The sequence below is a fragment of the Microplitis mediator genome, chromosome 5 (assembly GCF_029852145.1).
Source record: "Microplitis mediator isolate UGA2020A chromosome 5, iyMicMedi2.1, whole genome shotgun sequence".
NCBI lineage: Eukaryota > Metazoa > Arthropoda > Insecta > Hymenoptera > Braconidae > Microplitis > Microplitis mediator.
The window spans coordinates 11,673,561-11,745,649 of record NC_079973.1 but is presented as its reverse complement, the minus strand read 5'-3'; the positions used below and the strand labels follow the sequence as shown (position 1 = coordinate 11,745,649).

Sequence of the window (72,089 nt, the reverse complement as noted above, 5' to 3'; positions counted from 1 at the left end):
AGTTATAATTTCAGGTTATCATAAATAATTGGAAACTTTACCATACAGATGGTAGAAACTACCATTCAGATTGTTTATTTAATAATTTAAATGATATTATCAATCATATAATTCAGTTTAAAAATTGTACTATAACTTGATGGTAACTTTTACCATAAAATTTTCTCCGTGTATTCTTATAATTTATATCAAAAGTTGAAAATATGGATAGCTGTTTAATTGTGGGATAGAAATTATATATACCTTCATAACTTACATATTAAAATTTTTTATAACTGTCGCGGAAAAGTTATTCAGCTACAAGCTACGATTGTTACTGACAATATCGACAATAAGCGATTGATGTAATGATTCCTAATTAATTTTTTTTTTTACGGGCTAATTGTTTTTATCATTACAGTCATCATTGATAAAGGAGCTCTAATAGAGTTATTTTCCATATACTAATGTATAATACAAAAAAATATCTATGACCAATCGTTATATTCGAACATGGCTACATTACAAAATCAATGCGAAATTGCCTATAATTTTTTAATTTGAAAATTAGATAAATACTATTGACATTAACTCGTGACCACGATCACGTTATCACGTCTTAGCATGAAATTAACGATTCAAACAAAACTTAGTTTCTCTATTCTAAACTCGTAAGGAATATGTGGCATCAATTAATAAATTATAGCAAATGATATTTTTTGTCTTTCTAATTTCCTTTATTCATTTTTCGAAAGGCTAAATATTTTGCTTTTACATCTGTTGTATTATTTTTTCATTTTATAAAGAAATAGGAATGAATGATGTAGTAAATACTTCAATGATTCAATAATTTAATGAAATAGCTAAAAATTGCCTTCTAAGTTAAGAAATATTTTTGGTAACTTTCTCAAAACATATGATACATTTTTTAACAGATTTATATTAGACTATGGGACAATTCAAATCTCTCAAAAATTTTGGACTGTTTAAAAGTGCTCCAATAACATGTTTGTCAAATCATGCGCCCGGCTCGAAAAATTTGATCTGATTTTAGTCTAACTGGACTGCATTTGAACTAATTGGTCTGTATTTGAACTAATCGATCTGTTTTTGATCTTTTATAGAAATTTCAAGCTGTTTTTGATCTGCTGTTTTAAAAAATGATTGCGATACAGAAGGACAAAACTATATTATTTCTAGAACTTTAAAAAATTTTGATTCTGTTACTTTACAAAGACAAAACAAGATCAAATCGTGGACTTGTAATAGTTTTATTTACATATAACAAAATCTGGGCGTCGGTTGACTCTGCGGGCCAGCCCCAAAACTTCCCGCTGTTTTCGAGCTCTTTGAGCTCGAAAACATTGTTGTGAGTACATTTTCGAGCTCTTCGAGCTCGAAAATACTATTGTATCCCATTCTTTTCGAAAAAAACCGTTTTTAGCATTTTTTTCTCCCACGATATCTCACGAACGAATGAACCGATTTTGATGGTTGAGGCGGCAATCGACGCGTTTTATTGAGTTCTAGAGCTGATTAGATTTTGAAGTCGATCGTTCGAGTCGTTTCTGAGAAATCCATAAAAAACTAAAAAAAAAAAAAATTTTTTTTCCGTAATTCGCCAATATTTTCGAATCAACTTGATCAAATGATCTGAAATTTTCAGAAAAGTTGATGGCCAACAAGCTCTTTTGATTGCCGCCTTAACCATCCAAATCGGTTCATTAGTTAAAAAGTTATAAGCTGGTCACACACACACACACACACACACACACACACACACACACACACACACACACACACACACACACACACACACACACACACACACACACACACACACACACACACACACACACACACACACACACACACACACACACACACACACACACACACATACACACACACACATACACACACATACATACATACAGACACTCGGACATCATTCTAAAAATAGTCAGAATAGTTTCCTAGGACCTCAGAACGTCGACATCTGATAAAATTTCGATTTTCGCAAATCGGGGTGAAAACAATAACTTCCCAATTTTTCGAAAATCGTCGATTTTTTTAGCGGGAAGTTAAAAAACTTATAAAAAATATTTTAAGTTCCAAAATTGATTATGTTCTGTTTACTATTTAACCAGTGTCTTTTGTTTGAAAATGTCGGCAGTTAATAATAATTTGACAGTTGAATTTTTTAGTTGTCTTGATAGAATATTTAAAATATTTAATTGAAGTAATTAAATTGCTATTAAAATCTCAATGAATATTCCTTTGATTCACTGGACAGAGTCGAAAAATATTCTGGTGTTAAAAACCATCAACACATTCCTCTGTGACATCGCATTCCGAAATATCAACAGCACGTTGCATATATCAAGAAAATTTAAATAAACCTGTACATCTTAATTCCCCCGAATCACTGTCCATGAGCAGTAAGCTTTATTGAACTTTGTTCATTCTTATTATTGTTAGTATATTATGTAGCGATTAATAAATTAGTGATTAATTTCTCCATAAATGGAAGTATGAATTTTTTTTTTCTAATTATTTCGTGAATTCAAATTTATAGCTTACATATAACGCTTTCAATACAGCATATTACTCATTTTCGCAGAATCTTTGAGTGGCTTAGGATAACTTATTTTTTAGTGCCAAGTTTTTCACCAATTATTCTTTAAATTAAAATTTTCTTTCATACTGAATGTAAACTGATAATAGTAAATTTCTTTATTTATAAAAGTATTTAACAGATGATGATCAGGAACTGAATGAGTTGGAGGTAGAAGAATCAAGAGGGAAGATAGTTGATATTTCTCAAAATGCATGTTCGAAGAAAATCTCAGTTACGAGGACAGCATTATCAGAAGAAAAGGAAGAAGATGATGATAAACTCTTTTTAAATAATGTCTATATGTCTATTGAGCCAATTTATTTGATAACATATATATTAATTGAGGCGAATCTTAAAAAAACTATCATTATTGAATCTTTTTAATTTCTTGAATTTTCGCTAATATAAAATGTCACTGGTTTCGAACTGCTCGAGCTCAAAAACAGCGAGAAATATCAGGCCTGGCCCGCAGGTTCGACCGGTTTCGAAATTTTTTGATTTATGTTAACGGATATTGTTCTCTTTTTCTACAATATATAGCAAAAATGTCGATAGTAAAATTTAAAATATATATAAACATCTACATTTGGCACATAAGATGTTGCTATGGGGTATACTTTTTTAGGAACTGGAGCAAATTTTTAGATCAAAGTCAAAATCGAAAGCGAATCATTCATTTATAAGGCGTATCTAAGGCTATTTTAACTACAAGTTCGATAGATTAGTTATAATTTAACTAAAAATTGTCGATACCAACGAATCGATGGTTGGTTCGGGTATAGAAACACGAACGAAGTTCTCGCATTCAATCTGTTTGATGTATACTTGACTTGAGATACGACCGTGTCACTTGATGATTACATTTGATGAAATAGATTGGAAATTGCCTGCAAACCCAATAAAAGTTTTTAATAGTTATTATTAAAATACGCTACATTTTTTTACGGGATTCATGTTACGGCCCAAGGGACATTTGAAATCTCTTGAAAATTCTGGGGCGTTTGAAAGCGGCACATTAATGCGTTTATCGTAAGGAGCATGCTTATTGGCCGAATTCACTTTATCCAATGATGACTTTGATGTGCAATATGTATTTGCGTAGGATAGCCAAAACAATTGGTTCGAATTATAAGGCAAGCTCGAATAAGTTGGTTCAGGTCCATTTTTTTTTACCCAGTCTTGGTAGACTGAATACGCAACTTTTATACCAATATTGTCAGCAATATTTTCTTGCAAATACATTGAACCGTTTAGCTGCAAGTAAGAAAACGAGTATTTGAGAAATTTTATATTATATTATTTATTTCTTGAAACAATAGTTAATCATACTTTTACTCCAGTTACTCCATGAGAATAATTCGAGTATTGTTCAATAAAGCACTCTTCTGTTTCCTTAAATTTTTTATCTGCCAAAATACTCCATTCGTTGTCTTTTATTTCGAATTTATTAACAGCATTGTAAGAAACATAAATGCTGTGCCCTATTTCATGTCCAACAGTAGTTCCAAGCGTACCCAAGTTAATGTGATCTGGACGATTAATGCTTAAATCAAAATGTCTCAGTGATTCGGAACCTAGAACTTAAATTTTTCCACGATTAATTTAAATTGATTAACTCAGAAGAGCCTTAATAGTATATTACACATCAAGGAGGAAGAGTAGAACATTCCAGCCTGCGAGAGTGATTACCCACACAAACCATAGACCAGGGTAGCTCTATACATGGAAGTTTGAATTTTTGCCTCTATGAGAAAAATGGCTCATGCTCTTATTTTATGATTTATTTTTTCAGAAAGAAAAAAAAGATACTTTCTTCTCCTAAAACACGACAGAAATCTAAACTTCCAGTGCAGGTATGATGAAAAACACTTTAAGTTGTTAAATAATGTATACCAATAGTATTCATATGGTAATAGTTATAAGCCACGACTTTATTAGGATCTACTATTTTTAATAAATCTAACAGAATATACGGATGATTTGGATTTATTATCAGTTCCGCAAATTTTATATCATTGAACAAATTTAAGTTCAAATGATTCTTCAAGTAATTGTCATCAGTAATTTCTAGGCCTCGATAAAATTCATTCAGTTTTTTATCGTCAAAAACTTCGTCAGGATAACCAGCAATAAATTGTAAAGAACCAGCTTCTGTCGTTAGTTTTGATTTGGTCTTAACATCCAACCAATCAGTACTATTTAAAGTATCTAAGTATTTTTTTTTCAAATCTACAATTATCTGATTCGCATAACTTTTGACACGTTCGTCGATTGGGTGATGGCGTATATAGTAAAAGAGCAGAACATCTGGCAATAAATCTGCAAGTGATCTGGAACAACGAATATTACGAAAGGTAGTTGATGGCCTTCTAATAGTAGAGTAATCAAACCAAAGCTTATTTAGTGTTATAGACTCGACAAATCGAACCAAAGGTTGAATAGTCTTCCATACTGCATAATTGGCTTGCACTCTTTTAGGAGTTTTGTTCATTAATTTTTCCAATTCAGTTATATAATCATGATTTTCTATGAAAATGATCGATTCATTTGATAAATGAAACTTTTTCTGCGCATCCATTTCCAAAGTTAACAATTTCTCCCATTTTATACTTGGCCACTTTTCTTTTATTTCTTTTACCGACATTCCCTTAGTGTTATCTACATTATTTGACGATATATTCATAGTACTGCTGATGATTCTGAGTCTCAATTCAAGTGCTAATGATTCTATGAGCTCGTTTTTCGCTAGTGTTTCATTGGCTCCAAGAAATTTAGCAACATCAACCATATATTTATAGTAAACATTAATTATTGAATTATTCTGATAATTTTCTAGCTCTTTGTATGAAAATTCCACATTCGGCCCATACAGCTGTTTAGTAAAATGAACAAATTAAAAAAATAATAAGTATGTTTTCTTACAATTTATAAATTTTGTTAAAATACTTACAGAAATTTGCGTTCTTTTGTTTAGTGCGTGATATAATCTCATGAAATGATTTGAATCGGCACCAAGACTATTTGATTTGTATATTAAGTCAGCCCAATTAAAATTAGTGCTGTTCCATTCATGGCCATCGATAACAGGCCATCCGCCCAATTTGGATATTATTTCAAATAAATAATCTAATTTGTCTTTTTTGATCCCAGGATCTAAGTTATTCAATTATCATGAATGTTGAATGATATTAATAATTATAAATATTTATGTACTCTCTTAAATTGAATCAGTGAAAAGTACTCTATTAGTGACTATTCGCTGCGTGAATAGTCTCAAGCATCTTACTAATACAATCCGTGAGAGACTGGACTTATTCGCAGTGAATGTTTGCTAATTGGAATACGTCCCACTCATTCGTTCCAAAAAAGCATCAAGATACAAATCGAAAATCAATAATTACACTTATCATTGTTATTGTAGTTCAAATTTTCACAAGAGGTGACGAAATCTTTTACGAAATTCAATTGCTTGGGTGAGTCCACTCGATTTTGGCGCATCATCAATTTATAAGTTTCATAGTATGAACTAGGTTTCGACTTTAGAAAATCATGGCTTGCAGGCTGTAAATTATCAGCGGGGACGTTATCAAAATTACCACAAGCGAATTCATAAAAATTGTCACAGGGGTCGACGCTCACGTCCATATTATATAGCAAAGCCAGTTCTGAAATAATAATACGATAAATAATTTGAATTTCGTTGTAAAAAATTGTACAAAATAAAGTGTATATAAGTTTATACCGAATTCCAAATTATCCTTTGCACATTCTCGAGCCATACAGTTTAACTCATTTCCAGGTGACTGTTTTATTATGTCATTCAAATTTTCGGCAGTTATCATTGAAATACATATTGCAAGTGAGGCAATCCATAATTTTTTCCTGTAATTCAATTTGATGAGAACATGAATCGGACAATTCATTAATTTTAGTAATTTTTCTCAAAATATATACAGGGACAAATAATATCTCTTGCTACAACAGGACATGGCCCTGTTGCTGCGACAGAAAAGTCCTGTACACTGTAAAAAAAGATTCCTGACGTCAAACTAGATTCGTTTGGCTTAAGTACTCCGTGCGTTTGGATACAGCCAAGCGCGTCAAGCGATTGAGTCTACCGCCCTCTACGTTTGACAGTATATTTTGCTTCAACTGAGAGTTTCTTGAGGGATGGTACCAAGTCGTTTGAACTAACTCTATAGTATTTGATATAACTCAATAACTTTTTTCATTTAAAAACAAAATAGAAATTAGTTCGAGTCATTAGAACTGTTGATACAATAATGATTTTTGTTTTATATAAAATAATTAAAAATTTCACTCAAAGTAAATTGTAAGGTGATTGAAAGTATGAATTTTCAGTTCAAGTCAAAATTTTATTAAAGCAAATGAATTTTAGTGTTGAAAGTAATATTTTTATAGGTCCGTTGAAACTGTCCTTGCAATTGATTTAATAAAAAATCGAATTGTTGCAAGTTGCTGTATTACATTGATCCAAAAAAATAGTAATCTGCATCAAAAGAATATTGCCTTTAATTATTTCATCAATAATTAATTTTTAAAAAAATTTTTTTTCTTACGTATTTTTTTATTTTTGATTTTATTTTTATTATTATTATTATTACTATTAGTATTATTATTATTTTTTTTTATTAAGTATTGGGACAATTACATTATATTATTATCATTATTATATTATATACATTACACTCCCCGGGAAAAAATGTTTTTATAAAATTTTATAAAATTTTACAAAATTTTAGTACTAACATTTTATAAAATTTTATACTGAAAATGGCCTGGTAAAATTTTATCAAATTTTATAAAGTTTTATAAAATTTTATGAAGTTTTATAAGAATTTATAAAATTTTATGAAACTTTGTAAAATTTCATAAAATTTTACCAGGCCATTTTCAGTATAAAATTTTATAAAATTTTGTAAAATTTTATAAAATGATTTTTAACTTCCCGCTAAGAAAATTGTAAATTTTCAAAAATTCGGGAAGTTATTGGTTTCGGTCCGATTTACGAAAATCGAATTTCCATCAGATGTCGACGTTTCGAGGTCCTAGGAAGCTATCCTGACTAATTTCACGATGATGTCCGAGTGTATGTATGTGTGTACGTATGTACGTACGTACGTACGTACGTACGTACGTACGTACGTACGTATGTATGTATGTAAATATTCATAACTCTTGAACGGATGAACCGATTTTGATCGTTGAGGTGTCATTCGACGCGGCTTGTTAATGTCTTGAGGCCGTAGAAATTTGAACTTAATCGGTAGGGTGCGTTCAGAGATATTTCAAAAATAAAATTTTTTCAAAAATGTTTTATTTGGATAACTTCCAATTTGCTCGATGGATTGATTCCAAAATCTAATCAGCTCTAAAACTCTATAAGCCGCGTCGAATGCCACCTCAACCATCAAAATCGGTTCATTCGTTCAAGAGAAACCGTTGACGAAAGAATTCAAAAAAAATTTTTTCCTTGGTTTTTTTGAAATTTCTCAAAAACGGCTGAATAAATCAATTTCAAAATTCGACCAGCTTTAGAACTTGATAAAACGCGTCGATTGCCACCTCAACCATCAAAATCGGTTAATTCGTTTGCGAGATATCGTGGAAGAAAGAAATGCTAAAAAATGGTTTTTTACAAAACAATGGCATACAAAAGTATTTGCGAGCTCGAAGAGCTCGAAAATATATTCACAATAATGTTTTCGAGCTCAGCGAGCTCGAAAACAGCGGGAAGTTTTGGGGCTGGCCCGCAGGGTCAACTGACAGACCGATTTTTTTTTTCCGGGACGGGTCACCCATCCAATTTATGGCCACCCTCGATGCTGTTTAACTTTTGTTATTGAAGAATCGTTGTCTGCTACGCTCGTCTATTGGTCACTTGTAGCTTAGAAATATTCGTGGCTGTATTTATGATTACTCATGAATTCTTATCAGCCATATTTTATAGTATTAATTTATAATAATATATAAAAAAAAGATTTGAATAACTCAACTATCGATTGTTTAATGGACATAAAATTTTAAAATTAATTAAATTTATTGATTTTTAATGATTTATATTTTTGAATTAATGGCGAAACCTTTGAATTTTTCCTTGAGTAATGAAGAATTAATTTTAATTGATAGTTGACAAAATAAAAGTTTAAAAACATTAAATTCAAAATTATCACATTTTGTAATATATATATATATATATATATATATATATATATATATATATATATATATATATATATATATATATATATATATATATATATATATATATATAAATATGTAAGAGAAAGGGGCGGCGGGGGTAGGCAAAACGAGGTACTTCTAAAATTTTATGAAAAAAAAATTTTTTTTTTTAAATCTATTATAACCATCCCAAAATTACTTTTGTAGATATAATTGAGCATTATTTTGAATTTTTTTTCGTTAAACTTTTTCAAGAATCGAGTGCCGGTCGAAAAACGTTAAAGAATTTTGTATTATGATAAAAACTATTAAAAACTTTTTTATCTTCCTTTGCATCCAATAATTGTGTAAAATATATTTTTTTTTAATGTAAATAACTTACAAAAAATTTTAATAAAATCAAACTTATTCAATATTCAGAATTTGTTTTTTTCTACATTTTTCTGGGGGTACCCTGCATATATTTAGGTAATCAATTATATTTTTGATAATGTAATTTTCATATTTGTTTATCACCATATTTTGCCCGCAAAAATGAAATTTTTTTTTTATGGCCATTGAAAATTTTGTCTATTTACTTTGAATTTCTAACAATTTTTATAATCAATTGTAATAAACTTTATAAAATTGTGTGAAATTTTATCAAATTTTACAAAATGCTACCCCACACTAGATGCAATAGTGACATCAAATTCTCTAAAGTTTTATGAAATATTATAAAATTTTATATTATTTTATAAAATTTCATACAATTATATAAAATTTTATCTAATTATTACTCCCCTTTTGAGATCTTACTTTATAAAATTGTATAAATTTGTATAAGATTTTATAAGATTGCATATAATTTTATGAAATCGTCTATAACTTTATAAAATTTTATAAAATTTCATCTAAATATTACTTCTCTTCTAAGGACTTACTTCATGAAATTATATAAAATTGTATAAGATTGTATAAAATTTTATATAATTTTATGAAATTGTATAAAACATTATAAAATTTTATAAAATTTCATCTAAATATTACTTCCCTTCTAAGGAATTACTTTATAAAATTGTATAAAATTTTATATAATTTTATGAAATCGTATAAAACTTTATAAAATTTCATACAATTATATCAAATTTCATTTAATTATTACTTCCCTCACTAAGAAATTACTTTATAAAATTGTATAAGATTGTATAAAAATTTATATAATTTTATGAAATTATATAAAAGTTTATACAATTTTATAAAATCTTATAAAATTTCGTAAAATTATATAAAATTTCATCTAATTATTACTTCCTTTTTAAGATCTTGCCACATAAAATTTTATAAATATTTATAAAATTCTATGAAATTTGATAAAATTATATAAAATCATATGAAATTCTATAAAATTTTGCTGTACAGTCTTATAAAATTGTATAAAATTTGATATAATTTTATACAATTGTGTAAAACTTTATAAAATTTTATATAATTTTATACAATTTTATAAAATGTCATACAATTTTATAAAATTACATTCATCTATTACGTTCCTTACTCAGAGCTTACTTTATAAAATTTTATTGAATTTTATAAAATTTTATAAGATTTTATAAAATTGTATAAAATATTATAAAATTTTATAAAATTGTATGAATTTTTATAAAGTTTTGCTGTAAAATCTTATAAAATCTTACAAAATTTTATAAAATTTTACATTATTTTATAAAATTTTATAAAAACATTTTTTCCCGGGTCTACAAATAATTCTGACATTCTCAGTTTTTTGTGAAAAATTAAATAATCGTAGAATTGGTATCCGGAGGAATCGAACCCAACACCTTACGCGCGAGAGTCAGGCGCTTTACCACTACGCTACGGGACCAGTAGGAAAGTTTGAGTTTAGTTGTGCTTTTAGTACTTTGTTCTCATATTGAATGGATATATACAGTCAATTGCTTATACATTGATCTAAACGTGATAAATATGTGACTCTTTTTATAAATAAATTTTTTTATTTAACCGATAATATGAAGACTTTCATTCAAATATAGTCCGATATTTTGTAACGAATACATTTATATTCTTGTCGAATATTTTTCAGTTTTAATGTGAGTGCGTCAAATTATTCCTACAACCTCGTCGGATTCTCTCCCCAAGAAACTCGTCGGTTAACACGACACGTTCGGTATTATAGGAAACTACTTTTGTTTCATTGAAACATGTGAAGTTGTCCAACTAAATGTTTCAAGAGTTTCAGTTAAATTCCTTAAAATTGAAAAGTTTGCATCAACAAGTTTTTATTTTTAAATCAAGTACATCCAAACTTTAATTAAAATATATTTTTGTGACAGACACTTGAAATCTACGACATTTAGCGCCTTTAGCCGGCAGCTAAAAATATTAGATAAGATACAGCTGGTAAAAAAGATACCTAATCATTCTAATAGTGACGTCATCATCGGATCAAAAAATATTTTTTGGTTACATGTGCGATAGCAAACGACCAAAAAATATCGAAGTAACTTAACGAGCCATCTTGTGACAAAATTCATCATCATTTTAGTTTGTCCACTTACCTACTTCTCTCTAATTTTCAACACATATTCAAAACAATCTTACCAAATAAATAAACGCGGATTTATAGACACTAAATGTAGTAAATTTGAAATATCTGTCACAAAAACTAATGTATTTATCTAGTACAATCGAGTCTAAGACGCTCGTGTGTTGGTACCCTCGCTTTCGGCTCGGGCACCAATCTTCACATTCGCGTCTTAAACACGATCGCACTCGATAGATAAACTACTATTTACTATTCGTTCAAATGTTAATTTAATTACGGTCAAACTTCAAAACTTTAACAAAAACGCTTAATCAATTTCTCATAATCGAGTAGAGATTTTCATTCAATAAAAACGATTTTCTTGAGACAAACTAGTTTTCGTAGGTTCAAACGAATTTGGTTTCACTGAAGAGGAAATTTGTTAAACTCTTAGGGAGGTTGATTTCAGTACCTTATTTTTTACAGTGTATGGGAACTGTTTCCATAATGCATAGCAATAGTTCCCATAATATGCTTTCCGTGTGAAAAAGAAGAATTATAGTATGACGAATTCACACGATTTTATTTCAATGACTGTTTTTTGATTTTAATTACTATTCCCATAATTTATATTAAGAGTTAAAAATATAGATAGCTGTTCAATTGCAGTATAGAAATGATATATATCTTCATAACTTACATATTTAAATTCTTTAGAACTGTCAAGGAAAAGGCATTCAACTACAAGCCACGATTGTTACTGACAATATCAATAATAAGCGATCGATGCGATGATTCCTAATTTATTTTTTTTTGTTACGGGCTAATTGTTTTTGTCATTACAGTCATAACTGATAAAAGAGCTCTAATGGAATTATTTTCCAAACACTAATGTATGACATAAATAAATATCTATGACCAATCGCTATATTCAAACGTGACTACATTACAAAATCAAAATGAAATGACCTGTAATTTGTTAATTTCAACATTCTATAAGTACTAATGATATTCACTCATGACTACTATAATGAAATTGCTCTGATGGAATCAACGATTCGCACAAAACTTCGTTTCTCTATTCTAAACTCATAAGGAAAATGCGGCATCAACTGATAACTTATAGCAAATGATATTTTTTGTATTTCTAATTTCCTGTATTCATTTTTTAAAATGCAAAATATTTGGCTTTTACCTTTGTTGTATTATTTTTTCATTTTATAAAGAATTAGAAATGAATAATGTAGTAGATAGTCCAATGATTCAATTATTTAATGAAATATCCCGACAAAAAACGTTTGGATCCAACCAGATATGTCTGGATCTCGTTTTATCTGTTTATATTCATATACATCCAAATATTTGATTTTGCTAGATATACGCATATATAATTATCTCTGCTCAGATCCAACTATATATAAGCAGATATAAAGATTTATATCCTAGCAAATATAAGTATATATTAAGGTGTCTATTATTTATCAACTTGAGTTTTTTTTTGGCAACACCCCCTAAATTTTTCGCTTATGAGCTAAAAAAAATTATCCGACCCATATAAGCCCTTTATATTTATATTTTTTATGTTGACGGATATTGTTCTCTTTTCCTACAATATATAGCAGAAATGTCAATAATAAAATTTATAATATATGGAAACATCCACATTTGGCACATAAGACGTTGCTATGGGGTATACTTTTTTAGGAACTGGAGTAAATAATTTGATCAGAGTCGAAATCGAAGGCGAATCATTTATTTACAAGGCGTATCTGAGGCCATTTTAACTACAATTTCAATAGATTAGTTATAATTTAACTTAGCATTTTCAATATCAACAAATCGATGGTTGGTTCGGGTATAGGAACACGGTCAAAGTTCTCGCACACAATCTGTTTGATGAATACTTAACTTGAGACACGACGCTGTCTCTTGATGATTTCAATTGATGAAATCGATTGAAAATTGCCTGCAAACCCAATAAAAGATTTTGATAGTTATTATTAAAATACGCTACATTTTTTAACAGGATTCATGTTACGGCCTAATGGACATTTGAAATCTGTCGAAAATTCTGGGGCGTTTGAAAGCGGCCCATTAACACGTTTATCGTACGGAGCATGGTTATCGGTCGAATCTACTTCATTCAATGATGACTTTGATGTGCAATATGTATTCGCGTAGGATAGCCAAAACAATTGGTTCGAATTATAAGGCAAGCTAGAATAAGTTGGCTCAGGTCCATTTTTTCTGACCCAGTTTCGGTAGACCGAATACGCAACTTTTATACTAATATTGTCAGCAATATTTTCTTGCAGGTACATTGAACCGTTTAGCTGCAAGTAAGCAAACAAGTATTTGAAAAATCACATGTTACATTGTTTATTCCTTGAAACAATAGTTAGTCATACTTTTTCTCCAGTTACTCCATAAGAATAATTCGAGTATTGTTCAATAAAGCACTCTTCTGTTTCCTTAAATTTTTTATCTGCCAAAATACTCCATCCGTTGTCTTTTATTCCGAACTTATTAACAGCATTGTTAGACTCATAAATACTGTGCCCTATTTCATGTCCAATAGTGGTTCCAAGCGTACCAAAGTTAATGTGATCTGGACGATTAATACTGAAATCAAAATTTCTGAGTGATTCGATACCTAAAACTTAAATTTTTCCACGATTAATTTATTTAACTCAGAAGAGCCTTAATAGTATATATCAAGTGAGAAAAGCAAAACATCTCAGCCTGCGAGAGTGATTACTCTCCCAAGCCAAAAGCCAGGGTAGCAAACGCGTAGATCGAAACGTGCTATCTTCCCACATGGTGTATACTATTTTTTACCAGTTCTGTACCTGGAAGTTTAAATTTTTGCCTCTGTGGGAAAAATGACTTAACTGGCTTATTTAGTCACGATCCAAGACGAAATAGTTGAAATCAAGTCGAAATTGACTCGATTTATATACACAGAAAAAAAAATGATTTGGCTCCTTGAGCTCAAAAACATTGTTAAGAATATATTTTCGAGCTCTTCAAGCTCGAAAATACTTTTGTATGACGTTGTTTTCGAAAAAAAACCGTTTTTTAGCATTTCTTTCTCCCACGATATTTCGTGAACGAATGAACCTATTTTTAAAGTTGACGCGGAAATCGACGTGTTTTATTGAGATCTAGAGCTGACTAGATTTTGGAGTTGATCGTATAAGTCGTTTCTGAGAAATCAACAAAAAACTAAAAAAAAACAATTTTTTTTTTCGTAATTCGCTAACATTTTCGAGTCTACTCAATCGAATGATCTGAAATTTTTAGAAAAGTTGATGGCCAACAAGCTCTTTCGATTGCCGCCTTAACCAAATTGGTTCAATAGTTGAGTTATAAAGAGCTTACACACACACACACACACACACACACACACACACACACACACACACACACACACACACACACACACACACACACACACACACACACACACACACACACACACACACACACACACACACACACACATACACATGCATACATATACTCGGACATTATCTGAAAATGGTCAGAATAGCCTCCTAGGACCTCAAAACGTCGACATCTGATGAAATTTCGATTGTCGCAAATCGGGGTGAAATCAATAACTTCCCGAAATTTTGAAAATCATCGATTTTCTTAGCGGGAAGTTAAAAATATTTGAGTCGAAAATTAAATTATATTAAGCCAAGAAAAAAAGACTGGAATAAAAAATCTAAATAATTTACACCGAGTAAAAAAATACTTGACGTAAGTCTGAAATGTTTCTGAACAAATACAAACGTTTTTGAAGCCAAATAATTCTATTGTTGAATCGAGAGAATTATTTATTCAATATAAAATTAGTTTCTAAATTCAAATTTGATTATTATTTGAATCAAAAACAAAATGTAAGCTTGATTCAAAAAAAAATTTGAGAATAACGTAAATTCCTTAGTTCAAGTAATCCTTTCTTTTATGTGTACTCATTCGACTTGAATCATAAGGCGAAAAGTCAAAACTAAGGGGAAATAATTTTAATATTTTAAGGCGGAAGTAAGGCGAATAAATAACGGTTTTCAACTTGATTCAGCAGGTCAAAAGTAAGGTGAATGACCACACTCTAAAACCAAGTGTGTAGTCGAAATTAACACACTTGCCAAATAACATTGAAACGCCATAAGCAATCTATAGACTTTTAACACACCGTGAAACGTGTTTTACGTGACTACAAAAAACTATAGTTTTGTTTAAGGCCTTGAACATAGAACACACTTAATATGTGTTAAAATAATACACTTGTAACACACTTTGTTTTAGAGTGCATCGGGCTCGAAGTAACGACGAATAAGTTCAAAGTATTTTCTATATATGAAAGAAGTTCAATAAATTTAATTTAAGTCGAAAAAGCCAAGATTTTATCGAAAAATCGTCGGCAAATCGATAACTTCAAGAGATAAGGAAGTAAAGCGAGCCTGAATTAAGTTTTATTTTTGACCCGGCAAAACAGGGCAGGAATTTAAACTTTCGGTGCAGGTGTGGTGAAAAAACACTTGAAGTAGTTAATTAATATTTACCAATAGTATTCAAATTGTAAAAGTTATAAGCTACGTAATCAATTGGATCTAATAGTTTTAATAAATTCAACAGAGTATATGAATGATTTAGATTTCTTATCAATTCCGAAGATTTTATTTCTCTGAAAAAATTTAAGTTCAAATAATTCTTCAATAAATTGTCATCAGTAATTTCTAGGCCTCGATAAAATTCCTCCAGTATTTTATCGTCAAGAACTTCGTCAGGATAACCAGCAATAAGTTTTAAAGAATTTGTTTCCGTCGTTAGTTTGTCTTTGGTCTTAACATCCAACCTATTAGTACTATTTAAAGTATCTAAGTATTTTTTTTTCATATCTACAATCATCTGATTCGCATAACTTTTGACACGTTCATCGATCGGGTGATGACGTATATAGTAAAAGAGCAGCAGATCTGGCAATAAATTTTCAAGTGATCCAAAACAATTAACATCACGATAGGCAGCTGATGGGCTTCTGATAGTAGAGTAATCGAACCAAAGCTTATGTAGAGTTATAGACTCGACAAGTCGAACTAAAGTTTGAATAGTCTTCCATACAGCGTAATTGGCTTGCACTCTTTTAGGAGTTTCGTTCATTAATTTTTCCAATTCTGTTATATAATGATGATTTTCTATGAAAATGATCGATTCATTTGAATAACAAAATTTTTTCTGCGCTTCCATTTCCAAAGTTAACAATTTCTCCCATTTTATACTTGGCCACTTTTCTTTTATTTCCTTTACCGACATTCCCTTAGTGTTATCTACATTTTTTGACGATATATTATTGTTACTGCTGATGTTGATGAGTTTCAATTCAAGTTCTAATGATTCCATGAGTTCTGTTTTCGCGAGTGTTTCATTGGCTCCAAGGAATTTAGCAACATCAACCATATATTTATGGTAAGCATCAATTATTGAACTATTCTGATAATTATCTATCTCTTTGTATGAAAATTCGAAATCTGGTACATGCAACTGTTTAGTAAAATGAACAAGTTAAAAAAATAACAAGTACGTTTTTTTACAATCTATAAATTTTGTTAAAATACTTACAGAAATTCGTGTTCTTTTGTTTAGTTCATGATATAATCTCATGAAATGATTTGAATCGGCACCAAGACTGTTTGATTTGTATATTAAGTCAGCCCAATTAAAATCAGTGCTGCTCCATTCATGGCCATCGATAACAGGCCATCCGCCCAATTTGGATATTATTTCAAATAAATAATCTAATTTGTCTTTTTTGATCCCAGGATCTAAGTTATTCAATCATCATAAATGTTGAATGATATTGATGATTATAGATATATATTCGGGTGCTCCGTTTGGAACGAAGGTTTTCTTTTTTTCGTTCCCCGTCAAAAATCTTGTTTTACATGTAAAAACAAAAATTCAGTAAAATTTTGAGCTTTTAATAACAGTTTTAAGAACTGGAACATCGTCGTTGTTGCTTTCTCATGCTAGAAGCATGTAAATTTCGATTCTTTTCTTTTTATCGGATAAAACTCAGCCCCATTTCTTATTGGTTCAAAGTTTTCTTGGAAGAGAATTGTATGCTCTTTGGAAAAGCCTGTATGTGCTTAGCAGTACCTTCAACTACATTCCTTGTGGAAGCCTTGAAAGTCTAATTTCCTACGACATTAGTGGTTTTTTGTTGTTAACTTGTAAACCGTTGACTTTTGGGGAAAAAAGTACATGACATTTTTTGTAGGAAATGTAGTCTTCTACAAAAGATTTTTCATAAAGTTCATATATCTTTTCAAATATCGATTTTAAAGATTTGACTCATGAAAACTCTTTTGTAGAAGACTACATTTCCTACAAAAAATGTCATGTACTTTTTTCCCCAAAAGTCAACGGTTTACAAGTTAACAAGAAAAAACCACTAATGTCGTAGGACATTAGACTTTCAAGGCTTCCACGAGGGGTGTAGTGGAAGGTACTGCTAAGCACATACAGGCTTTTCCAAAAAGCATACAATTCTCTACCAAGAAAACTTTGAACCAATAAAAAATGTTAACATGGGCCTGAGTTTTATCCGATAAAAAGAAAAGAATCGAAATTTACATGCTTCTAACATGAGAAAGCAACAACGACGTTGTTTCAATTCTTAAAACTGTTATTAAAAGCTCAAAATTTTACTGAATTTTTGTTTTTACATGTAAAACAAGATTTTTGATGGGGAACAAAAAAAAAGAAAATCTTCGTACCAAACGGATGACCCAAATATACCCTGATGCAAAAAATTAAAGGAGCAGAAAAATTTTATAAATTTTTTAGTGATTTTTGGAAGGCTGTAACTTGGTGAAAAATGATCGTATCGAGATTTTAGAAAAAGCATTTTGTAGCTTAAAATCTCTAGTTTTAGTGCATTTTTTTCAAAATTTTTGAAAAGCTCCGGTTATTGCGCAAACATGGGAAATACCGCGAGACAAAAAATTTCTAAATTTTTTTTTTTTTCCGAAGAGTGCACGGACCGCGGAAAAATTCTTTCAACTAAACAAGTACATAGCTCGTTTAGCAAATTTATTCAACTTTAATTTGGTTTTTTGTTTAACTTCGTAGGATGTTTTGTCGCAGAGATATCAGCCTTCAAACAGAAAATGATCCTTTTAGCTTTGATCATCGATATTTCAGGTACCAACGTCCGCACAGAAAGTTGAAGGGCGGCGTTAAAAACTTGAATAAATTCCCTACAAGAGCCTGTCATCATTTTTTGGAAAAAAAAATTTTTTTTATTTTTAACATCCATTAGAAGTAAGTACAAAAAAATGACTTTTTTTGGTTTTTTAGTAAATCAACCGCTACTCTGCAAATATCGATAAAAAAAATAATGTTGCCAGGGACTTTTTTAGCTTAATGTATCCCCAAGAACCCTGTAAATTTTCAAATTGATCTATCGAACTGTTTTTTGGGAATCATCAATCAAAGTTTTGCTAAACAATTAAAAGAACAAGTTTTCTTCCTTTAATTGTGTAATCATAATCAAAATGAAAAAATTTTTTTTTTTCGACTTTTCTCAAATTTTTGCGTTGGTGAGTCAGCAAATGCAAGGAAATGACAAAAAAAATAAAAAATTTCCAACCAATGTCAAAAAAAAATCGAAGAAAAAAAAAAGTTTCAATTTTAGTGTATATACATTTATATACTCTCTTAGGTTGAATCAGTGCAAAGTACTCCAATCAGTCACTACTCACTGCCTGGATAGTCTTAAGTATGTTACCAATACAATCAGTGAGAGAATTTGGATTGATTCGCAATGAATATTTGCTTGGAACACGTTTCACTTACTCGTTTTAAAAAAGCATCCAGATAAAAATCAAAAATCAATAATTACACTCATCATTGTTATTGCGGTTCAAATTTCTACAAGAGGTGACGAAATCTTTTACGAAATTCAATTGCTTGGGTGAGTGCACTCGATTTTGACGCATCAGCAAATTATAAATTTCATAGTATAAACTGAGTTTAGATTTTGCAAAATAACTACTTGTAGGGTGTAAATAATCAACAGGGACGTTATCAAAATTACCACAAGCGAATTCATAAAAATTGTCACATGGGTCGACGCTCACGTCCATATTATATAGCAAAGCCAGTTCTGAAATAATAATACGATAAATGATTTGAATTTCGTTGTAAAAAATTGTACAAAATAAAGTATATATAAGTTTATACCGAATATCAAATTATCCTTTACACATTCTCGAGTCGTACAATTTAACTCATTTCCAGGTGAGTGTTTTATTATGCCATTCAAATTTTCGGCAGTTATTATCGAAATACATATTGCAAGTGAGGTAACCCACAATTTTTTTCTGTAATTTAATTTGATTAGAAAATAAATTGGAAAATTGATTACGTTTAAATGAATGGACTAAGATTCCGATGGCGATCACCAATAAGGTTATTCGTGTATAAATTTCTATTTATAGAAAAAAAAACGTCAGTATGATGAATTCATATCATTTAATTTCGATTACTTTTCTTGAATTTTAATCACTATATTCTTATAATTTATATCAAAAATTAAAAATATGGATACTTGCTTAATAGTGGGATAGAAATGATATATATCTTCATAACTTTCATATTCAAATTTTTTATAACTGTCACGAAAAGTTATTCAGCTACAAGCTACGATTCTACTGACAATATCGATAAGAAGCGATCGATGCGATGATTCCTAATTCATTTCTTTCGTTACGGGCTATTCATTTTTATCATTACAGTCATTACTGATAAAAAAGCTGTAATGGAATTATTTTCCGTATTCTAATGTATGATAAAAATAAATATCTATGACCAATCGCTATATTTGACCGTGGCAACATTACAAAGTCAAAGCGAAATTACCCGTAATTTTTTAATTTGAAAGTTAGATAAATACTATTGGTATTAACTCGTGACCACGATAACGTAATCACGTCTTAGTATGAAATTAACGATTCAAACAAAACATTGCTTCTTTATTCTAAATAGGGATGGTAAAATCGAATCCGATTCTACCCGAGAATCGGTTTTTTGGTCAAAAAACTCGATTATTTAGACTCGACTCCCAGTTATCTGAATCGATCAAGAATCGATTCTTAGTAATCGAGTTTATAATTTATTTTTAATGCCGAACTAACGACCCTATTGAATGAAAAATGGCGTAAAGTAATTGTATATTTATTACGAAAATATTTCAAATTTAGTGCCTTCTGTGCGTTCGCATCGTTTTCTTATCTTACATTTTTTTATTTTTAATCAATCATCTTACAAATATTTTGATGACATATATAGTTAATTTGCTTTTCATTTACGCATGAAAATCGCATCTCAATAATATAAAACTCATTTTCCGAATATAGTTTGTAGCTGTACTAGATGTCATATCTGTCTGTACCAGTTTAGTCATCATGACATTAATATTGTCAGATTTACTTCTTTAATAAAACGTAAAATTTCTAATATTTTCATAAATTTGCATTCTATTATACTTTTAACCTCATTTTATTGGTTTTATTTTTTAATATCGAAAAATTTCTGAAATTTTAATTTACTTGAAAAAAAAAGTTTTTTTAATCAGAATCGATTAAATTCAAAAGAATCGATTCTTGAGATTGATTAATCGACTCTGAGAATCGAAATTTATAAAAAAAAAAAATCGGAATCAAGAATCGATTCTTCATCTTAAGTTTCCATCCCTAATTCTAAACTTCTAAGGAATATGCGGTATCAATTAATAAATTATAGCAAATGATATCTTTGTATTTCTAATTTCCTTTATTCCCTTTCCACACGTAAAAAAATTTACTGTTACTGCAACAGGAGGCAGTCATGTTACAGCAAAAGGCCAAAATTCTGTTGCAGCAGTAAGATTTTACCAGTGGAATCAATAGAATAAGGAACAAATTTCATGCACCAATTTTTTCCGTCCATATAATAAAATTTCAATATTTGGAAAAAATCCAAAATTTGGAAATAAATTTTTTTTTTAAGTTGATTTTTTTTTTTTAATTGGAATTTTCATTCAAAATTTCAAGTTTTTTTCAAATTTTGAAATTTTATTATACTGACAAAAAAAAATCTGGGCGTCGGTTGACCCTGCGGGCCAGCCCCAAAACTTCCCGCTGTTTTCGAGCTCTCGGAAATGCTATTACATGGAATCATTTTTTTATGAGCTTTTCAAGCTCTAACAAGTTACGTTTTATGCTAGAGTTTGAAAAGTTAAGAATCGAAAATCATCAATGAAGAAGCAGCTTTTAAATTTTTATTATCGATTATGTTCTCTGAAATAAATGTATTGAGGCAGAAATCAATGTCAGTGATCAAAATCAAAATTTGAATGAGTTTTGACTTAGGTCAGAGCAATAATATATGGACTATCCGAGAAAAAAATAAAAGACTGGGTTTTTCAATTTTTTGCGACAATATGTTTAAAACTAAGGAACAAGATATATGACATTATCTGATGATCGGAAGAGACTATAAAGAGAAAGAGTTGGTATGTTTTCAGACACATTTTAGCACATTATATTTTGATTTATCTGGAAAAAATAACATAAAATGTTATTTTTTTAACTTTTCAGCGCCGATATCTTTTGAACTAATCAACCGATTTTGACGTTTGAGGTGGCAATCGGCGCGTTTTCTTGAATTTTAGAGCTGATTAAATTTCGAAATTGATCGGATGAGTAACTTCAAAGATAATCGAAAAAAACGTTTTTTATCATTTCTTTCGCCAACGATATCTCTCGAACAAATTAACCGATTGAGATGGTTGAGGTGACATTCGAAACGGCTTATAAAGTTCTAGAGCTGATTAGATTTTGAAGTCGATCGTTTAAGTCGTTTCTGAGAAATCACAAAAAAACTAAAAAAAAAATTTTTTTTTTTTCGTAATTCGCCAATATTTTCGAGTCTGCTCGAAATATTGATGATCTGAAATATAAATAAATATAAATGATCTGAAATTTTCAGGAAAGTTGAGGATCAACAAGCTCTTTCGATTACCACCTCAACCATCCAAATCGATTCATCAGTTAAAAAGTTACAAAGAGTTTACACACACACACACACACACACACACACACACACACACACACACACACATATATATATATATATATATATATATATATATATACATACATACATACACTCGGACATCATTCTGAAAATAGTCAGAATAGCTTCCTAGGACCTCAAAACGTCGGCATCTGATGAAAACTCGACTTTCGAAAATCGGGGTGAAAACAATAACTTCCCAATTTTTCGAAAATCGTCGATTTTCTTAGCGGGAAGTTAAAAATTGGTACATGAAACTTGTGCCTTATCCTATTGATTTCACAGGAAAAATTCTGTTGCTGCAGCAGGATTTTGTCCTGTTGCTCCCACAGGATTTTTCCTGTTGCAGTAACAGTGAATTTTTTTCCGTGCAAAAGGCAAAATGATTTGCTTTTACATCTGTTGTATTATTTTTTCATTTTATAAAGAATTAGAAATTAATAATATAGTAGATAGGTCAATGATTCAATTATTTGATGAAATACCCGATAAAAAACTTTGGATCCAACCAGATATGTCTAGATCTCGTTATATCTGTTTATGTCCAAATACGTCCAAATATTCGATTTTGCTAGATATTGTAACGGGGTAAATTGGGTCATTTTATTGACCCAAATCGTGATTTATCACTGATGGTCACCTACCCTATCTGCAACCCCAAACGAGCGTTCGATTAAGTTTTTCGAATTGTCGCCGGGCGCGCTCATTGAAAATACTCTCACGCTAGGCTCAATCAAAATTAATTAAGGGAAGAGTTTTCCGATCATTGCCGAAAATGATCGAGCGGAGGTAATAAAACTAGAAGACAGCAGTGAAAAAGGACAGTAGAGACCGGAACGACCACACTGAACAGACGTTTAGGACAGAGTCAGTAGGATTGGGCAAACATCCAGACGCCCAAAGTTAGAACCGGGAAGATAGAGCCGGAATGACCAAGTAACCACGGAACAAACTACACGGACCAGGACAACTACACGAACCAGGCCAAATACCGAACCAGGACAACTATTACTGAACAACCAATGGAAAACTAATCAACGTAAATCGAGATAGGTATTTTGTTAAACATTCCCAAAATATTTATTAATCAAATACGCAGTTAATCGTTGAGTCTGCGAAGTATTGTTGTGTCTATTTTCGTGTAATATTCAATCGAAAACCGGTCTCGACATAATTAGCTTTGTTATTTCCAGGCAGGTTGTGTAAGTCATTCACCGGAAAAACAATTGCGATCTAGTCAGAATTATCTAGTCACTAATATTAGGATAAACTAATTATAATTAATTTAAGTAATTAAATAAAATCAATTAATAAAATATAAACGTTAAATGTGTGAAGTAAAACGTGTTCAAGTTTTGAGTATTGGATATAGAGTCAGTGAATAAAATGGTAAGCGGTAAAATAAAATAAATCCTAAAACCGGCTTAACAAAATTGTTAATTAAAGAAAGGTTAACGTGAATTAAATTAATTAATTATAAATTATCCTTCCTCTTCCTTCTCTTACAAATCAATTTTACACCGACCCTGATGATCTAAGATCCGGCTCTGGGAGGCCGTTATTACTTCCAGTGGCGCCCTTTGTAAGGACGACCAGAGTAACAGCTTAGCCCTGTTATAATATAAGCATGTATAATTATATTTGCTCAGATCCAACTATATATAAGCAGATAAAAAGATTTATATCCAAGCAGAAATAAGTACATATTGGGGTGTCCGTTATTCACCAACTTGGTTTTTTTTTAGCAACGCCCCCTAATTTTTTCGTTTATAAGCTAAAAAAAATTATCAGATTTTTTTATAAATTCACTAGTTTAAAACTTGTTCAAGGATAAAGTTTAACTTATATATAAACTATCATACTCTTTTAAAATGAACCAGTGAAATTCCACTGATTCAACCAGTAAAATTCACTGGTTTAACTAGTGACTAAAAGTTCACTGGTTGAATCAGTGAACGCCGCGCTCACTGGTTTCAACCAGTGAACTAAAAATATGTAAGCGCGCGGGTACAGCAGCATTCTATACATAAATATATTTAAGTGTTTTATTGTGTCAATAAGTAAGTAACATTTATTGATTATCTTCATGTAATATTTCAATTAACTTTTATATAACAATAATAATTATATGCCACACTTTTTACAAAGTTTAAAAATAAATAACTTTGGAGTAATTTCAATAGCTTGGAGCTAACCTCAAAAATGAATAACACTTTTAAAATTAAACAATATAAAAAGCCCATTGAACATGGAAACAAATTTAATTTTTATAAATCCTAATAAATATTATTTATTTTATCACAAAATAATTTTTAATTAAATATAATTGTTATTAAGACTCTTTTAGTTCACTTTGTTTTTAAATAAACGTTCATAATAAAATAAAATTAATCTAACCTATTTTGTTTATATTTATGTAGCACACCGACGTATCACTGGTTTAACCCAGTGAACCAAGCGATCGTCTTAGTCCACTGGTTGAATCAGTGAATTTCACTGATTGAACCAGTGATCGCTCGATTCACTGGTTGAACCAGTGGATTTCACTGGTGAATCAATGGATTTCACTGGAGAATCAGTGAAATTTCACTGGTTCATTTTAAGAGAGTATATGTTATACTAACTGAAATCTCTTAATTCATTAGCTTCTACTTTAACCATCAGTTTGAATGAACCAATGATAATGCTTACTTGATCAACACAATTGAAATTCTTGCTTCTTCAACAAAAAGCTCAGTGGATTATTTCATTGTAGGAAATCTAGTACCTAATAACTGAGTTGTTCAGATCTTAACTAAATTAAGAATTATTCTGGTTCAACGTTAGGCTCTGACCGATAATAAGGGTTTATGGTCCGAAGTTTGTAATCTTATTAAGTTGGATAATAAGCTTATCTAAGTTCACCAGTAACAATTATCCCAAAGGACATCCCGGGTCAAAAAATTAGATCTGTTTTAAAAGAAATGATAAATTCAAATGTTTTTTCTTGAATTTAAGTTCATAAATCGTAGTTATTTCGTATGACAATTCAATCAGTTTTCGCCCGTACTATTCCTTATCCAGGCCAATACCAGACTTAACTTCGTATGATATTTAGTCTTTTTTAAATCGCGTTTAGACTAAAAACAGACTTTTTTTATAATTATTGGTCTGTGTTCAAGTGTTTTTAAGGACAAACACAGACTTTATTTTTTATAATTTTTAGTCTGTTTTTAATCGCTTTTAGATCAAAAACAGGACTTTCTACAAATAGAAATAATAATAATAATAATATAGATTCATAAATTTACTTTAATTTTCTTGATATTTGAAACTTGCTAATGTGCTTCCGTAATAAGATGTCACAAGAATTTTGATGGTTTCTAATGCCAAAATATTTTCGATTTTATCCTGTAAATAAGGAAAATTTCTTGACATTTTAAGAGAAATTTTATTACTACCCGGGAAAAAAAGATTTTATATGATCATATATAAACATATATGTTCATATACAATTTATATATGATCATATGAGAAATATATAAAAATTATATATGATTACATAAAAGCTTATATGATCTTATAAAGTTCTTATAAGAATTAATATACTCTCGTGAGGACTTTATAAAAATTGATATGACTTTATATAAAGTTATATATAACTTTATAAAAGTACTAGATAAAGTTTTATATGCTTATATATAATTATATATGATCATATAAAAGTTCATATGATCTTATGAAAATCTTATAAGAATTTATATAGTATTATAATGATTTTATAAAAATTGATGTGATTTTATATAAATCCGAGAAAAAGTTCTTATAGAATCATATATAAACATATGTGTTTATATATGATTATATGAAAGCTTACATAATCTTATAAAATTCTCATGAGGATTCATATGATCTTATAAGAATTTTATAACAATTGATGTGATTTTACATAAAGTTATATATAACTTTATAACAATACCAGGTAAAGTTTCATATGCTTATATATAATCATATAAAAGCTCATAACGATCTTATAAAATTCTTATAAGAATTTATATAATTTTATAAGGATTTTATAATAGTTGATATGATTTTTTATAAAGTTATATATGAGTTTATAACATTACCAGATAAAATGTTATACATTATATGCAGTCATATATGATTATATAAAAACTCATATGATCTTATAAAATTCTTACAATAATTCGTATAATCTTATAAAATTTTTATAAAATTCGATGTAACTTCATATAAAGTTATATATAACATTGTGAAATTACAAGAGCACGTTTTATATGATTATACATAAACATGTATGATCATATATATATGATCACATGAAATCTTATATGACCTTATAAAACTTTTCTACGAATTCAGATAATTAATGAAAATTGATGTGATTTTATATGAATTTATAAATAAATTTGTATAAGTACAAAAGAGTTCAATACGGTTATATAAAATCATATATAATTATATATAAAAGTTTATATAGTTTTATGATTCTTATATATAAATTTCTATGGTCTTATGAGCAGGTTATTATAAAGAAATTTATAATTTTATATAAAACACTAATGTGATAAAATTTGATTATATTTGGTGCATTATTGATGTAGAATGTATCAATTTGATCATTTGATTTAGGTAATGCTATAGATTGACAAATACTTATAAGGGTAAAGCAGACTAGAGAACCAGACGGCAATCAAAAGATCATCAAAGTTGAGCAGCATTGAGGCAGAACATTAGTTGGATGGGTGACCCCTTGGCAAAATAGCAATTAACCGATAGGTGTTTTTTTTTTGTTCATGCATGATTATATATAATTATATATCATCAAATCCTGCCAATTTTGAGATCTAATCATATAAAATTTATTGTATATATGATTAGGTTAAATCATTTTTTACCGGGTATATCTAACTTTATATGATTATATAAGATTTTAGAAAGTCATATAAGTTTTTATAGGACCAATGTCATTATAAAACTTTATATGATTTTATATGAGTCACTTTTATATGATTTATATATGATCATATAAGAACTTTTTTTCCCGGGCTTTTATTCAATACTATAAATATTCAGTCAAGACAACTAAAACATAAAGCTGTCAAACTTTCATTAACTGTCGACATTTTTAAACAAAAGTCACTAAATAAAAAGTAAACAAAACATAATGAATTCTGTAACTTAATATATTTTTTATAAATATTGCCCATAAATAAAAATATTACAAGCCCATGATTTAATCTAGTTTAGTTCTTGCAAATTTTCAGAACTAAAATTTTTTAAAGTTCAAGAATTAATCTAGTTTTATCTGCCCGTAACGCAATTGTTTTTTAAAACAACAGATCAAAAACAGCTCAAAATTTTTACATAAGATCAAAAACAGATCAAATAGTCCAATTAGACTAAAATCAGGTCAAATTTTTAGACTCGGGATATAAGAAAAAAGAAACACTATAATAATCAATTATTGGTTCCGATTTCGAGTATTGAATCGAAGTCTGACTCTGCTCAGTATCTGCGATGCGAAAAATTCAGTTAATAATATCACGAATCTTTTAACAATTTTATTGATCGGCGTTATCAAGAGGGTAAGAATAAGGTGACGATAAGTAACACACAACTAGAACTGTAGATGTGGGCCGTGTACATGTATTCCTATATATAGTAGTGTATATCAGTGGTTGACTCATTGCCATTCTATGGAGAGTACTCCATAACGATGTCTATGGACGCAGCGGGACTCCGCTAAATTGAAAATAGAACCAATCAACAATTCTGAAGCGAAAAAAGAATTTTAATGAATTATAAGGAACGAGAAATGGCAGGTATACAACCTAAATAGAGTTAAATATACAGTGATATATAATTACAGAAGGATAGTAATTTTCTAATCCTATAAATAAATTCTACTTTGACATGTAATTCAATACGTGAAACTGGAATAATATTAATGTTAAGTATGTGAAGTGTACTTATAGAGATCCTTAATAATTTTGATAAACCGTAAGTAATAAATAAAGTTAAAAAACAATACAAAGTTGAAAAAAGAAAACAAAGTAGTTGAAGAGTAAAATCGAGAAAGACTGCTACTATAGAAAAGTAGTGGGTAAAAAAAGTATGGAATAAAAAAAAGTTTCAAAACATTTCGCTGCTATCTCCGCCGATCTGATTAAGATTAATGAATGTCAGTATACTGAGTATAAAATTGCTACGCCGTGTAAAGTAGCGCTGCACGTCTTTTTCTCATTATAAATATATATATACATTTTTATATATATATTTGTATGGTTTCAAACATAAAAAAAAAAAATTTTAAATAAATAATTCCTTAGACAGAATTGTACACTACTATGGTTCTTATATTTATCAGAACAGTCTTAATATGTTTCAATAACATTGATTGTTGTAATTAATTTGTTTACATAAATTGTGAAGAAAAAAAATTATCTTCTTTTTTTGACTCGAAGCTAATGAAGATAAATTTTGAATTTCCTAAAACTTTAAATACAGACATGTCTTAAGACTTATGTCTGCAGTAGCAACATATTCTGAACAGAATTGCGCTTGGCTAAAATCTGAAATATGCTACTTCCTGAGTCAACCTCTCCATAAAAGGGTATAAGCAAAATATGTTCACACCTACACACTAATCATCCATGCAGAGAAATTTTTAGTAAAAATCGGTCTATCGGTTGACCCTGCGGGCCAGCCCTATAACTTTTCGCTATTTTTAAGCTCCTTGAGCTCAAAAACATTGTTGTGAATACATTTTCGAGCTTTTCGAGTGTGAAAATACTTTTGTATGCCATTATTTTCGAAAAACAACGTTTTTTACCATTTTTTCTCCAACGATACGTAGACCTTGCATGAACAGGCATGATCATATTTGATATCAGACATAATCATACATGAACAGGCATGATTATGTCTAATTTCAGGCCTGATCATACATGAACAGACATGGTCATGTCTGAACATTTTTTCCCGGGTGCAGAAAGTAAATTTAAGTGCGACAAGTGAACGTGTAAAAATCCTGGGGGACCATTTTCACACCAAAAATTTTATACAGTGAGCTTAGGAATCATCTCCAAAGTTGTAAACGTAGCTTCTTAGAACCTTGAAACTGAGATCTGTTCAAAACTCGATTTTCAATAATTAGGATGGAATCACACTGCAAAAAATTGGGAGTGAATACTGATTTTATTTAAGTTCGAATTGACTCCGTCACTCACAGTTTCGAAACTTATAAAAAAATCACTTCACATATAGAACGAAAAAGAAATTTGTTTTTAAGAAGAGTGATTTCGAAGTGATGTGGATTTAATGTTAATCTACATCCTACTCCGATCCGAAGTTTCAATGTTTAAATCATCTCCTTTCTGGAGGAAAATAATGCACTACTCAATTGAAGTATTCGAAACTTTTATAATCATCAATAATTATTATCATTACTTATTCATTCATACACATACACAATTTTCAATAATTAAATGATGAGAAGAAAATTGCACACCGTTAATGATGTGGTAGTTATTAATCCCTATTAAATAAACTCTTAAACGCCCAAATGTGACGGAATTTAAACGTGTTTACTTCTGCATTACTTCTACTTCGGCAGTTCTAAGAAAATTAATCCTTGTACCGAATAGTTTTATATCTCTCTATTGTATATAGTTCATATGTTTTTTTACCAATAGTGTATCAGTAATATGCGATAATTGAGTAAAAATGGAATCTTTACACTTAAAATTGAATATTATAACTGGTGATTCATAAAATCGTGTCGTGGCTTCTGGATGAGCGTTGACACGACTGGCGTCACCAACATAGGGATACTATCAAGTCTCTCGATAACTACTACCAACCAGGGAGGTAACCATTTCACTGTCAAGACTTCTGAATGATAAAAATACATATCTCTCCAAACTGCTCATAGTCTCAGCTCTTAATGAATTCAAGAGACATTTTGAAGACCACCAACGTCAAACGATATATTTTTCATATGGGTTCTTTTTTCTTACAGTTTTGTTTCTTATTCTGGCTACTATTATTTCTTAATATTTATCGAATATTTTGATCGAATTTGATTATTCAATCGAAATTTATATTAATAAGTTCAAACACATAATACAAGTAATTGATGAATATTAAATCACACGACAACATTTCGGTTTGGATCATTTAAAATATCATTAGGCTTATACGTAACATCAAATAGAGATAACATTGTGTGGGACATTATAATTATAAATTGTATTTTTTGAGGATATCTCAATTATGTATCAGAAAATCATTTCAAATGACTAATAATGTACAAGAATTGCATCTTCAAAACGAATACAGCTTGTTTTTATTACATATGTAATTCAAATGCATATAAAACTATGAAAATCAATGGATAGGTGGTCACCGGAGTCTATCCTTAATTATTTACCTTTTAACAACGGGACTTAATCCATTGTTCTTATGGGTTAATACTTCTTCGAGCTCAAAAATTTGGTAGGCCGGTAAAACATACCTTCACTGAAAAATTATAATCTTTGATCGACGATATCATTGGAACGAATGAACCGATTTGAACGTTCTTGGTGGCAATCGAAAGGGCTCAACAAGACTTAAAACTGATTACATTTTGAGGCGAATCGGGCAAGTGGTTTATAAGTTATACGCAAAAAACCAAAACTAACAAAAAATTTTTATTTTCATTCTTCGTATAACTCGTAAACTACATGACCGATCTACCCCAAAATCTAATCAATTCTAAGTTTTGGTGAGCTTTTTCGATTACCACCAAGTACGTTCAAATTGGTTCATTCGTTCCAAAGATATCGTCGGACAAAAAAAAGTTCACACGCAACACACACACACATACACATGGACGTCCATCCGGGAATAGTCAGAATAGCTTCCTAGGACCTCAAAACGTCGACATCTGATGAAAACTCGATTTTCGAAAATCGGACCGCAACCAATAACTTCTATTTTTTGAAAATTTGCAATTTTCTTAGCGGGAAGTTTAAAATAGTGATTATATTACGAACTCACATTACTTTATTTTAATGATTATTCTTAATTTACAATAAAAAGTAATAATATAGACTGCTGTTAGATTAGAGTACAGAGAAAATAGGTATATTTTCATAACTTACATATTGAAATTTTCCATAACAGTCTATAAAAAGTCGTTCAGCTACAAACCACGATTATTACTGACGATATCGATAATAAGTGATCGATGCACCAATACTGCATTTTTGTTTTGTTTAAGTTGTAGTTAAGTGCTTTTATCATAATAGTCGTGATTGATAAAAAAGCAGTAATATGATTATTTATTGTATACTAATCTATAATTATCGTATACTAATGTATAATAAAAAAAAAGATGACTAATAGTTTTATTTGTACGTGAATATATCACAAAATCAAAGAATATGTGTTTAGAGTTATTTAAAAAATTGTTTTTTTTTTTATCACATTTAACTTACTCAATGGGTCAATTCCTAAATTCAATCAGCTCTAATCTTCTATAAAACTCATAATTAAAATGAAATGAAATGCAGCCATAATTCTATACTAAATTTATACAACGATATCCTGCTATATTTTAGGTAAGTATAGCTTTTTTTTCACCACGTGACAGCAACGGCCTATTCCTATTCCCATAGCCTTCTAGTATATCCTTAAGACAAAAATTATCTTATCTCAGTGTACAAGTAAAAATTCAGAATATAGAATGATCTTTAGGGGACGTCAGTCACACGATGGACGGGGTGACGAGCCAAATGTCGGATCTACCAACGAAAAATACTTTGGGGAAAAAAAAGGTGGAGGTGAAAAGTACGTATATAAGTGCAAAGAAAGGAGATGCCTTGTAATTACAGACCCTAATAAATAGAGTCATGACTCTTTAATCTACCCCACTTACATAACAGAGACTGTTCGTGTAAAGCGATTTTTCATTGTTAGTATATAATATTATTGGTAATTAAATGGATTTAATACGAGAACCAACGATAGCTTGAAAATTAATGTATTTAAAATTTTCAAGTGGAAGTGTTGATCTTTCAGAATTTTTCACCGAAAACAAAATATTTGCTGCGACAGAATTGATACTGACGGAATCACTGAGAAATTTCATTATTCCTACAATAGGATCCTGTTGCTGTAATAAGATTTTTCTGCAGACGTAAGGAAATTCAAGCATAATTTGATGGAATTTCTGAAAATTTCATAACACTTCGTATAAGACCAAAAGCTTTAATTTTGTAAAATTTCATGAAGTTTTATAGAATTTCATAACATTTCATTAAACTTTATATTACTTATTTAAATTTTAAGAAAATATAAAAAATATAAAATATATAAAAGAAAATATAAAATTTCATACCAATCAGTCCTTGGAATTTTGGGGACAATTATGTAAAATTTTATAAATTTTATAAAACTTTATAAATTTTTACAAAATTGAAGTTTTGGCCATTAATGAAATTTTACAAAATTTTATGAAATGTCATAAAATGATCTCATGGTTTCTAATAAAATTTCATAAAATTTTATTAAGTTCGTAACACTTCATCAAATTTCATGAAACTTTTAAAAATACATCAAATTTCACACCAATAACTCTTTGGGATCTTGATAACAGCTATGTGGAATTTCATAAATTTTTATGATATTTCATGAAATTATTTTTTCCCGAGGTGTTAGACTTTTGAAGCAATGTTGCAATTTTTTTTTTTTTTTTTTGAGAAAATTAAATTTCTTAGAATAAGTACTATTCTTTTGACACAAGGCATCTTGTATACTCCAACTAAGAAAAAAAAGGTGCTTAAGCCAAGAAAAAAATTTCTTGGGAGAAAAGATATATTAGTAGAAGAGGAAAGTCACCGGTACTAGGCAGCAGCAGCGGGTGTAATTCAGAGCTCGCTACGAGATCGCACCCGACCGCTAGTAGTGTCCCTGGTAAGAAATATATTCAGAATGGTTGCATTCCAAACGGAAGCTTGGAATACAACCTTGGCTCTGGTAAAATTTGATTTTATTCTTTTGCAAATACAAAAATAGTCAATTTCATATTTCTATTTTAGCGAGAATTGCAGGATTTACGAGAAGCATTGCTATTGTCCTGAGAAAACTTAAAGGTTATTTCAAGAAAATTAAAATCGTCAACAAACGATTGCTTCAATAACGAGGAATTCATAATGGACATCCCACTACCTAAAATTACTGGCACTATGCTAGTCTACAGTAAGATGTATAATATGTTATACAATGACCCTAGTAAAATCATTCTATCTTCAAATCATTGTAATGATTCGAATATTTTGAGTTTTATTGCTGATTAATCGATTGGTATTATGTTTTTATCATTGAAAAAAAAAAAAAAATGGATCAATTTTAATGATAATGATACTGTGAGGTAGAAAATTACAATAATTATTTATACTGTATAAAAGTAAGTATAAATCGATTGAGTAAGAAAGGATTTTACATATCTTTTCGATATTTTCAGCACTACACCTATGTTTCAACCTAAAAGATCAGAATTTTTTTGTCTAAAGTTCATATATTTTTTTTTTATATCACCCCTATGTTTTAATCATATAGTAGAGATGCAATAAAATTTTAACCAGACCAATTTTTTTTTTTTTTTGAAAAATTAAGTTCAATTTCAAAGACAAATTACTCATGAGAACATTGATAATAAATATCAATGTCAAGATGTAATACAGGATATACCATAGTAGCATCATTAAGCCCTTGCGATTCTGTTAAATAACAGAGGAGACCCCGCGCTAGAATTGCTTCCGAGTGTGGAATATAACAGTTCTGGAATATCTATCCTACCAGAGGTAGTACAAGCGGCTGTGCGCGATCTCGTGGCGAGTACTGAACTACTCCCGCTGCTGCTGACTAGCATCGGTGACTTCCCTCTCCACCATACACATCTTTTCTCTCAAGAGATTTTTCCCTTAGTTTAAGAAACTTTTTTTTCTGGGTTCAAGCATACGAAAATTTTTACGTTAAAAAAATAGTGGTTATTCCGAGAAATTTCATTTTTTTCAAACAAACAAATGCAATATTGTTACAACAAATGAAAATATTTTACTTGAAAATATCTCTTATATTAAGAAATGACGATTCTTAAAACAAGTAAAAACATTTCGATTTAAGAACAAAAATATATTGACTTGAGAAAAACAAAATTAGATTAAAAATAATTATTTGCTTAGCGCAATAAAATTTTTATTTTCCAAATTGTTTTATATGGAACAAAAACCAGAGAAATAACTTTTTTTAAGTTTTATTTTTTGTATAACTTGTAAACTACTTGACCGATCCATTTCAAAGTCTAATCAGTTTTAAGTTTCGGTAATCCCTTTCGATTGCCACCAAGTAAGTTCAAATCGGTTAACCCGTTTCAAAGATATTGTTGGACAAAAAAAGTTTACACACACACACACACACACACACACACACACACACACACACACACGTGGACGTATACGTAAAAATGGGCGGAATAGCTTCCTTGGACCTCAGAACGCAATGATAAATTAAAAACTCGATTTTTAAAAATCAAATCGAAACTAATAACTTGCCTTTTTTTTATATTTTTAATTTTCACATGTCTAATAATGTTTTTTTGATAAAATTAAATTTTTTTCATAATATTAAGTAAGTAAATCAAATTTTTGAATCAAGCGATTATTTTACTTCATTGATGAAAATAATTCCTTCGCATTATTTAAATAACTAAAATACTCAAATCAAACTTCTTTTCTTGAAAACAGAGATTTATTGCTCTCAGAATACATATCTATATATACTTACGCGCGTGTGTGTGTGTGTGTGTCATTCACCATCAAGTACATATTTTCTACTATATATATTATGTATCATGGACGTAATCAGAATATCATGTTATTAGACTAGTTTATAATATATGTTTGGCCTACCCGCATTTCCTGTGAGAGAATATAAATGTAAACTCAGACAGATAATTTATTAAATCACACTGTTTCATAATCGATGTTATCCCGGGTCAAAAATAAAACATGATTTACCAATGCGATGTAAGTTATAAAAATTACATTGTTACATCGTAATTTTCAAATACAGTCCAGTCGCGTTATAAGTCCGCTCGTTATAAGTTCGACAACTTATATTTCTTGGAAGACATTCCCCCTCTATGACTACAGAAATAATTATGTACACACTCACACGCTTGCAAAGTAGGGGAAGTGTGAGTTACGGCCTTCAACTGCTGAGCAGAAGTGGGGGTACAGGAATTCGTAGAATTATATTCCCCTACACCCCTCTAGGCGGACTTATAACGCGATTCGAGTGAAGTAACTGTGGCCACCGTAAGAGGCGTTCTCCTGACTTATGACTGTTTATTCATATCGTTTACATGGATCTTAAAAAGTAATTTAACATGTGGGCCCTTCTGTGGCCGAGTGGTCCAAAGCGTCGGTCACTTCGCACTCGAAAGGTCTCGTGTTCGAATCCAAAATCCGAGCGAGAAATTACGATGTTAGCACCACAAATTTAACTGGAATTTTTTAAACGTGTACTTGCGACCAATTTTTATTAAAAATGGATAATTATATTTATATTGTTCAACATGATGCTTATTTTAATCTTTTATTACAAATAGAAAATCGAAATGATACATGTTTTTTGCACAATTGACTCTATTACATTAATATGACGATTGAATAGTTCTAATATACTTTAAATTTAAAACAATTTTATTTATCATATAAGACATAATGTATATTGAGTGCTTTTCTCTAACAAAATTTTAAATATTTCTATATAGTATTAAGAATTATGATTTGTCAATATCTTTTTTATTTTTTTTAACCACACAATCATTTTTAATTCTAATTTTCATAAATATAAATAAACATATTGCTATTATATCATAAAAATAGTGAAAGTCTTATATACAATGTTTTATTTAATATAAATTTACACAAGAAATTACAATTGTTATCTTTATTACTAAAACTTAGGTATGCTGCTTTCAATCTTTTAACTGGCCTACTTAATAAATTTTTCATTAGACATTTTCAGCAAAATGGCACATTTTAATAAAAATTTAAGTGTTTGATTAGAGCTTAAAAAAAAATTTAACCGATTACATGTATTAAAATCTTCTTTTCTATCGTTTTATTCAATTTCACTGGCATCCTTTTTTTTTTATTTTACAAATATATTATTGTTCACAATGTATTTTTATTGGCAAACTACACGGAGAGGAGTTCATGGTAACTGTTCCTAGTACGTTTATGAAATATTATCCTATACAGGTATGGTAATGATTACTTGGAATTATGGGATATAAGCCTATACTTTCTGGGAAAAGTTCCGATAAGTATGGGGAAAATTACCATCATTATGGTAACAGTTCCCATATCGCATCTTAAAGAATTATGTTAATGATTACCATAATATTATGGTAATCGTTCCCATTATACTATGGTAAACGTAACTATAATAATATGGTAATGGTTACCATACATTATGGTAATCGTTACCATAATATAGAGTAACCATTACCATATATATGGTAATGGTTACCATAATGATATGGTCATGGTTACCATAATGTTATAGTAATGGTTCCTATAACATTTTGGTAACCATTACCATATCATTATGGTAACCATAATATTATAGGAACCATTACTATAACATTATGCTAACCATTACCATAATCTTATGGTAATGGTTACCATAATATTGTGGTAACGATTACAATAATATTATGGTCACCATATTATATGGTCACGATTACCATAATATATAGTAACCATTACCATAATGTTATGGTAACGGTTACCATAATGTTATGGTAACGGTTACCATAATATTATGGTAACGATTACTATAATATTATAGTAATGATAACTATTATATATATGGGTGCCGTTCCTATAATCAACATTCCAAAAAAACCGGTTACCATGCATTATGGGAACCATTCCCACAATATATTGTAACTGTTATCATAAAATTCTCTCCGTGTAACAATTTCAAAGTGGTTTTAAAATCACATGATTCTGAGTATGCATTCTTACGGTCGAAATGGTCAAATTAAATTTACGATCAAGATTCATTGATTCAAGCATAACTCTATATTATTATACTTACATGAATTGACTCTTGAATTTTTTTTTTATTTATTTTTTTTTCTATCGAAAATTTGGTTTTGAAATTTCCTACGCCAGATAGTGGAGATCGAAGCACAATTCAGCACCTAAAATAAATGGCATGCGGTGTGCGTATCTTATTTGTATTTTTGGGATATGTCGGTGCAATTAATATGTCCCAATTGTTCAACTTTCATCATTTTATGCCAAATAGTTTTCCAATGAATAGAAAATTGGATAACAATTTTTTTTGCAAAATGTTCAAGACTGCTTTGGCTGAATATTTAATTACTATTGCAAACAGAAGTTTCTTAGAAGTTATAGTACAGCTAGTTTATAAATTTTTTTGTTTTTTTTACATTGACTTTTACTGGCTTAGGTACTTCGTCGAGCTTCGACCTCTGTTACATATTTGCGAGCAATTTCAATTCATAGATAGATATTCAATTCATAGATATGAGGCATTTCATCTCTATCAAAAAAGTGTGAAAATCCAGCATAAATTCCTATTTACGGACTTGCACATGGATTCCTTTAAATCCATCAACATATCGACAATTTACTACATAAATTCCTATATAAATTCATAATTTCTTACATAGATTTTCATGGATTCGAATAAAATCCCACATAGATTTTTGATAGAGATGTCAAGTGAACTAACTTTTTTAATCGACAATTATTGACTTAATTAATTTTTGTATATTTTCTAGGGATGTACGAATATCGTTCGAATCGAATCTTAATATTCGATTTGAAATTCAAATTAAATAATTCGAATTTTCGAATTATTCGACATTCGACGAATAATTCGAAAAATTTCGAACAATTCGCAAATTATTGAAATATCACTGGATTGTCTATTGTTTCCAATCTGAATTCGATTGCATCGTGTATTAAAATATTCTACTTACGAATAATATACATTTCAATTAGAAATCAATTACCCGAAGAAAACAATTGCTCAATTTCAATGTATGTTAATCTCTATCAGTAACATAAAAAATCTAGATACTAATATTGGCAAGATATCTTTTCAAATCATTTTGGTTTTTATAATTATTAATTTCCGTTTGGACAAAAATTAGTAGCAAATTTTCACACTAATTTTTCTATTCGTGTAATTACATTTCATGGTTTAAATAAAATGTATATTAATTGTTGATTTCATATTTGAATATCGAACATAACAAACTCTGAATTCAAAATACTCGAATATTTGCGAATAGTTCGAATTTTCGAATACATAAGTTCTATTCAACAGCTTCGAAAACATACCAAGAAACTACCAAAGTCACAAAAGATCAATTAAAAAGGTTAGTCGACTTGACGTAAAATGCGTCATATTATAAATTTTTAAACCAGACTTTTATAATATGTTATAAAAGTGAATACTCAATAAATAACTTATTTTAAATAACCAAATAACCGGTGTTTCTAAATACTCTAAATAATTATGTACTCACTAATGAAATCCTTACTGTGATTTAAATCGTTAACATTAATAAAGTTATCATACTTCAAATGCAACGATTGCAGTCTTATATTATTTGATGTTACAGAGATGTAAACTCATAATCCGATTTTATCGATGGTGGCGGTACTGTCACAGATAAATCTGGAGAACTGTTAGCAGGTGCAAGAGGGCTAATATTTTCAGGATTAATATGCACTAATGAACCACCAGTACTCTCTATCATTCCACTTATTTGCTGACGATTTAACTGTGCCTGAAGATGATTCAGTGGATGTGAGTGTCCTTGAAAACTTGAATGTGATGAATGTGGGTGAGGAAGACCAGCATTGACTCCATGAACATCTTTTATATCTAAGCTATCAAGGCTGCTGTCGATTCCACTCATTGGAGAAAGATTGTTTAGTTTTCTATGACTGTTGTTATTCCCACTAATGGATTTCGACCGACTTCCAGAGCCTTTTGAGAGTTTTGATGGTTGAACTTGTCCACAACCATTTTTTCGCCTGACGTTTTTTGTATTCGGCAACTTATGGTCCTTTTTCCATTTCATGCGTCTGTTTTGGAACCAAATTTTTATTTGACGTTCAGATAAAACTAGCAAATGAGCTATTTCAATGCGTCGTCGTCTCGTCAAGTACCGATTGTAATGGAATTCTTTTTCAAGTTCTAAAATTTGATGCCTTGTATATGCTGTTCTTTGTCTTTTTATTTCCACTCCAGGTTGATAAGTTCCATTCGCTAATGAAAAACAAAAACCAAATATTTTTAAATTAATACACTTATAATGGAAATTAACGTGGTGAGTAAAACTAAACTTACACTCAGAAAATTAAATAATAGAAACTACTATCTAGTTATGGTAAAATTTCTATCATCAATCCGATAGTAGTGAATATTATCTAGATAATTGTATAAATCATCTAGATTGTAATATTTACCATATTTATAATAATTATTACAATCCTGTATGTTAACTAGAATTAATTATTATGATTATTCTAAATAGTTATATTCATAATCCAGATGGTAACAGTTACCATCAGAAATTATAATAGTTACAAGGTTCAAAAAATACTAAATGTTAATAATGACCAAATTTTATTTATTACTCAGTACTTGAATGATTCTTATTTTGTTGAGTAAACTCAATCATTCAAAGATATTGACAAAAGCTCTTTCATTTGGAAATTTTTATTTTACACTGATCTAGACGACTGTACGGTAACTTATTTCAAAATTTTAAACAATGAAATGTACATTACTAAATTACGGATTTAAATAGAAAATATTTGTTTACAATTTGAAAGTAAAATTAAAATAGGGCTAGTACGCCAATTAAAAGTTTATAATATAAATAATTTTAATACTTGTACTTTAACTTTTAAAAAATTGTCAGTTTCTTGTGAAAATTTTCTAAATAAAACTTAAGTATGTTTGTCATCATATTTGTGTTCGAAAATTTACAATTTTGCAGCAGTACTTGAAAACTATTGAATTTTCGATCAATTTTTTCATTGCAATCAATAATATTAATTATTTTCCTTGATAGTAACTGTTATCATCCTGATGGTAACTGTTACCATCCTGATAGTAACTGTTACGAAATTTGTTGCAGAAGTTATCATCCAATAATTATTAATTCTATTAAAAAAAATTATAAGACTAACTATTTTTCATTGAAAAACGTTCCAATCATTCTAGATGATTGGAATTAAAAATTTAGCATAATAAGCACAATTACTTAATTTTCTGAGTGTAATAAATATATCGTGAAAATCAGTTAACTACGAATAACTATTTTTATTATAATTGAAAAAAAGTCATATTCAATAAATTATCTTTGAAATTTGGTATGAAATAGATAAAATAATACATTTGTCTTGAATCATACTTAAAAACAAAACAAATCTTGTATTCTGTCTTAATTGTATTTAAGTCGTTATACAGTCGCTAATAAACACAACATGATACGGAGAAAACGGTTGAATTTTGTTTCGCATAAGAATGCAAACTATGGCGTCACCAGAAGTATCTAATAATATCATTTTCTTAGCAAGAGATCGAGAATGAGGAATCTTTGTTTTTATGCAACACAGTTAAATCTGATATCTGAACGTATAGGAGCATGAATCTCAATTTTTTGCTATTCAAACTGTAAAATATAATTTAAAGATTCACCACAAAATTAAACAGGGTATTGCTGTAGGATTTTTACTAGTTTTATTGTAGGAAGATATAATTTATCTTCATGTAAATTACTTACAAAAAAATTTAACTTAATCAAATTCATTTAAAATCCAGAAATTTCGTTTTTTACCTTTTTTAGGGGGTGTCCCATTTTGCCCGCAAAAATGAAAAAGTTTTTTTTTTTTAAAGGTAACTGAAAATTTTTTTCTATTTACTTTGAGTATCATTAAAAAAAAAGATTTAGTGTATTTGAGCCCTTGAAAACTTGGTATTTCCTTAAGTACCCCCTTTCGCCCCTCCCAACCCTATTAAAAACGTAGAAGCTTTCTATTTATTTTACGCGAATTTGACTATATTTTAACTAGAATAATAAAAATCTATTTTTACAGAAATTTTTTTCTCATCATTCAATTTTTTTTCTCCGCAGTATAGTAGATTCTCCTTCAAAATATAAAACTAAGTAGCACTTACTAAATATTATTTACATTTAACAAGTGACAAATAATAAATTAGTCCTCAACAGTACAAGTATCACGGATTTGAAAATAAATCAACTATTATATCTATGATACATACAAATATCTTGAAAAAGGTACAGGTGAGAAAAAGGTGCAACGATAAATTGAGGGCAATATATCTGCCGTCGCTTAAGAATCAACAAGGGGCCATTAAAGTAAACGACCACATAAATCTTACGAATGACCTACAGGTTCATAGTGGTTTTTCCATAATAAGATTACTATGGACACTTATTGAAAATGAGTGACATCAGAAAATAGCTATAGAAGGTGTATCTGTATTGACAATATAAATAGTACTCAACTATTTCATCCGTAGTAAAGAGCCGTGTAAAAAAATCATAATGAATTTTTCATGTATTCTAATATATTGTTACGGCGTAACATGTCAAATTCCAGAAACAACTAAAGATTTAATAATTAACAAAAAAAATAATAATAAAAGAGTATATTATATATTCAAGGTCAGATGATTGTTGAGACTGTTGATGTGAAACAAAAAAAAAACGAGAACTCAGATAAAATAAGAAAAAAACAAATTAAAAATTGGAGACGCAATATTCTAACGTACTGACGAGAAAAATAAATAGGATAATCATTCATAATCTACATATCATGAAACCACTATAACATACCGCGACAGGAAATATAAATAATAATTTTGACGTTCTACAGATAATAAACCTCATAGCCACCTATTCATAACATGAGAGAATTATAATAGTCCAGCGGGTAACGACAAAAAATGCGAGATTAGGATAAAAGCTTATATACCGACTGGCTAACCGGCATAGATCAGTCAGGGAATCTACTATTTCGTTCCCATTATCTTTCACTAACACATATGTAGGAATATAGCTTTGCCTCTAATAACTCAACTAAGTGTTGTATTCGACGCTTGCGCTTTCGCGGTCTTCTCTCTTGACGCGTGCCATCATTATAAAATCTCCTTATTTGGGGATACGTGCTGCTTGACCCATCTTCTACCGCCCCTCCGTAAGATGTATCCCTCCGCTTCACATTAACACATATGACATTATCCCAAATTTCCACTTGGAATAACTCGGTAAATAATTGAAATAATTACAACCTAAAAACGCCATAATAGTCCGCATTTTTACCTAAATTCACTGAACCAAGAATAAAATAAATCTTTTCCATAATTATCCCATAATAATTACAAATGTCATGAAGCTCCTTTATACTAGTTCTATGAAGACTAGCCTCACGCCCCTCTACGTAATGTATCCCTCCGCTTCTCACTAACACATATGAAATTATTACGAATTACCACTTTGAATAAATCGATAAATAATTGAAATAATTATAAACTAAAAATGTCATCGTGACCCGAATTTCCACCTTAATTAATTAAACCAAGAATAATATAAAAATTATTCATAACTAACCCATAATAATTAAAAATATGAATAACATCTACACCAATAGTGATAAAAAGAAATAATTATAATCAATCGAAAGATAATAATAAGGAGATTAATAATCAATAAACAGCTATGCTTCAAATCTAATTAATAATCCGTAATTAATAATTTAAAATAGTCCCTATCTAATAACGTGGGGAACGGGTGTATTATTCTTGGTGGGGACATTGTTCTAGAAGCTTCTACCCGAAATGGTCACGTACGCCTTTATCCCACACCACGCCCCGCAATTCGTCAGATCTTCCAAATAACATTAGTTTTTGGTAACAAATCTCAAATCAAGGTCGCGCGTGTTACCCCTCGCCTAGAAATGCGCCTATAAAAGCTGCCGCAAATTAGTCCTCTGCGCCCATTAATTATCAAGCTCTTGATTACGTGAAATCTTAATATTTTAAATATCGAATTTTTATTTCTTGCTCGAGTCGTTATAATATTAAATTCAGAATTTATACAATTTAAATAGAATCATTTTAATTAAAAATAAATTCGATTTTTAATTCTTTTTATTCAATATTATAAATAATTTAAATAATTAAATTATTTCTATTGAATATTATTGCTGCTTTAATTTTTATTATTCACATTTAAATAAAGTTTCGTCATATTAAAAAGTATATTCAGACAGATTGTCAATTACCCAGTATAAGTACCCCCTTTTGCTCATTCACATCAACAAGTATCAACTTTCAAGAACCGTAACCAACCATCAAGCCACCTGACAACATCTCATCTTAAAAATCGAATTTCAATCAACAACAATTTCAAACGAGTCGAATTCTAATCAACGATCTGGTCTCCAGCTCAGCCAAAATCTTGTATCCTGACATATTGTTATATTGAATAAACCAACTGTAAGTTTAATAAATTGTTCATTTATCTAGTGATAAGACACATCCATTCACCTCGTACATCCTATTTTCGTATATTGACATACTCGACACTAAATAGCGAGGTCCCCGCTACCCGAGTAAATGGCTTAAGTGCTTTGACTCAAAATTAAGGGACTGAAAAACGTGTTTTCGTCATCTTGGACGTAACAATATCAATGCTCATCTCATGAGATAATCACAAACTTTAATCTGAATTTTTGGTAAGCAGTTAAAAAAAAAAATGGTATTAAAAAACCCAACATTTAGAATCAAATGTATGAATAAAAAATTTTCCAAAATATTTCTAATGAAAAACAGTTTATTGGATGAAGATGAACAACAAAAAAAAAAACAAATAATCTTTGAAAGATCATCAGAAAGTGATAAAATGGTTAAAATTCAATAAGAAAAAGAAAGGAAAAAATAGTTGACCCTCCGAGTATCGACGGATCAAAATTTATATATTTTAAATATTTGTATACATGGCAATAAAGGTATCAAATGAAATAATAACATCCATTATCAAAAATATCCATTGGGTACCGTCTCTTGGTGACACGCTGAAATATCTGTGGACAAAATATCCGCAAAAAAATATCCATCGACAAAATATCCATCAGATAAAATATACGCGAACAAAAAATCAGTAGACAAAATATCCGTAAAAAAATTTAATTCACACACGAAAAATTCGTGTAAAAAGGGCGCTATCTTCCACACCATTTTATGTGTGGGTATATTTTTAACTTCCCGCTAAGAAAATTGAGAATTTTAAAAAATTCGAGAAGTTATTGGTTTCGGTCCGATTTGAAAAAACCGAATTTCTATCAGATTTTGACGTTTTGAGGTTCTAGGAAGCTATCCTGACTAATTTCACGATGATGTCCGAGTGTATGTACGTACGTATGTACGTACGTATGTTAAGCTCTCAAGGAGCTCGAATATAGCGAGAAGTTCTAGGGCTGGCCCCCATGGTCAACCGATAGACCGATTTTTGTAATTGCAAACACACAAAATTTGTGAAAAAAAAGCGCTATATTTTCACATGAAATATTTAATGAATAAAATGATAAATGTTTAGGAAATATGATTTTTATAACTTTCTTCTACTGTTATTTAAACTATGAAAATTTTGATCTGATGAATTCGTTTCTTCGTTTTTTTCGGACAACGCAGATGGTAATTCTTCATATGTTCCAAAACTCAAACCGGCCCTTTGGCTTCATAGTGTTTGATGATTCCTACATGATTTATTGCAATCGGTTTGTTACACTGAAAAAAAGATTTATTTGAGCCAAAGATATCGTATATTTGGATATGGCCAAATAAATATATAATTGTGAGAAAGATATAATATATTTGAGTAGTTTAATTGCGTGAAATAAGTGATTTATTTGTGGTAAAGAAATGTTCCTATTGCTACAAATAAATAAGGGCTTCAAATATATGTATAGTATCGCCAAATTTTAGGTTATTTGTCACAAATTTAATATCTTTACCACAAATATATGAATTACTTACCACAAATAAATGATTTATTTCCGTCAAATTATAAAATTATTTGAATCAACTGTCATATTTTGTTGTACCAAATATATTTATTTGTCATTAAAAAATATTAAAAAAAAAAGCCACAAATAAATTGATCTATTAGGGACAAATATTTATTTTTTTCAGTGTAGTTCAAATAATATTATCATGAAAATTTATTAAAGATCACTATTTCTGACGGTTTTTTTCCGGATGTTCCATATATTTTCTCGCTGGTGTATTTCATAGTTCACGTGATTCTTTGTATTGATCGTTTCTATAAATTTCTGGTGAAAAACATTTATTTACCGAGCATAATCGCGAAGAAAACTTGAAAAAACATTCACTATTGATTATTTTCAATTTTCCGAGTTTTCGGAGGTTAGTAAGAAATGTCACTCTTGTCGAGCTCTGAAAGGCTCGAAACTACCAATGTATTTAAAGGTATTATTGAGTTCTTGATTGTTAAAATATTATATTTTTTCCGCAAACGTTATAAAACATATCCACATTATTTTTTGTTTCTTGTCTGATAGGATACCTCTCGGGCCAAAAACATACTTTTTGATTTATTACTTTTCACGTCAGTCAATAGTTAAATCAGTGAACGAATCAACTTCCAAGGGCAGAGGAACTTTAATAAAGCTTTAAATTTTTTGTTTGAGAAAAATCTTAATATTTATAGCACTGATACTTATAATTAGTAGAAAATAAACTATGTTCGTTTTAATGAACTCCTATTTTAATTTAAATTTCACTTTTTAAAAAAAAAAAATTAATTGCATCGAAATTCCGGCACTTGATTCATGTGAAAAAATTGTAGAACTATTATTAATATGAAAATTAATATGAAAATCAACTGTGAGCAGTTAATTATAACATTCATATGTACATACCACGAAAAAAAAGATATCAATGAACTATATCGAAATCATAACAATGGCATAAGCAATAAAATTGATTGTAAACATAAATTAGATGTCAAGGCTAACTTATTTAAGTCTACGATATCATCAATTATATTTAAACTATAATATAGTTGAAAAAACATAGAACAATTTTGAGCTTTCAAACGCACTTTACTTCGACTATTCCTACAACTACATATTCTCTAAAAATGCATTTGTGAAAATCACTATTTCGCAATGAATAATCACTTATTGGCAGTAAGAAATATACCACTATTTGAATTAGCGACATACTTATCACTATAGTGCACAGTGAATATATAGTCACTATTTTCACTATTTCAAATTTAAGAGAGCAGTTAATTATATTTTTTTTTCCGGTGAGCTTCTCAATATATTTTTCTAAGTAAGAAAGGGGGGGGGGGAGTAATGAAGGAAATACTAAGTTTTCGGGAACTTAAGGCTGGGTCGCACTTAACGAAGTCCTGAATTTAAGAATTCTAATTATTTATTAAATAATTATCATGACAACAATTTTATTAGCTTCCGACTAAAAGCAGAAGACAAACTTCCTCGGAAGATTTTCATCATCCGAGTCCCATAAATATTCAAAAAGTAATTAGAATTCTTAAATTTAGGATTTCGTTAAGTGCGACCCACCCTTAAAGACGTTAAATCATTTGTTCTTAATAATTTTTCACATGACGTATCCTTTAAAAATGAATTAATGAAATTCACTGCGAATCAGTGGATAGTCACTATTTCTACAGCTATTAGTATACCACTAATTCAACCAGTGGTATACTTACAGCTGCTTCCCAGTGAATATTTGCTAATTCGAAGTGAATTTCACTGATTCATTTTTATTTATTAATTTATTTATTTATTAATTTGATTATATTTAATTGCAAAAATTACTACAAATAATAAAGACTATAGGATTAATCCCGTCAGAGCCCGTTTACATAAAGAAAGATACGCCAGCAGTTTATACAATATACAGTCAATAAGATTAACAATTATAAACATAATTACATATGTAAATTCAGTTATTATTTATCCTTTTTTCTAGTTTCATTAAATATTTGTAAGATAGATTCTTAAAAATACTCAGGCTTTTAGCTGATGTTATTTTTATCGGTAGGGAATTCCAGAAGTTAATACCTGTTACTAGAAACGAATTTTGGTAGTGATTATTGTGACAAAGTGGTACACATACGAATTTGTTTTTTGAGGATCTTGCTGTAATACTTACATATTATTTTTTAACACAAGACTATTTCCTATGAACCCAGATTGTCCTAAATATAAAGCCTTAATAAAATAATGCACTAATTAGGTATAGTCTTTTATTTTCTATAGATAACCAGCCTAACTGTTGTATGTATTTTGTTATATGTTCATGCTTACTTAGACGCAGTATATATATCTAACACAAGCGTTAAAGCTACGCTGTAATTGAATGCATAGCATGCTACACTAGGCATATCGGTAAAAGCAACAGCACAGTCCCAAAGTAATTTCATTAAAAATAAGGAAAACACGTGTTATAGTCAGTTTTTTTCAGATTTTTAAACAAATTTTTTTTTTTAGATCTAAAATTTTTTGCCATTTTTCTTTTTGCATAATTCGTTGCCCTTTTCAAATCCGGAATTTTGAATTGTTACAATTTGATAAAATGTAAATTTGTGTAGCTTTTTATATAAGTAAATTTCTATTTCAGATCGATATCATAGATCTAAATCATAAAATAATCAGATTGTAGATTTAAAATATGTTTCCTCGAGAAATACTATTCCGGAATTGATCCACTAGAAGCTTTCGTTGAAGAAGCAACGTACGATTTTAGCAAAAAAAAAAAAAAAATACATACTTCTTTGATTGAAACGAGTCCCTATAGGGGAGACCAGGGCATTACGAACACCCTCAAAATACTGCCAAAAAGAAATTTCTTCTATAATCGTCATATTTTCAAGAGTTTGATATATTTACCAAGTTTCAAAGCAATACGAGATACCCGGAGCACGACATACCTCCATTAATTTCGAAAAATAAAAATTCCACAGTCTGGATTTATAAGTTTAATGTAATTTACAAATTTTCTATTCAATACACTGTAAAAAATTCGCGGAGTGAATGCGGATTAAATCCGGAGTGAATGCAGAGTGAATGAATTATTAATTATTCACTCCCTTCGGAGTGAAATTCACTCCGCAGGGGAGTTTTCGCGGAGTAGATAATTTTTTATTAATTTAATCCCTCCGGAGTGAAATTCACTCCGGAGCGGAGTTTTGAAAATATTATTAATAAAATGTAACTCCACTCAATAAAATCGAAGTAAAAACTCGCGTATTACATAATTGATCAGCTAATACGCACACACATATTTAGGCACACACGCGCACTCGCACGCACACATTTGCACACACGCACACATTCTAACACACGTACACATTTGTACACACGAACACATTTGCACACATTTGCACACACGCACACAAACACCTGCACACACCCAAACACACACATGCACGCAAACACACACACACACACACACACACACACACACACACACACACACAGAGGCATATATCTACGCAGTTACCATCTTCTATTGTAACAATTATAATTTTAACACACACATTGTTTAGCAGTTTCATATAAATTAATATAAATTTATTTAAGTATTAAAACTCCGGACCGGAGTGAATTGGGAGTGAAATAATATCCGCGTCACTCCGAGATCACTCCGCTAAAAAAAAACTCCCAATACACTCCGCATGCGGAGTGATTTTTTTTAAAACTCCGGAACTCCGAGTGGTGGAGTGAATCCGGAGTGAATTCGGATTTTATTTCACTCCCGATTCACTCCGGATTCACTCCGGATTTTATACAGTGTAACAATATTTTGTAGTTAAAATTAAAAATTTCATGAAAAATTTCTTTTAAAAATTTTTTCATAATTCAGAGTTTACAAGAGATTTATAAATACAATAGAGTAATTAGCAAAAAATAGAATACTTTAAAAGTTATAAGATAGAATTTATTTCATTTAACATAACAACAACAACAGTAAAATTTACTATATCGATCACACGAAGAATGAAAGATTCCTTGTCAAAATTATTATTTCGGATGTCAAAACAGCAGACCTCCTGCCAGGAGTATATCGTTTTTAGAATTTAATACATCATTACAGGTTTGTCTAATATGCATTGAATTAAAAAGGATGCAATGTTCTTTTTGGACAAAAAAAAAGTTTTTTTAAAGCGTTTTAAGAAATGATATGTATTTTAGAAAAAGGTTATCTGTCCGAGAATATCATTTTTTTGCTATGTACATTGAAAGATAATCAATTATTCATTCAAAACAGGTCAAATTAAAGGATGCATTAAAAAAAAATTCTTTTACTAAATTTTTTTCTTATTATTTTTTGGAGAGGGTCCGTCTTGCCTCTAAAAAAAATTTTTCTTCCTCAATTATGACGAAATTATGATGAATTTGTTCAAGATAAATCAAAACAACTTATGCTCAGTGCTCAAAAGCCATAAAAAATTATTAGCTGCTCAGTGGGTACATCGTGCCCTGGCCACTTCTACATATAAATCCTGTATTGATTTATTTATAATAACTTGGCTTTGTTGTAAAAGCCGGTGAATTTTTTCCCAATGTATATATTCCATGAATAGTTTAATAAAAAATTAATTAATGCTATTTCGAATGGAAACATCACTGTAAAAAAAGAAAAAAACAGTGTCAAAATCGACTCAATTTTAATACCGTCGCAGAGTTGAAATGAACAGACTCATGTACCGACATTACTTCGTGTTGAATTAAAATGTTTTAATAACGAGATTTGATCTTTTTAGTAGATCGGAGTAATATTGCTGTTAAGAGGAAGCGGTATCTAACCTTTTCCTCGCACTCAGAGATATGAACAGAACTATCATTGCTGTACTCGTACATGCAGAGAAATTTTTAGGCCAAGTAAGCCTCAATCCAGCCTCAGAGAGTAAAAAAATTTTTTTGAGCCTCGATGGGCCTCAAATGAACCTATTACTGGACTATGTAATTTAAATTCCATTAGTATAATTTGAGGCTCTTTGATCACCATTTGAGACTCATTGATGCTTTTTGAATATCATTTCAAGCTCAAAATGCTTTTTTTACTCAGTGAGGCTGGACTGAGGCTTCTTGGGTTCGATGAGGCTAGATATTTCGACCCAGGTATTTACCAGCTATACGGCAAAATCTACAATTATTGATGATAATCAGAGATTATAACTTTTATTATGCTAACTAATTATAACTATTATCAAGATCGTAATTCTTAATGACCTGATGGTAATAGTTGCCATCAGCCCAAATAATAATTACTGTCTAAACTACTAAAGAATTCAAATATCGGCGTTACAGTCTGAAGCTTGTCTACATGTAATTTTCTCTTCATTTACCGGTGTATGTAATGAATTTCACTTAATATTAGGATGATTGCTATTTTGATGATCATACCAAATCATTTAAAGTTATCAATAATAGCTACAATATTTGGAAAGTTTTATTATATTCGGACTTAACGATTGTACTGTTACTTATTTTAATTATTTAAAGGACAAAATGTGCATAGCAAACACATGGGTACACGGAAAGAATTTTTTGATAATAATTACTCTGTAATTTCGAGTAATCCTGGGCCGTTGCAAAAAATTGGTAATTTTTGTTTTAAATTTAATATTTTTTGTTTAAATATTAACGTTGCTAGACTATGTTTTACTCTACTACTGAGTAATTTTTTAAAAGTCTTATTTTCAATCGATTATTCTGAATATCTCATCTTAATCTATTAATTTTTACTCCATGCGATTAATTTTTATTCCCCAATATACCATTCTTTTAAACCCATTAACTGTTTGATGAAAAACTGCTCATAACTCGAATAAATTTTTTTATCTCGGGAGTAATTTTTACTCTAAACTGCAGAGTAATATTTCAGTAGTCTCCGTTAATGTTCGGTTAATATCGGCTTCAATTAATTGACTTTTATTTTGCTCGCGACAACTTACATGTTACGCACACAAACGTAGGCTTGGAAAAAAAGACGATCTCTGTAACTCTCTATAACTTAATATTTATTTTTAAATTAAAAAAAAATTTGTATCTTTTCTTTTTCAACACAATAAAAGTAATTTTTTTTTTTATTCTTTTTCAAAACATTTATTTTAAGTCATATTCTAAGGCAATTAGATGGTTATTAGATTTTTTTATGGAAATTTGAGCCTATTAATTGTAATTTTTATTGTAATTCAATATAAATTTTATAAATCGAATCATCAACTTTTTATCATAACCTACGAGTAAAAATTGAATTAGAGAGAATTTATTTAGACAGCCGCTAGGTGTAATTTTTACTCGCAATTTGAGTAAAAATTATTCTGATTGATTTTTACTCACTGAAAGAGTGAAATTTCGTAACTCGAAAGTGAAAAGTCGTAATGGCCCAAGATTACTCGATTTAGAGTAATTTTTAGAATAAATAACATGGCAATATTCATACGGAAATTCTTTCCGTGTATGAATAAAGGATATTAATTTATATACAACTATCTTATTTTTTGTTTCAGAATTTTCCCAACCTTGAATGGTAGCAGTTATCATCTTCAATTGAATCGTTTATTTGAGAAACCCTATAAGTCATGTTTTTTGTACGAAATTGGGTTTTTTGCATTTTTGGGTTCTTTGGATGTCCCTCCATAGAAATCAATCAAAATATGCATCAAATCAGCTTTTAAAAAAAATTAACGGGGTGACAGCAATTTCATTTAATTGAGAAATCCCATTAGTCAATGACTCAAATAAACATATGCAGTTTTACTTTTACAGAAATCGTTTTTTTTTTTTTTTATTTAAAATTCGCGCTTTTTTGGGAAATTTATTTCAAATGTTGTTTTATTGTTGACTGTTACATGACTAATTGAAATGTTTAAATTAATTATAGTATTTGTAATTTCTGAGTTTCAGAGTTCAAATGCATATTTAATACTTCATTTTATCAGTGTATAATAAATGATTTGAGTGGAAACACTTAAAAAAACAATGATTTTATAATTTTTTTCCCGTTTGGTTGAAAAACCCCATAAGTCAATCAACTTTAAATAATTTTTTCAAGTAGTTCAGTTAAAAAATTAAATTTTTCTTGTTGAAATCTTTTCCAGAGACGCTAACATTATTGTATTAAATTATTTATTTATTATTTTAATGTCAAGTTTCTCCAAAACAATGTTTTTTGTGTTTCCTGAAAAATTTTGTTTTCTTGACTTATGGGGTTTCTGAAATAAATGATTCAATTGTAACAATCATAATCTTTAATAGTTACAATTAGCATCTTCGATGGTAGTCATCACCACCATCAATTGTTACTGTTATAATTCTCAATGATAAAACTAATTATTTTCTCTCTAAACATGAATAAGTGAAATAAGTGAATATTCGTTAATCCCGAGTACCAATCGAACCACTTTTTAGAATTAGTGGTTCGATTTGCACTTGAAATTAGTGGATATTCACTTATTTTCACTAATTCATGTTTAGACAGTTCCCTCTAAAAAAATTTGTTACCATTTCAAATAGTTTAAATTAAAAATTTAGTATCGTAGATAGTAGGGGAGGGTGGGGCAGAGCGGCCCCCCTAAGCCAATTATTACTTTTTGTGGCTTTGAACCAAAATATCACTTTACTTTTGTCCTATTTCGAACAAATTTATGGACATTTTGCCAAAATTCTGAAAAAAAAAATTTTTTTTTGTGGGGCAGAGCGGCCCCGCTCCAAAAAGTTATCAAAAAATTTTTTTTTCGTTTTTTTTTTTTTTTTTTTAATTTTTTTCATCATTAAGAATGTATTTCTTTCTCTTGACAACTATTTTCGGTTTTATATTACTAGAAAAAAATTTTTTAAGGTGTACTAAGTCGTTCACTCTTGATTACCTTAATTACTAATTGTTAATTAATAAAAAAAACACAATTCTATAGTTTTACTTTATTTCAAAAATTTATCATTATTTATTTTAACTAAAAAAAAAATTTTTTTTTTATAAATTTTTAGTGACCAAATTTGCCTCTTACATAGAGAAACGGCCGAAAAATATGAAAAAATAATATTTTCGGAAGTTTCGGCTAGTCCATTTTGCCCCAGATGTTATGCGTAGAGCTAGAAATGTGGAATTATAATCATTTTTTCTTAATTTGACGATAAAAATATGAAAAAATCACTTTTTCGAAATTTTGGGCTTGTTCATGTTGCCCCAAATGTCATGCGTAGGGGTAAAAATGCGCAAACATATCGGATTTATAGTAATTAGTCGAAAAAAAAAAAATTTTTTTTTTGATCAAAATTTCATGGGGGCCGCTCTGCCCCACCCTCCCCTATAATAAAATTTTCTCCGTGTATTTGATACTCACAGAAACCAGGTGTTTCACTTTAAATAGTGAAATGTATTTTCCTTTCTATGTACTGTCTTGGTTATTCAGTGTAACCCGAGCGGAGTCAAAGAATTTTCAAACAATGAAGGGGTCATAAAATTTTATATTCGTATTCCTCAGCACATGGTTCAAAGTTTAAAGTCATGGTAGGTAGAATGATTCAAAAGTATATACAATATTCCTTTAGAATATCTAAAGATCCAAAACTTCTATATACAATGAAACCTCAAATTTGAGAAATCTAAATAAAAATGAAAAACTTTCACAGCTGACAGTTAAAAAAAATATACTTGAAATAAAACTAGTGCTCATGTTTATACTAATATACTTCAATTAACAGCTGTAATAAATGTAATTTAAACGGCTATAAAAAAAAATACGCGGGTCGACAAATTTAATGTTTATGCTGTAGATTTGTTTGCGCTTTTGAATTTGTGAATAACATCTTAATAATATTAGTTTTTGTTTTGTTATGACTAAAAAAATTTGTAAAACAGGTGATCCTGCTAATCAAATCATAAATTTTCGTTGTTTTCGAGATTGTAAATTGAAAAATATGTTTATTCTACAGTTTTTAGCCCTAATGCTCAAAAACTTAGTACAGAGTTAATATTTTGATGTTGTTGAGATTTAATTCGTACTTACTAATATTTTACAAAAATAGAGCATTACGGTTATTTTTCAAACTCTAGGTTGACGAGATCCCTGAAACTTCCTGGGTCGAAAAATTTGATCTGATTTTAGTCTAATTAGACTAGTTGATCTGTTTTTGATCTTTTATAAAAATTTTAAGTGGTTTTTGATCTGTTGTTATACAAAACAAATGCATTACGGGCAGACAAAACTAGATTAATAATTCTTGAACTTTAAAAAATTTTAGTTCTGAAAATTTTCAAGGACTAAACTAGATTAAATCATGGACTTGTAATATTTTTATTTATGGGCAATATTTATAAAAAATATATTAAGTTACAGAATTGATTATGTTTTGTGTACTATTTATTTAGTGTCTTTTGTTTAAAAATGTCGACAGTTAATGAAAGTTTGACAGCTTTATGTTTTAGTTGTTTTGACTGAATATTTATAGTATTGAATAAAAGTAATAAAATAACTCTTAAATTGTCAAGAAATTTTACTTATTTACTGGATAAAATCGAAAATATTTTGGCATTAGAAACCATCAAAATTCTTGTGACATTTTATTACGGAAGCGGGTTAAGCATGTTTTAAATATCAAGAAAATTAAATCAAATTTATGAATCTATATTATTATTGTTATTATTTATATTTGTAAAAAGTTTTGTTTTTGATCTAAAAGCGATTAAAAACAGACTAAATATTATAGTAAATAAAGTCTGTTTTTGTCCTTCAAAACAATTGAACACAGACCAATAATTATAAAAAGAGTATGTTTTTAGTCTAAACGCGATTTACAACAGACTAAATATCATACGAAAATAAGTGAGATTTTGACCTGGATAAGGAACAGTACCGGCAAAAATAGATTAAATTCTTATATAAATTAAGAACCATTTATAAACTTGAATTAAAGAAAAATATTTGATTTTATAATTTATTTTAAAACAGACCTAATTTTTTGACCCGGGATAATTACAGTGATTCTTGCAAAAATTGATATGGATTATTGAATTAAACAAAAAACGTCAGTTTTTAAGACAGTTCTAAACGTAGCAAGTTGCCCGACGAAAAACGTAAAAACTCATTTCTTTCAATCTTTTGATCACAATATCTCATGGACGGTTAACCAGTAGATATATCTGAGTATACTCTTATGGCAATCGAAAGTTATCATCAATTTCTAGAGCTGATGAGGTTTTGGAGTAGCATTATAAGAAATGATCATAATAACTTTATTTTTACGACCTCAAAACTTGATCATCTGACGAAAATTCCCTCTTTGAAAATCGGATTAAAATCAATAACTTCTTTGCACAGTTGAAAATTTTGTGTTCTTGTGTATAAAAGTGCACGTCGCTAGTCCATATAGCAAAACATCGGGCCTGTGACTTTATTTTGCGTTTAGGGCTTTTATTTCAGAGAAAAGCTTAGACAAAATTATCTGATAATCGTTCTTAAGATATTGAAAAATAAGTATTTTATGTTATATACGAATGACATGTAGTTCGTTTGAATCCGTCAACAATAAAGTAAAATATTATTCTACTTATAGGCTCTTTCCTATAATCTTAATTATTCTCGTACTTTTACATAAATAGTTATTAATACATATTATCATCTGAATAAAAATACAGCTATCCCGGATCTAAATTGAAACTTGATTCAAGCTCGACCTGAGTCAAAAAACAAATTCTAGTTTAGTCCTCAAAAGTCTCAATGAGAACTATGAGGTCTAAACGCGAAAAATTTATCGATTTCAAATTATAAGAGGTCTCAAAATTCTTAACGAATGAAAAGTTACATTTTGGACTTTGAAAAATTTTAGATAGAAAAAGGAGGGCAGAGAATACGTCGAATGAGACTTTTGAGGTTCAAATGCGGATAAAATTATTCCTGTATGTTTTGAGTATTTTGAGGCTCTAATCCAGATTATGTTACTCCAGTTTAGTCCTTAAAGTGGTAAAATGGGTCGTTACTGCTACTTTGAGGACTAAACTAGGATAACTTTCTATACTGTTCTCAATTTTAAAATTCGAAATTGACCCTCAAAAACCTCATTGAGAACTTTGAGACTTAAATCCGAATTTGCTTTTTGACTCGGGATCTTAACTGTCCTCATGACAGCAGAATAAAGATGTATCTGAAGATCGAAATGTTTTTCACGCAACGAAAATGAAAACTTTATGTAATTTGATTGCTTAAAGGGTAATTCGGAGTACTGCAATTTTTAGCCGATATACCGGCGCCTATGAGAAACATTTCAAAAATTTGAATCTAGTAGATTTTTTTACTTTCATTTTGTTTTATTATTTTCGTTGTGCAAAAAACGTTCCGATCTTCAGGTATATGAATAAAGCGCACTTTGGTTTATCTCAACCGGTTGATAATTTAATTTCTAAACTGATAGTATAGTAGAATTTTCATAGATATCTTAATCAAATTTGAGTATAATGAAAATCAACAGCTAAAACCCATTGGAAATAGTAGCTTTTTGAATTTATGTAAATATTTGTGAAGTCGGTAAAATTTACTAGGCTTCAGCTTATAAGACCAACCAATATATTTATAAGCGATTTCAAATTTTAGAGAAGTCGGCTTTCATTTGAGGTCATCGTATTCAATTCCCTCAAAAATTTAGTTTGTTTCTATGGATCGTATAGTGAAATATTAGTTATGAATACTTACGAACACCAGCAACGTGAATTTTCTTCATCCAGGGGAAAATCTTTCGCTTGTCTTTATTGTCATCATCATCTTCATCCTCATCACCACGAGATCCATCAGTTGTAGGATCATCCTGATCCATCTCTTCTAGATCAGAATTATCATCAGTAAGATGCTGCTGAGAACTTGGAACAAGACCCTGGTGGTGGTGCGTCGGTTGTAAATCCGGCGAAGAATCCCGAAGGAGAGACCCTGGTCTCGTCGGACTACACGAATTGTTTTCATGTTGTTGCTGCTGGGATTGTTGGGATTGCGACTGTTGTAAATGCTGCGGATGTTGTTGAGTATCAGAAGTTTGTATATGACTAGACAGAATAGAAGGCGACGAATTCGAAGCTTCTAAAATACTGGAAGATAAAGGCCGCTGCTGCGGTTGCTGTGGTTGTTGAGATTGTAAGGAAGTTGAACAAGTTAGCGGTGGTTGTTGTGCCTCTGGCGGCATAGCTAGAGCACCAATACCATGATGATGAGGGTGAAGATTTGCATGATGAACTGTATGTACTTGATGGTGAGGATGGTGCGGACTATAATATCCGCCATATCCTGGATATCCGCCATTTAGTGGCACAGCAGATGCCGTTCCATAAGGAGTCGATGTTGCCTGGTGGTGATGCTGGTGATAACCATACTGCAACTGATTGGTCTGGGGATGATTTAAATGATGATTACTACCAAAAAAGTCTCCTCCAGGTGAAGGGATGTAATTACTTTGACTGTATTCTTCACTGGGGGGGAATTTCGGGTCAACAACAAAAGTTCCAGTTATGTGATGTACAGAAGGCTGCTGATGTTGCTGATGATATCCATTGCCGGTCGTTGGATTCATCATAAATGTATTCATTATCAGTAACAATTATTTTAACACTTAAATTCTAGTCACAAGCAATTATTAACTTGAAGCAAAACCTATACCTTTCATTTAAAAATTCTACCAAATAGAATACGTACTAAAACACAGTTTTTTACTTTTTACATATTATAGCACAACACAACACTATGAGTCATTATTTCACTATAAACGTATTTTTATCCTGTAGTGTATTAAATATTTATTGTTTAATATACACTCATGTAAATATTGGTGATAAAAATCACTAAATGCAGTCACTCATTCCAGTAACTCCTCATCGGTTAGTTTACGATCTTCCACACCGTAATCCCCGCAACTTCGTACATGTAGTGAACGCCACATGAAGCCAGTCGGTTCCCGCCCACTGAACACCAATTACCATACCACGTGATCACATTCAACCAATAAGGATAAAGTTACGTCTGCAACCATGATGGATAACTGGCACGCATGCAGTTCAGAAGTGGCGCCTCAGCGCTGTTGCGGCAGGTGCAACAACTTCTTTAGAAACCTCGGGTTATTCGATTGCAACATACATAAACTAGTCCTTACACATTGTATAGTTTTAATTAAAATAAAAAAATTAATTATGAGTTTAATTACTTTTAAAGTAAACAATTAGTGATTAATTTCAACTTAACACATTTCGAAATCGGATAAATACATTTTCATATTTTATTTTCAGTCACACAAATAATAACAATTTTTTGTTCCGATTGTTGCACTTTAGTTAAAAGTATACTTTTATATTTCCACTATTGCCCATCATAAACTATCAAGATTCGTACAAGCAAACTCGGGGCTTAAACACAGACTTGGATGACAACCCGGCTTGGTTACTGCTCTCCCTCCAGTATACTCAGATGGTAGCATATACAATGTCTCTTCTAGCTGACGTAAGCTCTCCCCTCTTTTAAGTTTATTCCCCACCCTTTGTAGAATGTACAGCCAACCCCTGTTCTGAGGGCGCTGGACCAGTATCCCTATGGTTACTTCCAGTCACATCTACGATTTTTTTATAATTTCGAGCACGCCTACAAATTTATGGTTTCATTTTGAATCCACCAGTAATCAGGTATTATAATTTTGGTAATTTTAATTATTCAAATTAGTCTATAATAAAATTTTTTTATAGAAGTACTAAATAGCTTTAATATTTTTTTCCTGAAAACATCTAATCGTTTTGCAGTCACTATATTTAACTACAAAAAAAATGTAAACAGTATTGTTGATAAAACAGTACATCGGAAATTACAGGAGTAGGCTGCAATAAATTGATAGAACCTTCAGAATCGGAAATCGCAAGGATAAAAATATAAGAAGCTATCTTGAGACTATAGAACATATGACCCGCATGGAAAAGCTATATATTGTTAAAAATATGTATAGTGAATCTGTGATAAATATATGGCGGCAAAAATATATATATTTATGAATATAGGTTTTTTACATATATTGGATTATATATTTTTAATAATATATGTCTTTTTATATAATGTTTTATATTTCTCTATATATATTATCTCATATAATGCTCAATATATTTTTGTTATATATGGATGGTATATATGTAATTTATAAAGTATAATATAATAAAATTTATATATATTTTGATTCATATAATTAGTGATATATTGTCTGTATACAATTGATCATACATGGAAGAACTTATCTGTTTAAATCTATGGTTTGCGGTATATTGAAGTTATATTTTTCCAATATATTAAAAATGATATTTTTCTTGATATATTGAAAATTATAGTCTTTATTAATCTATATTTTTTGAGAAGCTGCCCGATAGCATAGAAATGAAAATTACAAATTAAAATGCATGGTTTTTTTTATGTAACATACCATAGTACAAAAATTTGTATAATACCATATATTTTGCAATACATCGGACGTCATATATTGCAAAATATATGGAGTACCATATATTTTACAATATACTGGAAAACATAAAAAATATACATCATACTGTATATTAATAAATATACTACTTTCAATACAATATATCAATATGTAATAAAATACACCAAGATATATATGCTAAACATACATAAAAAAAGTTATATTTATAAATATATAATTAATATATTGTAGCAATATATATTTTTTCAATATGTTATCATACATTAATACGGCAAAAATATAAATATTATTTTATATATTGTGCAATAAATCACATTATAATATTCATATATTTCAAAGTACATTTTTTCACATATAAAGTTTTTTCATGCGGGGATTGTGTTTATCAATATTAAACAGATCTATCAACCATCATCTATTTGATGAGTCTTATGGTTATTTCGTATATAATAGTATCTCAGTGTCTTCTGAATAATTTACCGGGTCGAAAAATTAAATCTGATTTTAGTGTAAATGGGCTGCATTTGAACTAATTGGTCTATATTTAAATTTTTATGGAAACTCTAAGCTGTTTTTGATCTGAAGACAATCGGAAACAGACTAAAAAAAAATCACACGCAGAAAAAGTATAATTTTGATCTGAATAAAAGCAAAAGAAGGCATAATATTTTGAGAAAAAGACTAATTTTGATCTACAGGCGACCAACACTAGACTAAAAATTATTGAATACAAGTCTGAAATAGTCTAAATAAGGAATAGTTCAGGCAAAATTTGATTACATTTTCTATCCGGGTAGAAATATTGCTGTAAATAACAACTTCGACACTTAATTTCATTATGAAAGGAATAACATTGTTATTATTTTTTCTAATCGAAAGATGTTCAAAGCTATCTATGGGAGCTCTTAGATTATTTTTATGGACTTTTTCACAAAAACTATGCATATTGGATAATGTTAACTTTATCCATATGAAATCGAACAATATTTTCATACTCGAGATCAATATAATAATTATTTTACCTTGACCATCATGACATCGAACATATACTCTATAGAAAGCGTCAGCAGTCGCAAACTCGGCCAAGTACGTCAACTGTTAGCATTTGTACGAGGGAGATCTCGAGAACGGAACCCTATAAAATGCAAGTCATTGCAAAGATAGACCCAAGTCATTGCGTTGTACTAACGAATAACAACTATTCATTCCTGTATTATACATGCATTGTACGTGTGTATGTCTTAACATACTAGTCACTTTTGAAATGAATATGAAATTTATGTAATTATAAGTATCTTAGAATCTAACATTTTGTATAAAGAATTATAAATTTATCCATTCTCACAAACTAAATTCAAAATTAGTCTTAAAATTATACATGAAAAGATAAGACGGTTTTCTTTTTAGCTGTGAAAACAAAAAATTTTTTGGGGCAAGTAAAAATTTTCTGAGGCGAGTAAAAGTCTTGTGCCAAGAAATGCTTTTTTCGGTGTATGCCGAATTGTAAAAAAGGTTTCTAAACTTTAAAGTAGATTCAGTCAGCACCATATATTTGAAAGAAGTTATAGTCAATGAGGTAGCCGTAAATAATATTCATATTTATCGAGTAAAATACGAAATGCAAAAACCGGTTAACCCTATAAGTCACCTTTAAAACTTTTGCACTGTCAGCAAGCTCGAAATTCTCGACAATGTTCTTTTGAATTAAAAACCGCTCTTTGAAAAACTGGCATTTTCGAGCTCTTTGAACTTATTGTATATATGTATGTATATAAATATATACTTTTTTTTCGTAATGAAAGTCAGATAAAAACTGACTTTAATAAAAAAATACCGGGATCAATAAATTTGATCTGTTTTAAATCAAATAAAAATTTTGAATTATTTATTATTTAATTTTAAATTTGATTTGTATTATTTATACTACTCTTTACACGGAAAGAAATGATGATGCTCAAAATTTTAATAGTTTGTAGTTAGTTTATGACTTAAAATTAGTATATTTGTATACTAATATCAAACCAGGATCATTATATATTACACAATGGCTATTATTTATATTAAAATTTGATACACATAGAAAAGCAAAATTTGTGATTTCGTAAATTAAAATTAATATGAAAAAAAATCGATAAATTGGGATCTACAGTTATTTATTACTATTCAAATAAACATAGAAAAATTAAAAATATTTACCACTTATTCGATTTATGTATATTGTAAATTAATTTATAATAACGAATAAATAACATTTTATATTAATTATTTGTCAATGGGATAGAATTTATAAAATAAGAGTTAAAAGTTTTCGGTATTTTTATGAGCAAAACATCAGTATCTAGTATACTAATTTTTCATTTTATTATTTACCACTTATTCGATTTATGTATATTGTAAATTAATTTATAATGATGAATAAATGATATTTTAAGCTAATAATTGATCAGTGATATTGAATTTATAAAATATAAAAGTTAGTAACTTTTGCAATTTTCGGCTGGAAAAATCAGTATCTAAGATACCAATTCTTGATTTGACCAATCATTATACTTTTTAATAGATTATGCCATAAATTAATTAACTTTCACTAATCAGTCACATATTATACCTAAAAGTAATAATATTTACTTACTTTTTGAAATAATTGATAGTAGTTCTTAAGAATCTACAGAAATTAGTAAACTACTTTGCATTAAGTACATAATAGTATTAATTATTGATAACATGTTATCTGCAGATTCCAATTTTTACTATTATTTATTAATTTTAATATTACATTTTTTCCGTGTATTAAGACTGTTTCCAGACATAATGTTTTCAAGAATTTTTCTTTTGTCATAATTAGACCAAACTCAGATTTTTTTCTGTGTATCATATTTTATAAAATTATAAAATTTCCAAAATGAATCCACTATAGTTCAAAAACCAACGAATTACTCCAAATACAATCTATTACTTATTAGTTGTTGTTACTTGGTACCTTAATTTATAAGTATTTATATCTAGGCAACATAGGGCTTTTTGCGGATAAACTATAGTATTCAAAAATGATATGTATTTATTGAGAGTAGATCCAAATAAAACTAACTTATTATGGGTACCACTATGTCATAGTAATTACTAATTACTATCAGAAATCATGTCTGATAACTGGCATTAAATTTTGGAATTTGCTGCCTCAATATAGGGGAGGGAGGGGCAAAAGGGGGTACTTAAGGAAATACCAAGTTTTCGAGGACTCAAATACGCAAAATCTTTTTTTTTCAATGATATTCAAAGTAAATAGAAGAAATTTTCAGTTACCGTTGAAAAAAAAAATTTTTCATTTCTGCAAGCAAAATGGGGTACCCCCTAAAAAAGGTATAAAAAAAAAAATTTCTGGATTTTAAACGAATTTGATTAAGTTCAATTTTTTTGTAAGTAATTTACATGAAGAAAAATTATATTTTACATGTTTATTGGATACAAAAGAGGAAAAAAAATTTTTAATAGTATTTATCAAAAAACAAACGTCATTCATATTTTTCAACTGACAATTGATTTTTGAAAAAGTTTACCAAAAACAATTCAAAGTAACGCTTAATTATATTTACAGAAGTGATTTTGGAATGTTTAAAAACCATTTAAAATATATAATTTTTTTTCATCAAATTTTGGGGGTACCCTTTTGCCTACCCTACTCCTTTTTGCCCCCCCCCCCCCTTCCCCTATAACATCAGCCGATAGTTTGAGTATTTTCAAGAAATTATGCAGTAAGCATTTAATGGTATCTGAGGAAAATTGTAAAATTGTATACTAAATAAATATGTCATGATGTATCTTTCTTTTATTAAATATGGCTCTAAAACGTACACTCCTAGAGTCATTATTATCTATGCTTATTTACACTTGCTAATCATAAATTTGTATTCTATAAAATTATTTGTAAATAAGTTGATAAATAAATAAATATAGTGGCTATTATCAATGAAATTACAATTCCTTTTTAAGTAGAAAAACTGATAATCAAGTGAAGAACAATAATTTAATCTCTTTGTTTACGATATTCGTTTTACATTATAGCTGATTTTATTTTCACTTAAGACGCTGCTAATAACAGTGTTAATTTGACTGACTACAATAAAATTCTTGTAGTTTTTAAATTTCAAAATTTTTCAACCAGAAATTAAAAGAGAAAAACCGAACGGCATACAAACATAATTTGACTGAATATAGGTATAGTATTCCGTAAAAGATTTGCCAGTCATGCAACAGACGACGAATTGAACTAAGTAACAGTAGACAATGATGGAGCATCAATGAGCTGATATATTTGTATGTCATCTGCACAGAGACATAGAAAAGACCATCAGTCTTGATTCTACTATCTGCAAAAGAAATGGTAGGCTAATTTTACCGGTGTAAGATCATAGTTTTGAAGTTATTTTAGCTAAGATCTGCTATTGTAAAGCCTAAGACTGATGATTTCAAGCACTAATTGATGCATTACAATAAAAATCATCCAGATTAACAGAAAAGAGAATAGTGGAACAATGAAATGTATATCCAAAATTTATTACAGTTTCAGAAATTAGCTAAGTCCCTTTACTTCGAAACTGTAGAAATTATATTATTTTTGAGACGTAGACATTATTACAGTTTCATATAAGACATTTTTCAGTCCTTAATAGTAATAAGGTTATTAACCTATAAAATTCGGTATTTATAATTGGTAATAATAATTGATAGTAATAACCCTCGGAGTACACACCTCCGAACAGACCTTCGGAGTACACATGGGGTCAAATTGACCCCACTTCACTTTTGAAGAGTTATATCTCAAAAATTGTGCATTTTATCGGAATGCAGGTCATGACGTTTTTTGTAGGTAAAACAATACTCTTTCGAATACAATTATCATTATTTCGAATTAACTAATTTTTAACAGTGAAAAAATTAATTAAAATCCAACCTAACTTGAGAAATATTTTAGGATCAAAAAAATTCTGGGGTCAAAATGATCGACTCCAGTGTACTCCGAGGGATAATAGTAATTACTTCATTTTAAGAAGTAGTCTCAATTATTACAGTGTAAGCTATAGTACTTAAAATTTTTTATACGAGACCTGAATTTGTACTACACTCAGAGAAAAAAATTTAGTAAAATTTAGTTGATATCAACTATTTTGAGGACTAAGAGTCAGTTTTTGATACTCAGGACTTGGTTAAGGTATAGTTGTTAGAACTATTTACAAGTAATATAGGCTACAAAAATTTTGAACTCTACTACTGTAATTTTTCCACTGCTTTTTTTTCTGTATTACAACTAGTATATTTTTTGATATTGTATGTAACGTTTTAAAAGAATTTATTTTGAGTATGATAATAAGGTAGAGGTATCTCTTTTCACCAGTTTTGGATACTTCAAAAATTTGAATAACATAATTTATAAAATACGCAATGACACCAATAGTTTCTGAAATGTGTTCAAAGATATTTTTATCACACTGTTACAATCGGAGTATTTTTTATACTTGTTTATTAATTAAAATAAAGTACTGTGTCCAAAAATTGAGCAGTGGTCTCCAATGGTACTTCTCCCATATTGAAAATAATTCATATGTGATATATATACCATCGATATACATATGTATGTAATCATAAGCTATATATGCCGGAAAAAATACACCCTGCTTCGATACAGAAGTTATATTTATTGAAACATTTTCTATACCGGGTGGTATCGAATTCGTCATAGTTTGATGCTACAGTTTGAGCAATGATAGCTTCAACTTTCGAGGAATATAGAAATCATACAAGCTTTAAAATCTTGTTGTAATAAGAGCAATAAAAGAGAGAAGAGTTTTTGACAAAATGAAAAAAATTTTTCAATTGAAAATTATAATTAATTTTATTCAAATAACCGAGAGGATTTTTCAATTTCTACACAGAAAAAATAGATATCTTGAGTCAAGAAAATATTTTTGAAGACAAACGTTTTCGGGAACCAAGTCAAGATTTTCTTGAGCCAAGAGAATTCGTCTTGGTTGGAGAAGATTTCTACTTTATCTGAGAAAATTTAGGTCTCCAAAAAAATTTTCTTAAATCAAGAATATTTACCTTCAGTCGAGAATTTTTTTTTGTGTGTAGAACGTAATTTTACCTTGAACGTTTTTTGTTTGAGTATGAAAATCAATCAATAAAATTCTATTTCGGAATTAATTATTTAAAAGAAGTAATGTTACCTGATCAGGCGCACTGTGATTAGTAATTATTTATATTTTTTTTATAAATTCCTATAATTAGGTTTGCGTATCATTGCAACTTACCCAAACAGGGCAATGGTTACAGAGTTCTATTATATATGATACTCTCCAGGTTTCTGACCACGCCCTTATGTCGTGAATAATAAAATGTACTCTGATCAGGAGTCTGATCGAGATAACAGAGGTAAAATCAGCCCGCTTCTTATCGAATATATATATGTGTATATAAACGTAGGGTTTCAAGTGAAAATGAAAAATTAAGAAATAATGCGACAAAAAAAAGGCCAAAAAACACATCCTATGAAACTGAGCGTGCGTCACCTGCTTTTTCGACAATTCCAATCATTTGGATCTTCATGGCCGGTTATTTCTGTTTTAATTTAATTTAATTTTTTTTTTGTATACATAAGCCTTTACGAAAAGATATTCCGGATTTATATAAGTTTAATTTAAAATAGTTCAAAAGAGCTTGATGACAATTGTGGTAAGCGAAGTACAGAAAAAGTATAAGTATTAGAGAGATGAAACCGAGAAAATAAAATATGAGAAAAACAATGGGGGACTTTTTTTTTGTTTTGTAGGGTGCAACCTCCTCAGCTCTATCATCGTTGTGTATTCCGAAACGATTTTTTTTTTATCTTTTTTCCAATGTAAGGTTTATACGATATTTGCTACCCTTACCTCTTCTTTTTGCTTTAGCTCCCGTATTTCGCTCCTTTTCTCATCGTATCCAGTGAAAGATAATCAATCACTCCTCCAAGCCTCTTGGCATGACACCCCCTTTTGCTTCAACTACCGCCCTTTGCAACTCGAGGAGATCTCGATAAATATATATATATACATATATATTTGAAACAGCCATGCCACCATTTTTTATTTCCACATACAAATAAATCTTTATACACTATTTTCACATCTATAGTTTTTTCTTATATCTTATATATATATTTTTTTTATTCATTATGTATTTCAATTATATAAGAGAATTATGTTTTTTTTGTTTGGCTCCGTTCAAAATTCTGTTTAGAATAAAACAATTTCAAGTTCACAAAAAAGAGCTTTAATTTTTAAATCATCAGTTTTATTGAATGGAAGAAATTTTATATATAATGGAACGAATGTCATAAGGACCCAATAAGAACTAAATTAGGTTAACGTAATAACGTGATGAGGTCTAGATGAGGACTTGAGTCTTTGTCGCTATCCACGTACGTGATGGTCTGAGAACAAATAGTATATTTATTTAGATTTTTTAATGCCAAGGCATAAGCCGAATGGCAACAATTATATACAAGATAAATATCTTACATAAGTACTACAGAATCGTTATCAAATCGAATAATTGAATAAATAAAGTACACTAATTTATAGCCAATTTATTACTACCTTCTACCTCAAGTTTTAATAGAAAATCAAAATTTTATTTTTAAAAACTTCGAAACAACACGAATTTGAAATATAAACCGGTAGCTCCTTCCAAAGTCGTATCGAAGAAACAACAAACGAACGCTCATAAAAAATTGCAGCGAATTCACCTTACTTTTGACTTGCTGAATCAAGTCGAAATTGACTTAGTTTAGACATTCGAGTTAAATGATAAGGCGACAAAGTCAAAACTAAGGTGAAATAATTTTTATATATTAAGGTGGAAGTAAGGCGAATAAATAACTTTTTTTCGACTTGATTCAGCAAGTCAAAAGTAAGGTGAATGACTATCGTGCTCGAAGTAAAGACGAATAAGTTAAAACTAAGATAAAAAAATACGAATAAGTTGAAATAAGTTTAAACTAAGATGAAGAAAGTTCAAAAAGTTCAAAAAAATTTAATTTAAGTCGAAAAAGACAAGATCTTATCGAAAAATCGTCGGCAAATCGATAACTTCAACAGAAAATAAGGTGAAGCGAGCCTGAATCAAGTTTTATTTTTGACCCGGGTAAGTTCAGAAAACGCATTTATTCTATAAAAGAATTTAATCTGTTTTTGCCCGTACTATTCCTTATACAGGCCAATATTAGACTCATTTTCGTATGATGTTTAGTCTGTTTTAAATCGGGTTTCTAATGCCAAAATATTTTCGATTTTATCCAGTAAATAAGTAAAATTTCTTGACATTTTAAGAGTTATTTTGTTACTTTTATTCAATACTATAAATATTCAGTCAAAACAACTAAAACATAAAGCTGTCAAACTTTCATTAACTGTCGACATTTTTAAACAAAAGACACTAAATAAATAGTACACGAAACATAATCAATTCTGTAACTTAATATTTTTTTTATAAATATTGCCCATAAATAAAAATATTACAAGTCCATGATTTAATCTAATTTAGTCCTTACAAATTTTCAGAACTAAAATTTTTTAAAGTTCAAGAATTAATCTAGTTTTGTCTGCCCGTAATGCAATTGTTTTTTATAACAATAGATCAAAAATAGCATAAAATTTTTATAAAAGATCAAAAAGTGATCAAATAGTCCAATCAGACTAAAATCGGATCAAATTTTTCGACCCGGGTCAAATTTTGATTTTTAATAAACTTTAAACTTTTTCAGAGTTTCGGTTTGTCTTTAGCCTTTATTGTAAAAATATTATCCCATATAAAAATGGGTCAAGTCCCAAAAGAGTTTAAAAAAAAATTATAATTCTCAGTCTGCTTAATTACTGTTAAATATATATGTATATGCATTCAAGTCCAATAAGTTAACGACACCTTAGGTTTAGTCAGGATACATCGAGTGATTCTTCAAATGGTTTATTTCTGTGTATTAGTGATGTATCAAGGGACAGGAAGCTTCTCCCTAGAGATCCCGATTCGTGCTCCCTGTCGGCGTCGGTCTCACTATGTGATCTTGTGACTCAGCACCAAGGAAATTCTCCAGAGACTCATCTTTCTCATATGACGATCCTTTTTCGAATTTGCAAGGTCTTTTGTTAAACAGCAAAGATACATCTCAACATATATGCACAACATATTTATAAAAATAGCTAACATCATACAGACAGACATGCACGGAAAAGAATCTGAGTGATCGCTATCAGAAAATTGGTTTCTAAAGATTTTTGAAATGATTTCCAAATAATAAGTTATACATATTTTTGGTTCTCTGTCAAAATATTTGGATATCTTGTATCAAGATACGACAATTTTCATTGATTGACTTGAAAAACTCCAGAGATAATGTATGGGGGAATCCGTAGCAATATGAGACATAATATTTTTGTAAGTTTTTTTACAAATATTCATCTATAATCTTTAGAAAAATATGGAGTTGATTGGTCACCCCAGTATCGGAATAGTTCCTATAATAAGGATTATTACTGTTGTTGCGTCTTAATAGTAAAATATAATTACACAGTAAAAAATTGTGTGTCAGTGCGTCAAAAAACTTAGTGTTAAATATTCAACACTTTTATGTGTAAAGTTAACATTTATTCTGTTAAATCAACCCAAAAAAGTGTTAAATATTTAACACACAAATTTTTAACACTAAGTTTTTTGACGCAATGACACAACATTTTTTACTGTGTAATTATATTTTACTATTAAGTCGCAACAACAGTATTAATCCTGTTGCAGCAACAGTAAATTTTTTTTCCGTGTATCATTTATTTTAAAACAGATCTAATTTTTTGACCCGGGAAATAAAATCAAAATTTGACAACATTCAAAACTTAACAGATTTTCGAAAAAAAATTTATTGTGCAGATAATAAAATTACTTTCGTCCTAAAACACTCCTGAACGGATCATTAAACATTCCTTATACTAGTTTTAACCGTGAAAAAATCTTTTTTCTTATTTACCATAATTCCTCTACTCTTTCTTCCACTGAGAACATGACTTTCACGAGAAAAAAAAAAGTACTATTGAATGACACGCCTCGTCATCAATTTAGTGCTGTGAATAGCTAATAACCTTGCATCTTGAAATCCATGTATGTATGAGTTAGAATATGTTTAACGAAACGACCGCTTAAAGACAGACTAAAGACTGTGTCAACATGATGCCCATTTTCATTTACGAAGGGTCAGGCAAAGGCTCGGACATTCGTCACAAATGTGAAAACTGCCAAGAAACGAGTTACTGACACACTGGCGTCTTAAAAACCTTATAGATATATGTAAAGAAGGTAACGAGGTTAAGGTCAAATTTCCTTTCATAGCTAAAAAGTTAATTACCATTTAACGCCCTCAATCTAAGGATAAACTCGTCGACAGTTTGAAAACTGCAAAATATAGCTCATCGTTCCTACAAGGGTCCTAACCCCTGCTGATACTTGACCTACTTTGCAACTGGACAAGCTAATTACTTCGGTATACGCAGGCTGGCTCTACATGTACACAAACTTGATTTTTTTTTCTAGTTCTATCGTGACAGTATATGAGTATACAGAAACGCATTGTTTTAAATTCTTGAAAGTTGATGGATTTTTTGATTTATAAACACAACAATATGTTAGCAACTTAAAGAGGGACCACTAGTGTGACCGCCTGAAAAAAGATGATTTTTGGGAATTTTTTCTAGAAAACTACTGCATAGAATGTTTTAATGTTTTAAGGATATATTTTTGGATATATATATAATGAATGCAAAATAAAATTTTTGGAAAATTCAAAATTCAGAAAGTTATTCACAATCTCCCCAAGCTCTAAATAAAGTCTCCCCACTACTGAGTGATAGCAACCTTCACAGAGGCTGAAATAAAAAAAAACCAAAAAGATTATTTAATTAGAAGATAGCCTGGGTCAAAAATAAAACTTGATTCAGGCTCGCTTCACCTTATTTTCTTTTGAAGTTATCGATTTGCCGACGATTTTTCGATAAGATCTCGACTTTTTTGACTTAAATTAAATTTTTTTCAACTTTTTGAACTTTTTTTTATCTTAGTTTGAACTTATTTCAACTTATTTGTATTTTTTGGTCTTAGTTTCAACTTATTCGTCTTTTCTTCGAGCACGATAGTCATTCACCTTACTTTTGACTTGCTAAACCAAGTCGAAAAAAAATCATTTATTCGCCGAAATATACAAAAATTATTTCACCTTAATTTAGACTTTCTCGCCTTATAATTTAAGTCGAATGAGTTTAAATCAAATTAATATCGACTTGATTTAGACTTTCTCGCCTTATGTTTTAAGTCGATCAAGTCTAAACCAAGTCAATTTCAACTTGATTTCAACTTTTCCGTCTTAAATCGTGATTAAGTATTAAGCCAGTTAAGTCTAAACCAAGGCGAAAACTCAATGTATTTCATACTCCGTAAAAAAAGTCGAGATTATCTCATGAAAAACGGCTCCAAATTTCGACTTGGTAAACCAAGCCTAAATCAAGTTTTATTTTTGACCCGGGAGGTTTCCACTATATTTAGATGGTGTATTATCGTATGATGGACGTGTGGCTCATTAAGTTATAGATCAAATTGAACGGAATATAGTATAGTGCCGGATAGCTCAACTGGTAGAGCACTCGGCGCGATACCGAATTAGTCCGAGTTCGATTCCCAGTTCGGGCTATCTATACTTTTCTCAATTTATCTATCAATTGTCTTATGGAGAAGGTTATTTGCATGTTTAGGTTTCCACTATATTTAAATGGTATTATCCTATTTCCCGTACCGTGACCCTCGGGCTAAAAAAAAATTGAAATTTAACAAAATGGTGGAGTTTTAAAACAAAAATTCGCAATTCACGCGAAAATTTGATGAGTTTTGGCCTGTCAAAATTACATTTTTGATT

At 29.5% G+C, this 72,089-nt stretch overlaps 4 protein-coding genes across 6 annotated transcripts; all 4 read right to left on the bottom strand.

The window, feature by feature from the left end:
- Positions 1–2,920: 2,920 nt before the first annotated feature.
- On the bottom strand, positions 2,921–6,475 carry LOC130667399 (neprilysin-2-like). Its single transcript, XM_057468935.1, has 6 exons — positions 6,342–6,475; positions 6,001–6,264; positions 5,550–5,752; positions 4,242–5,471; positions 3,929–4,179; positions 2,921–3,853 (listed from the first exon to the last, which is right to left on the bottom strand). Exons 1-4 carry the CDS (start codon positions 6,439–6,441, stop codon positions 4,470–4,472), a joined length of 1,569 nt encoding a protein of 522 aa, XP_057324918.1. The 5' UTR covers positions 6,442–6,475; the 3' UTR covers positions 2,921–3,853; positions 3,929–4,179; positions 4,242–4,469.
- LOC130668795 (endothelin-converting enzyme 1-like) lies at positions 3,457–4,301 on the bottom strand. Its single transcript, XM_057471262.1, has 4 exons — positions 4,289–4,301; positions 3,929–4,173; positions 3,545–3,853; positions 3,457–3,486 (listed from the first exon to the last, which is right to left on the bottom strand). The coding sequence occupies exons 1-4, from the start codon at positions 4,299–4,301 to the stop codon at positions 3,457–3,459; spliced, it is 597 nt and encodes a 198-aa protein (XP_057327245.1).
- Positions 6,476–13,023: 6,548 nt separating the features above from the next.
- LOC130667395 (neprilysin-2-like) lies at positions 13,024–31,689 on the bottom strand. Of its 3 annotated transcripts, none has more exons than XM_057468929.1 (8): positions 31,327–31,576; positions 30,889–30,972; positions 19,581–19,720; positions 19,240–19,503; positions 16,956–17,158; positions 15,899–16,877; positions 13,736–13,986; positions 13,024–13,660 (listed from the first exon to the last, which is right to left on the bottom strand). In XM_057468929.1, exons 1-8 carry the CDS (start codon positions 31,338–31,340, stop codon positions 13,328–13,330), a joined length of 2,268 nt encoding a protein of 755 aa, XP_057324912.1. In that variant the 5' UTR covers positions 31,341–31,576; the 3' UTR covers positions 13,024–13,327. The 3 variants fall into 3 exon arrangements, with proteins under 3 accessions (XP_057324912.1, XP_057324914.1, XP_057324913.1); XM_057468931.1 differs by having other exon boundaries at positions 19,435–19,503; XM_057468930.1 differs by lacking the exons at positions 30,889–30,972; positions 31,327–31,576 and adding an exon at positions 31,604–31,689 and having other exon boundaries at positions 13,025–13,660.
- A 4,613-nt stretch (positions 31,690–36,302) lies between these two features.
- On the bottom strand, positions 36,303–59,362 carry LOC130667400 (homeobox protein Hox-A4-like). Its single transcript, XM_057468936.1, has 2 exons — positions 57,349–59,362; positions 36,303–39,830 (listed from the first exon to the last, which is right to left on the bottom strand). Exons 1-2 carry the CDS (start codon positions 58,226–58,228, stop codon positions 39,172–39,174), a joined length of 1,539 nt encoding a protein of 512 aa, XP_057324919.1. The 5' UTR covers positions 58,229–59,362; the 3' UTR covers positions 36,303–39,171.
- Positions 59,363–72,089: the final 12,727 nt, after the last annotated feature.

Coding starts and splice junctions, on each gene's coding strand:
- LOC130667395 (XM_057468929.1), bottom strand. Junction 19,504..19,580: donor AAAGGATAATTTGATATTCG/GTATAAACTTAT, acceptor TTATTATTTCAG/AACTGGCTTTGCTATATAAT. Junction 17,159..19,239: donor CCGCAATAACAATGATGAGT/GTAATTATTGAT, acceptor TGAATAACTTAG/ATCCTGGGATCAAAAAAGAC.
- LOC130668795 (XM_057471262.1), bottom strand. Junction 3,854..3,928: donor ATGGAGTAACTGGAGTAAAA/GTATGATTAACT, acceptor TCTTACTTGCAG/CTAAACGGTTCAATGTATTT. Junction 3,487..3,544: donor TGGGCCGTAACATGAATCCC/GTAAAAAAATGT, acceptor TTGGGTTTGCAG/GCAATTTCCAATCTATTTCA.
- LOC130667400 (XM_057468936.1), bottom strand. CDS start 58,228: ATGAATACATTTATGATGAATCCAACGACCGGCAATGGATATCATCAG. Junction 39,831..57,348: donor AATTCACGTTGCTGGTGTTC/GTAAGTATTCAT, acceptor GTTTTTCATTAG/CGAATGGAACTTATCAACCT.
- LOC130667399 (XM_057468935.1), bottom strand. CDS start 6,441: ATGATAACTGCCGAAAATTTGAATGACATAATAAAACAGTCACCTGGA. Junction 5,753..6,000: donor CTACAATAACAATGATAAGT/GTAATTATTGAT, acceptor TGAATAACTTAG/ATCCTGGGATCAAAAAAGAC. Junction 5,472..5,549: donor ACAAAAGAACGCAAATTTCT/GTAAGTATTTTA, acceptor TTTACTAAACAG/CTGTATGGGCCGAATGTGGA.